The sequence below is a fragment of the Artemia franciscana genome, chromosome 5 (genome assembly GCF_032884065.1).
Source record: "Artemia franciscana chromosome 5, ASM3288406v1, whole genome shotgun sequence".
Lineage (NCBI taxonomy): Eukaryota > Metazoa > Arthropoda > Branchiopoda > Anostraca > Artemiidae > Artemia > Artemia franciscana.
In genome coordinates, this window is record NC_088867.1 from 36,062,417 (window position 1) to 36,134,505 (window position 72,089).

The following is a 72,089-nucleotide window of genomic DNA, read 5'->3' on the forward strand; positions in this document are numbered from 1 at the left end:
ACCCCAGAATGTGACAAGTATCAGATGGGTTCAATATTAATAACTTAGGGTTAAATATTTTTGTTCAATTCCACGTTTAGAGTCATAGATTAAGTTACCATTCAGGTATACAAAAGAGCTGAAAGGAGGGAGGGGAGGATTCCATCCCATTCTATGATGGGTTTCGGTCTCAGAGAATGTTCTAAGTTATGTGAAAAATATATCAAAACAAATTTTCTGCATAGTCTATGGGCTATGTAGGCAAAATATGAATGCAAAGAAAACGAAAATACTATCCATCGCTTTCAACTTCGATGAGAATTAGAAAAATACTCAATTGTGCATAAAATTGTAACAGTCTAGGTTCTTCGGAGAGAATGGGGGACTAGATGCAATAGCTCCCACCCTAAACGCATGCCTGCAAATCGTTCTAAAATGGTGGCATTTTGCTTCAGAAACTAAACTCTTTAAATCCCCCCAAAAAAAATCAATTGCAAAAAGTTTTATTAAGATAATTGAAGCGATTAAAAAAATCAAAGCTTTTTTACTTTCTTTTGTTGTCGAATCCTAAAAATGTCATATGATGGAATTTTGTGACCTTCTTCCTCTTCTTCAGAGTCATTCCTTGTCTTTGCTACTTTCTTCCTCTTAGTTTTCTCTTCTTTTCCATTCTCTTCCACCCAATGAACTGACTTGGCAAGATCAAAAAGCTTTGTCGATACCCCTTCTTCTTCTCTACCAGGTTTATCTGATGAAAAAGAAACTTAAATTATTCTGTAATAAAAGTAATTACTTTAATTTCTAGAAACAAAATATTTAGACAATCTTAAAAATTAGAATCTTTCAAATTACTGTGATGCTGGTTTCGTGTGTCTTGGCTAAATATTTTGGCAAATTCCCGATAAGCACATTTTCATACTTTATCCAGGTGTACAAAATGTTTCTAACCTACCAGTAGCAGAACTCAACAAAATTCTGGAAATTGCTGACACTTTAGAGAACAACTTGTGTTTTGGCAGCTTTTCTTTGAGCAAAAAATATTTTTCTTATGTAAAAATGGTATTTTCAGACAAAATCTGCCAACATATTTAAAACTGCCAAGTTGCATGCTACTTTGCTACAGTACATTTTGCATGCCTGATTTTAACTATTTATACTTGACCATTTTCTTACTTTAGTATGTTCGAAACAGGAGCTGATAACCAGCCCATGTTATGAATTGCATTGCTTAAACACCAAATAATGAAGATTACAGAAAATGGAAAGTAAAACCATAGCTTAAAGAAAGGCATAGCACGGCAAACAGCGTGAAATTAGTTCATTATTTATATTTCTCAATCTCTATGACATGAGGGTGCGTTTCACGGAAATTGTGGTTTCTTCTGTTTTATGTATGGAAAGTACTAAAAAGCTGCACCCAATAAGTTTCGGTCAAATTTATCAGTGTTTAATTGGTCGATTACTTATTATCCTCGATCACTATAATCTAAATATACCTACAGAGAGATAATTTTTGGCTCCACATCGAAATTTTGGCTCCGCATCGAAATGCCTTTATCAACAGGGAAAAGGGTAAAAAAAAAAATATAAGAAGAAAAACACAAAAACTGCAACTAGAAGTAACAACTCGTTGTAACACCAAGCAACACTTTATCAACAAACAAACCGCTACAGAAGAAAAGAACAAACAAAAACAATCAAGACAACCTAGAAATATAGAAGAAGCAAAAGACCAAAAAAATCATCTACAGATCTTTGCCATTTGTTCTTTTTTTCTTGCAGAAATTACAGAAAGAATAACAACAACAAAAAATACAATTTGTACTATTATTTACCTAAAAAACGTGTTTAAAGGTTTTTGTTCTTTCACTTCTGATCATTATTATTATTTAAGAATTAACGACGCTTCTTGACTACTAAGGTCCTTGCGTCGGCCCTGCAGTGCATTCCTGCAGCGTGATTCGATCTCTGGGTCCCGTATTACCAAGCTAAGGTCAAATCCACTGCGCCACCACAGGACTCACTTCTGATCACTTTCCTCTGCTTACCAATTTTAAAATACAGCACAAAGATCCTAAGCCCAATTCCACGCCTGCGCAAGGATTTATAACGTGAAAATTAAATAATGAGAGCCCAGAAACCCTTAAACAAGTACTGGAGAGCCCATCCTGGGATAATGTTATGAATATAGAAGATGTTAATGCAGGATTTGAGGATTTTCATAACATTTTTATGAAAAAGTGTACGAATTGCTGCTCTAAAAAGTGTACCAGGAAGACTGGACGGAAAAACAAGCCCATCAGCCCTTGGATTAGTCATGGACTACTCCAGTGTATTAATAAGAAAGATAAGCTCGGGACTAATCACTTAGATGACCATTGCATAGCGACACTTGAGAAATATACTGAATATAAAAAATGCCTCCAATCAATTTTACGTAAAGCTAAGAGAAATTATTTCATTGGAAAGATAGCTAAAAGTGGGAATGATTCGCGGAAGATGTGGAAGGTTGCAAACTCTTTACTGCGTCCCTGCAGCGCCCCACCTGAGCTTCCTTCGAAGTCTCCTGTAAATGGGGAGACTATATCGGGGCCCGAAAGCGTTGCAAATGCACTGGGATCAATTTTTTGCAGAGGTGGAAAAAAAAGAAGCAAATTCCGTTCAAAACCCCGCGAAGAGTTTTAAAGATTACCTAGGCCCAGCATACACCAAGTCAATGGCTCTCGCTCCTGTCTCTCCATCTGAAATTCTGTTGATTATACGAATCCTAAGAGGAAATTCAGCTTCTGGATTCGACTGAGTACACACTAGGGTGTTAAAAGCAGTTGCTTCGTCTATCATAGAGCCTCTTGCTTACTTGATCAATTTGTCTCTGCAGAAGGGTACTTCCCTGGACCGGCTTAAGAAAGCTAGAGTTGTTCTTTTGCACAAGGAGGTTCTCAAGCTGATCCTGCGAATTATAGACCAATCTTCATTCTTTCTGTTTTTTCAAAGGTTTTTGGAAAACCCATGCAGCAGCAGCTATTCCAGTTTCTGGAGAAAAAAGGGTTCTTAATACTCATAAGTTTGGGTTTAGACCAAGACACTCCAGATGCACTAACGGCTTTGAGTTTGTAGATCAACAAAGTTCTAGATTCTGGCCTTCTACCCGCAAGGGTCCTGACTGATATCAGAAAAGCATTTGATAGTATGTACCACCCTATTCTCCTCGGGAAATTGGAGCACATAGGAATAAGAGGCAAAACTCTGGATTAGTTCAGATCGTATTTGAGGGACCGCAGGATTCATTTGGGAGAATATCCAGGAAATAATGTATTGGTAAATTGTGGTGTTCCCCGAGGGTCAATATTAGGACGACTAGTGTTCCTGATTCATGTTAACGATCTGAGTAGCGTATTAAACCCGACACGCACTATTCTTCGCTGTTGTAAGCTATGTCACGATAAAGCTTCTTTTCAGCCTGTAGATGATGATGAGTTTGTGGCTTTTGCAGATGATATTACACTAGGCTGTTGTGAAAGGGATAAAACAGCACTCATTTCCAAGCTTAGGGCTGTTCTCGAGGAGAAGTATCTCTGGATGGATTCTAACCGTCTTGTGATTAACGTTGATAAATCTTGCGTTTTATTTTTTTTGTCGGGTCGGAAGTGTCCATCAGGAAATATGTGGTATCGAAACATTTAGAGGTTTGACCAGTCGGCCAGAGAAGCGTTTTACAAATACCAGAGAGTCCTGCTTGATGAGAACCTGTCCTTCCTGCAGCACATTCAAGCAGTAGAGCTGAAGATATCCTGGAATCTTGGAATAATAAACAAACTAAAGAACACTTTGCCACAGGAAAAACTAGTCCTGTTATATAAAGCTCTTATCAAACCCCATTTACAGTACTGTGCAATGATCTTGCAATCGACTTTTAAATCTCACTTGCAGAAGCTCAATTCGATTCATAAGCGATCTTTGAAATTAATAGGAAAAAATGAAGAGTATTTGTCAATGGAATCGCTGCGTCATTAGTTATGCATGACCTTTGTGTTCAAGTTTCTAGCTGGTGAACTCCCGTCTGCATTTAAAATATTATTTCGACCAATCTCGGACCAGCATAATGCAAATACCCAATCATGATCAAACCTGCAAATACCCTTCTCCCCAACTGTACGATCGGATTTTGCTCCGAATATAATGTTCCAGAACAGCTGAGAGGTGGGAGCTCCCTCGCGTCATTTAAAAAAAGAGCAAAAAATCATTTATTAGCGTAGGAAAAGAATAGTTAGATAGTGATTAATAAATTATTTTTATATAAAATATTAAATGTAAACAGATAGAAATAAAGTTGTTTTTTTGTTAGTATAATGATAAGGCGGTTTCCTCCTTTGGTAAAGGACAGGAGGATAATTGGTAGTTTTGTTGCATAAATGAGAGGTAAGGTTGTTTTTGAGAGTAGGAGCAGTGACCACGCCGTGTGTTATGTTTAAAAGGTAGCGAAAGGTGGATCTCGGCGTCCAGGAATGGACTGAGTATTGTTGTTATGTGTAATTTGTTTTTGACTTAATAATAATCCTCACTGATTGATCTAAGCTTTCTATTATATAAAAATTTTTGCTCGTTTTTAATATTGTCGTAAACCTTCATCCAGCATCGAAAACCATTATATATTCCATATTCTTTTTAAGCTTTTTCTGGGAAAAGTTTTGAGTAATAACGAGAAACGCCTTCCATTAACCCTTGGACAAAATTTTCTTAAACAAGAAACATTAGTTTTGTGGTAATATTTGTGTTTATCTGGGTCTTCTAACATTCCTCACTACACTTAAATATATTTTCAAAAATTTAAGTTCTATTATAGCAACTGTTAATTAAAAATTAAAGTTCTTTCTGAGTAAAAATCTGAGAAATTATGTAAATGCAAAAGACCTCTATTTTTTCTCAGATATATAAATTTAGAGTCCAGTGCAGATGAATCATTTTGCAGGCATCAATCAATTACTTATATGCTAATGTCAGAATGTATAAATCATGAGAGGTCAATTCAAATGGCTTAGATATGTTCTCGGGATATACACAAAGACGACCTTACTCCTAAAATGGTTTTACTAGATAGTCCACAAGGAAGAGACAAAATGAAAGCCACAGATTAATCAGAAACGAGACAATATGAATGACCTAAAATACTTTTGGGATAGAGTGACCTCTGTAGCTCTAAAAAAGACAAGACAGACTTGCATGAATGACCGCAGGTACATAAACTTCCAGCTTAAGAGTGGATTCTGGAATTATACTTTGAACTTGACAAGAAGAACAACTAATCATTTATACTATTTTTTTTCATTCTACTTAAATAATTTTTTTTATTGAATTTTTTTTTACTTCTTTTCTGTTTCAGTTTTAGGACCAACTTTGGTTTCTTTTCTATCCAACGCCTGACCGAGACTGTTAGACGACTACAAAAAAAACGTGGCATTTACTCTTTTGTGACGAACAGAGAGTAAATAGTTACCATCATCCTATAGTACAAAAATCAAAGTCCCTTGAAAATCCTCCCTCCCTTCCCTTTAAAGAAATTTCTGAAAGTTCTTCAACAGAATCTAACAGCCTTAAGCCAAAACGGAACAGACTAACAAAAATATTTATATTTATTTATAATATTATAATATTTTATAATATTTATAATATTATCCGACTTATATAATATTATATTTTATAATATTTATCCGACGCCGCTTTAATTATAATAAACTGTTTGTACGATGATATAAATTAGCTGGACTTTAGGCTTTAGGAGCCCATTGCATAAATTCAAGTGATTGATTTCAGAGTGGAAGTTCAGAGATTGGAGTTCTTTTTTTTGTGACGAACAGAGAATAAATAATTGCCCTCGTCCCGCGGTACAAAATTTTAAAGTCCCCTGACCCTCCCTCTCCCTCCAAAAAAATCGCGAAAGTTTCAGCATAATTTTACAGCCTTAAACCAAAGCGGAACAGACTTGCAAAAAACATGCATAATATTCGCCACCACTTAACTAAACCGATTGACCGTTTGTTCAATGATATAAAGTAGCTTAGCTTCAGGATTGAGGAACCCATTGCGTAACGTTAAGCGATTGGTTTCGGAGTGGATGTTCAGAGATTGGGTAGGATCCAATGACAAACAGATTGAGAATTATCAATGGAACAAATAAGTTTTTTAGACTGCATTCTGGAATTGTAAACTGTGATATAGAGAAATTAATAAACCCGCAATCCAAGATCCATGAGGCAGCAAAATCTAGAAACTACAATTTTGTTTTCATTTTCATGACCTAGATTGTCAGTAAAATAACAGATTTACACTTGGAATTATGAGTTTAGAGCCTGGTTTGTAAGCGGAATAGGGTATTAGTCGCAATACTCTTGTTTTCATACTGGAAACGAGTTAAAAAAGAATAGAAAACAAATGCAAAGAAATCTACAAGGGCCATGGAGCCTCGTAGGGGTAGAGAGTTATTGTTGTCCATTTATTTTGATGTTAATAAACTGAACTGAACTGATACTCACATTCTTCAGAAATCGTCATATTCATTATGGTGTCCATAAGTTTGTCAACAATAGCAAATGGGCCATGGAATGAATCCGGCGGTGGCAAGAGTAACAAAGTCTGCTGTACTGCAGCCGGGTAAGGAAAAGCACCACCTATACGAAAAAATATTTTTTCAAAGAAAATTTTATCAAAGAAACTAAAATACTGTAAAAAAAGAATAGAAAAAAAATTGATAAATATTGTATCAAAAATACTTTATTAAATCAACAAAGTAAATGACTGGCCTTTAATTTTATGTTAACATTCAGCCGCAAAGACTGAAAACGCAAAAAAAAACATTGTACAATTAAATACAGAAAACACACTTCTTAGTTCATAGGAGCCAAAGTTCCATTCAAATTGCAATTGACTTAATCAACCTAATCAAAGTGCAAACAAAACACTTTATTTTTTCAAATAACTATCCCCAAGTATAAATCCGGTATACTTTTCTAATTGCCTTAGGCTCCTCATTTAGTGATCAATCTTTGATCTTTTCTAAAATCCTCTATGCGTAAACTCTACAGAATGAGGAGTGTACGAAGGAGGTTTTTTCTTCATCTTATTTTTTCTACAAAAGAAGGATGATAGCAGGAACAAAAAATGAGATGAGTTAGATAGATACTCAGGTTACAGCATTTTTTATGTGATTTTCAGACAATCCAAAGTATTATAATCTCTTTATAAAATCCAGCAAAGAATGCCAGTTCTCGGAAACCCAGAATTTTGCGAGGTGCTAAAGTTTTTTTTTTTTTTCACTTCGAGCACAAAAGTAAAACAGTCTAAACAACCAGAAGTCTAAACAACCAAACAAAATTCAAATCTCCAAGAATTCCAGCGTTCTATTTCAAACTTGGTTATATTTTTCACTATTTGACTTATTTTTCCAAAACTAACTCAGAACACAGATCCATACTCACTGTGAAAAATCCCCCCATCTACCTAATACTAATGTAAGTGTTATCATTTACTTAAAACCAGAAACATTTCATCAATAACAGGGAGGCTATTCTTTCCTTAGCATCCATATTGGATTCTTATTCCAAATATATTTTTCCAAATGTTAGAAATTGAATCCCCCTCTCCATATTGATCTGAAAAAAATCGTCGTGAAAATTGGGAATTGACCCAAAACAGTTACTTATTGAGTTATCCCCCCCCCCCACACACAAATGCACTACGCAAGAATAGTTGGAATGCAACATTGCATAAATTTCGTAATAGTCCACATGCGTTCTATATAATAGCCGTCCATTTTGTATATACTTTGAACATGTTTAGGTTCCTATGGGGGATGATGCCAGTCCTTTTATAACAAACTTATTTTTAAGCCAATTAGATAATTTAGATATTAATGTTTCACATATTAATAAATTAGTTTTTAAAATATATAATAAAACGGATGATTTTAATTTTGAAGTAGTTAATTTCCCATTCCTTGAAAACAATATACATTCAAATATCACTTATTCCCAACTATTTAGATATACGAGAATTTTTAGTAATTACATTGATTTTAAAAGTAGAAGTCAAATACTTAGCCATAAATTAATATTTATGGCTAAGTCAATGTACTTAGCCATAAACTTAGCTACTGAAAGCTAAGTTTTTCAATTTGAAAAACTTAGCTTTCAGTATAATGAACTTTTGAATAAATATAGTAAAAGTAATCAGAAATACTGAATGATATTTTGATGTAACTTGTCGGATTTAATTTTCTCTTCCTTATATTTTTTTTTTAATTTAGGGTAAGTTTCGATTCAAGCAGGTATTTTGTTACAGGTGGGTAGGGTGAAATAAGTTCTAGGAATGTTTTGCATGAAATTAAATAGGGATTTTTTGACAGCTGCGTGTTATGCAAATAAGGGAGGTAATTTGGCCAGGGTAGTATTCTTTCAGATTTGTGTAGATATTATTTTGAACCAGTTGTGGATGATTGGTGATGAAGGAAGCTTTGCTAAAAATTGGTGTGTATATTTATAATCTTTGTTATTTTAATTTTTGTACATATTTCTCAGGTGACACTACACAAAGGGATGCGATACATTTTTATGGCAGGCGCGCTCACTTGCTAAGGTCAGGAAATTAAAGCGCCGAAACCCGTATAGGCAAGTGTGATGTGAGGTGATAATTTGGGGAATATTTTTTTTTAGATTTAAGATACTTTTGCTTGGTGTTGTACAACGATTTAAATCTATTAATGTTAAATTTGCTCGATTTTGGACATGATTTTTGGCTATTAAATTAGTTATACTGTTTTGTCTAAAGTGATTGGATGGATGAGTAAGGTCAAGACCTTGTTCAAGTGCTCATTTATCTCAATTACTAAAATATGAAGACAGTTTTTTTTCAAATAATTACCTGTAAAATATTTCTAAAACATTTTTTTTTATTTTTTTCTTATTCTTGCTCTACCAGAATCATTGATATTTAAGCAATTTTCAAAATTTAGGACATAGAGAGATTAGTCATTTCAATAGTGCACCTCCAAAGCACCTTTAACCTTCAGATGAAATTAAATTAAAAGTGAGGTTTATGACAAAAAAGTAAAGAACTAATTCAAACTCAAAACCAGAATAAAATACCTTAAATTAAATTCCAAACCTAACAAGAGCAGAAGTTACTAGGAATGAAGAAATGAAACCAACGGGGAACCTAAATTAAAATGAATAATGAAACCTAGCTTAAATTGAGCAACAATCAAAGACAGCGCAATAGCGCTGCCCAAGTAAAGAAGGATGTTTGCACAATGTATTTTTTTTTTGGTTTGTTTGTCTTAGATCAGGAAATTTCGCATCGAAGGAGTTGTCGTAAGAACTTCAAATAGGGTTTATTCACTTGGAAATTGAAAGGGCTAGTGCCCTTTTCAATATTCAAAAGGGATTGGAGGGCAACTAGCCCCCCTCTCATGCCCACCATTTCTCCAAACACATCCAATCAATTTTTTGAGATAACCATTTCGTTCAACGTAGCTTAAAGGTCCGGAAATTATGTCTTTGGGCACATATACTTTGGGCCCTCGACACAGCCATCAGGGCAAAAGTTGTAAGTTGTGCCCTGGGGGCATATAAGATTTTTTTTTATAGAAAACGTTGTCATAGAAACTTCAAAAAGGGCTCATTCGATTGGAAATTAAGGGGGCTAGCGCCCTTTTCAATGATCGAAAGTAATCAGAAGGTGAATGCCCCCCACACGCCCATCATTTCCCCAAACACTTCCGATAAAATTTAGACATAGCCATTTTATTCAACATAGTTAAAAGGTCTTTAAATTATATTTTGGAAGATGACAACCCCCCTCAAAGGCCTCAGGAAAATGGTTGTAAGTTATGTCCTTGGGGTATGTAAGGTTTTTGTAGAAAGCGTTATCATAGAAACTTCAAAAAGGGCTAATTCGACTGGAAACTGAGGGGATTAGTGCTCTTTGTATTAGTCAAAAGTGATCAGAAGACAAATGCTCTCCCACACCCATCATTTCTCCTAACACTTCCAAGATATTCTGTTCAAAATAGTTCAAAGGTCCGGATGTTATGTCTTTGAGGAGGACAAGTTCCCCTCCCCCAGTCCTCAGGGGATGTAATTTATGCCCTGAGGGCATATAAGGTTTTTATAGAAAGCGTGGTCATATAATGCTTCTTGGGAGAATGCTTTCTTATAGAATGCTTCTTGGGCCTAGTAACTGCTTTACTTTTGTATTAATACTTAGTAATAGCTTTACTTAGTATTAATAAATTGATTGATTGATAAATTTTTGAGGGGGCTCATTGGATTGGTAATTAGAAGCTGTAGTGCCCCTTTTAAGAGTCAAAGTGATCAGAAGGAAGATACCTCCCCCTCTCTTTCAACACGTCGTGTTTTCCCGAAATACATTCAATAAAACCTTTTGAGGCAGCCATTTTATCAAAGATAGTCCAAAGAACACATAATAAGGTTTTTGGGGTTAATAAAACCACCAGAGCCTGGGGGCGAGGTTTGCAAGTTATGCCATTGGGTGTTTAAAGATTTCATGGAAGGGATGGTTGTTTAACTTAAGAAGAGGCTCGTTTGGTTGAAAATTGGAAATTCTAGTTCCTTTTTAAGAGTCAAAAGTGATGGAAAACATTCAGCAGTCCCCCGACAACCCCTCTTTTCATCAAACATATCTGATTGAAATTATGAGCTAGCGATTTTGTTCAAAATAGTCTAAAGAACATATAATAATGCTTCTAGGGTTGGCAAAACCCCCAGCAGCCTGGGGATAGGATTGCAATTTATACCATAATGGCATGCAAGGTTTTTATGGAATGAGCGATCGTAAAAACTTCAGGTGGGGCTCATGTGGTTTGAAATTGGAAGTTATAGAGCCCTTTTTAAAAGTCGAAGTGGTTTGAGAGCAACCAGCCCCCCTCGAAACTCATCTTCTGCCTTAACATCTCCAATCAAAATTTAGAGATAAAAATTCTGTCCATCGTAGTTGAAGGTTCCGGAAATTACATATGTAAGGATGACACCCTCTCCCCCCCCCCGCACCACTCAGGGAAAGGGTTGTTAGTTATGCCCTAGGGACATTTAAGATTTATACAGAAAGGGTGATCGTATAAACTTCGGAGGGGGCTCATTGGATTGGTAATCAGAATTTCTAGCGCCCTTTTTAAGCGTCAAAGTGATGACAGTACAGCTAGCCCCCCCCCCCACACACACACACAAATAACAAACAAGTCGTGTTTTTCCAAGATGCATTAAATAGATATTTTGAGAAAGTTCTTTGATACAAAATAGTCCAAAGATCATTTTATAAGGCTTTTGAGGTTGATACAAACCAACAGAGCCTGAGGGCAAGGGTTGCAAGTTATGCTCCTGGAGCATTTAAGGTTGTTGGCCAACAAAGACGTTCTTTGGCAAGGGGTTCTTCTTACTTTACTTTTAGACTCTTGACTTTTGTTTTTTTTTTTGTTCATCAGGTTGATCAAACAAAATACATAAACTGAAAATTTTTAAATAATAATTGAAAAAAAAATCAGAGACAGAGACAAATTATGTGTTAAAAACTATAACAAAAATGTCGTTTATACAGTGGATGGGCCGGTCAGGTCTTGTTAATTTTTTAATGCGCATATAAAGTGTTTGCCTTTTTGTATTTTTGCATATATCGATGTATACGATGTTAACAGTAGCTTACGATCTTAACATGTCAGGGTGCTAGATGGTGTTGATCTTTTGTGAATAGGTTCACGGCGGCGTTTCCTTTTTGTATAGCTTATAGTCATTATATTTGTACACTTACAAGAAGTTCTATTCATAGCAAAGTAATAATTACCAGGTATTGTTCCATGGTTCGGTTTCCATTCTCTTACAGGCTTAAAAGGCACCAATTGATTCAGATCAGGTTTTGGATAGCCATCGTTAATAATTGCCTTCTTATTCAGTCCCAAGCCCAAGGTGTTCATCCTTCGTACGCCAAATGATATGCTTAGTCCTTTCGAAACTTCCGGGTAACGAATAACCCTGTAACAGCAAGTTATCTAGATTAACAATGATATTGCGGTTCCCTAAATTATAATTACGGTGGTGACTTTCAGAGGAATTGCTAAAGCATAGCTTTAGGTATTCGCTTAGCGCCTGTATATCAAATAATGAACTTTATGAAAATACAGTTTTGTCTCAATGTTTAGGTGTATAACGAACAAAAGGTTAATACGGTTAAGCTACGGTTTACGGAAAGAAGATAAAAGACAGGCCAAATAAATTCTTTTTGACAATCTAGCTGGGTAAAAAAAAAGCATAAGCAACCATCGATAATTAGGACAGGAAGTTTTAACAAAAGATATAAAGTAGCTTGAGGGAGCTTTAACGTGAGGGAGGAAATATCGAGTCTCAGATACAGTGGACTGTAGGTGGAGCTTGCGTAGTTGCACCAGCCTTAGGTAGCCTTTGTAATATAGATCTTTAGCTACAATAACAACTGATATAACAGTAAAATATTATGTTTGCTACAATAATGTTATTTTTGTTACTATGTAATTGAGCTGTAAAAGAAACGGAAGTTTATCTTTTTTGTCAAAAAAATAGAAATAGGATATTATTGCAACAAATTCCAAGGAAATAGTGAGGCGGAATAAAAACATGTTAAAACTTCATTAAGAGGGAAAAATGATTAAAATATATTATTTTTGACAAGAACTTCATTCGAAAATGAATTAGGAAATGTCAAAATCTTATTGAAAGAGTAATAGGGTACTTTAATATGTACACACAGCTTGGGGTATATCAAGGAAGAGACTGGTACCAATAAACACCAAATGTTTTTTAATTTCGTGGTTTTTGCACAATCCGGTCTTTACCCAGGGGATGGGGGTTGCTTGGTTTCAATCCCCAACCGCCTCCTTAAAATATTTCCTCGGCTCTTAAATTGGTCTTGATAACACAGGTAAAAAGATATTTCTCCTAAAAGGTTAAATAATATTTCTCTGACTCGTAAATTGGGCTTTAAAATGCAGGTAAAAAAAAAACTATTTGACACCGTCAGACAAAGTCCATGAGGGGTAAGCCCTTTCTTCTAATTTCTTTGGTATTTCCCCAAACCCCTATCGCTCAAATAAAATTTCTGGATACGGCTCTGTTCAAAAATGAAAAAATCAAAGTTTAACAGTTGAAATAAAAATAAAATGAAAGACTAGAGAATTTTTCTAAAGGCATTTTGGACGCTGAACAGATTCTTTAAAAAAGTTCTTTGAATATATGCTAAAAGCAGTCAGATCACTAAAAAAGAAACAATATAAAAGGTCAAAGAAATTATACAAGAAATGTTATAGTTATTGCGTACAAGTATATAAAAGCCAACTCAGAAATGTATAGGTACGAAAAAGATCACCAAAGAGTCATGGTGTTTATTTTTCTATTTATTAAGGACTTACAATCAAGGATCGACTGTCAGCATAAAGAAATGAGTTTTAAATTTCATGTTTTGTTAAGGATTTGGAGTAATATACTACTGTCCACTTTATTGCATAAATATGCACCCCACTGAATATTTCTATCCTTCGAAGAACGCGGTCAATTTCACACAGATGTCGTATACTAAAGTAAGAAAGATAAAATGTCAAAAATAGTCTTTTCTTTTTCATTTTAACATCCAAACCCAAATAACCGAAACAAGGTGGCTATTAATGTACCAGGAACTCAGAATCTTAAAAATATATATGCTATCTTATACTTAGTTCTCTTCAAATTTGTGAGGGGCTTGCCTGACGCTTTAATGAGTTCAATTGTCAATATCTAGACTCTTTTCATTAAGACTTAAACAAGGAAAACGAGACTATTAACCAGATAATTCCTAGACTACATTAGTCTCTTTAACAGTATATAGTTGAAGAACAGTTTACGGCTTGCCTTGGCCATTGGATAATTGACAACTAAGCAGACAATGCATTTGCAGCTGATGACTTGCAGGTTCTACTCCAGTCAAGCTCTTCAAGCTTTGGGTGATACTCGCCTTAGATTACCTACCAAAGTGATGAACAGCAGTATTTTCTAGTTAAAAATAGGGTTAAATTAGAAACGAGATTACTAGATAGTCTTATTCTAACAAATATTATAAAAGCAGCAAAAAAAGATACAGCTTCAGGGTTCTCTAACCTTTTCTTTTATTTCAGCTTATTTCAATATTTATTTTAGGAAAAAAATTTGAATTTTGTCGATCTTCCATATGAGGTAGATGTCACTTTTAACATTTCTAGGGTAATCTATAAGGCAAAAAAAAATAATTTGTTTACCTTAATTCTTCATCTGAACATGGATACAAATTTGCAAATTTATATCTATCAACCAAATATGCCGTTTCACGTCCCTCATATTCTTGAAGCTGTAAAACAAAGATTAAATAAAAACAAAATTAATTACTGATTTTTTCAAATCCACGAAATAATTGAAAACAATAACACTCATAGCCATTCAGCGTCATTCCTCATTCATTTTGTTGGCATGAATACTACAGAAAGCACTGTTAAAAATATCCCGTATACAAGCTTTGACAAAAGACAGATTAAGTTCAAAGGAGTGATCTCCTTTCCAAGCATAACATATAAAAATACAAGTAAAAATTGATTAAGTATTTCTTCATCGGAAATGATTTCTTATTCAACGATACATTTAAAAATTAAGCTTCCCTGCTCTGGCAACACTTTTTGGGGGGCTGATCACCAGACTTGCCTGGTTACTGCTTTGAAAAAAGAAACTGAACTACACCGAACAACAAACAAGCTGTTTTTTTTTGTTTTTTTTTTTTACAAGAAATAGTCTAGTAGTGGCGATAACAACTCCAAGTTCTGAAACAATGTTGGTCTAAAAGATAAAAGAAGTGCCTTAAATTTTGAGAAAACTTTCATGAAATTCAAAAATAAAAGATCACAAAATAATGTCATCCAATCTTATCAACAATATACCCAATAACCAAATCAGGCTATGCTTTAACAGAAATATAAATTTTCTCGTAAAATGCTATTGTTCAATAAGTCGTGTGATAAAGGATTATTTAAGATATATTGTGCTCACGTAAGTATAACCCGAGTAAGTTCCACATGTTAGGGTTTCTTCTTTTCATTAATGAAAGTAATTTCAAATTTTGCAGGAATTTCGAAAAAAAGACATTTAGAAAAAATTCAAAGAATGGGACTATTTTTATTAAAAATTTCCTATACTATATAATAAAAGAAATCTACCTGCTCAAGCACTTGTGCTCTTCGCTTTTCAACTTTGACTATACTTGACAAGTCCCCAATATTAGCTTCGAATTCCAAGAAACGATTCCAGATTTCACTAAAAGAGAAACAATTAGCCTAATTCCTTAGATATCCAAGGCTACTTTCATATACAGCTTTTACTCAATGAGAATTATATTTCGTATTGTAGTCAAACACCGTGTTTCATTTATGAGGAGACGAGATTATTTGTCGGCTATTAAAAATTACTATACATTAGGCTTACATTTTTTTTCCAGAGAAATGTTATCATTACGTTCAACAACAAGTCAACAACAGAAACGACAACAGCTGTCGGAATTATAAACCCAGCAGAAAAACCATCATTTATCTCAATAAAATGTTCGCAGTGGCATAGTTTTTTAAATTATTTATAACCTCTGGTTGTATCTTAAGCAAGAAAAAATGTCAAAACAAGAATTCTACTCTCTGGGTATTCTACAAGAATACCCAGCAAAAAAAAACATTATTTATCTCAATAAAATGTTCACAATGGCATAGTTTTTTTAAATTATGTATAACCTCTGGTTGTATCTTAAGCAAAACAAAATGTCAAAACAAGAATTCTACTCTCCAGACCTAAGTTTGTCCCCCAGACATTAGTTTGCCCCCCTCCCCACCTGAAATTTAGTTTCTTCAAAAAATCTTGTCAAAACTAAGATAAGTCAGCATGATTCAAGTATCCAGAGAAACAAGTAAGTTTTCTTTAGTATATCTTTGCCTTTATAGCAATACATGGATCATTTTTCCGTTTTCACTGTCATTTTTACTTGATTTGGGAAAATTGGCTCTAACTTTGCCACTCCCGGGATTTTGACGAAATTACGCCACTGCTGTGTGGGGGCACGTTATTCTTCCCCCCCTCCCATCTCCTGGATTTACCTCTGAGAAGGAGGTCATTAGTTATCCCTAAAAGTTGACATGTCTTCTCATCCATAGTTTTTAAGCACATAAATTTTGGTCTTCGATTTTTTTTTACTAGCTACTACTACCACTATACTCATAGCTCTGCAGTACTAAGCCGCCTCAAGCCAACGCAGCCGAACTTCTCCACAATCCTCCTCACCCCATCTTTCCAAGACTTCACTATTTACCCCTTCCCACTAAGCTCCGATTTTCGTTAGATTTGTGATGAAAGGCATGAAAAACAGGACAGGAATTTAAAAAATTTCCAAAATACTTGTTAGGAAGGGGACTTGTGATATATTAAGTACTGTTTTACCCACCATGCGTTGCTGCGATCTCAAAAGAACTAAAATTCAAAGAAAATCCCCCCCTCCCCCGCAAAATTCCCTCTTTCAGAAAACAAGAGCTAAGAGCTCACATGGCACTTGTGAGGAGGTCAAAAGAGCCAAGAGCTCATATGGCATGAGCTCTAGCAAAATTTTAAAAATCAATAGATTGCTTTAAAAGGAAAATCAGAGGCTTAATGCCGGTCAGGATTAAAAATAAGAGCTTTGAGTCACGAGGTCCTTCTAAAGGTCAAAACCCATTAAGATCTGATCACCCACTCGTAAGTTAAAAATACCTTGGTTTCTCTAATTTTTCCTCTCTCTTCAGCCTCCCAGATGGTCGAATCAGGGAAAACGACTTTATCAAGTCAATTTGTGAAGATCCCTGACAAACCTACCAATTTTCATCGTCCTAGCACGTCCAGAAGCACCAAACTCGCCAAAGCACTGAATCCCACACCCTAACCCCCCCAAAGAGAGCAGGTCCAGTCCGGTTACGTCAATCACGAATCTACGACATTCATAAGCGTTTTCCAAGATTTCCAGTTTCCCCCTCCAACTCCCCCAACTATCAACAGATCTTGTCGCGATTTGAAATAAGAGCTCTGAGATATGAGTTCCTTCTAAATATCAAATTTCATTAAGATCCGGTAACCCGTTCTTAAGTTAAAAATACCTCAATTTTTCTAATTTTTCCAAATTAACAAACCGAAGCTCCCCCAAAGAGAACGGATCCGTTCCAATTATGTCAATTACGTATCTATAACTTGTGTTTATTCTTCCCATCAAGTTTCATCTCGATCTCTCCACTCTGAGCGTTTTCCAAGATTTCCGGTTCCCCCTCCAGCTCCCCCCAATGTCACTGGATCTGGTCGGGATTTAAAATGAGAGTTCTAAAGCACAAGATCTTTCTAAATATCAAATTTCATTAAGATCTGATCACCCGTTGGTAAGTTACAAATACCTCATTTTTCCTAATTTTTTCGAATTAACCCCCCCCCCCCCAACTCCGCCAAAGAGAGCGGATACAGTCTAGCTATGTCAGTTACTTATCTTGGACTTGTGCTTATTCTTCCCACCAAGTTACATCCTGATCTCTCCGCTTTAAGCGTTTTCCAAGATTTCCCCCCCCCCAATGACACTGGATCCAGTCGGGATTTAAATAAAGATATCTGAGTTACGAGGTCCTTCTTAATATGAAATTTCATAAAGATCCGATCATTTCTTCGTAAGTTAAAAATAGCTCATTTTTTTAATGTTTTAGAATTAACCCGTCCCCCCAACTCCCCCAAAGAGAGCGGATCCGTTCCGGTTATGTCAATCACGTATCTAGGACTTGCGCTTATTTTTACCACCAAGTTTCATCCCGATCCCTCCACTCTAAGCGTTTTCCAAAAGTTTAGCCCACTCCCCCCAATGTCACCGGATACGGTCGGGATTTAAAATAAGAGCTCTGAGACACGATTTCCTTCCAAACATCGAATTTCATTGAGATCTGATTACTCCTTCGTAAGTTAAAAATACCTCATTTGTTCTAATTTTTTAGAATTAAATAACTCCCCCACCCCAACTCCCCCAAAAGAGCGGATCCATTCTGGTTATGCCAATTACGTATCTAGGACTTGTGATTATTTTTCCTACCAAGTTTCATCCCAATCTCTCGGCTCTAAGCGTTTTCCAAGATTTTAGCCCCCCCCCCCCAACTCCCCCCAATGTCACCGGATACGGTCGAGATTTAAAATAAGAGCTCTGAGACACGATATCCATCAAAACATCAAATTTTAATAAGATCCGATCACTCCTTCATAAGTTAAAAATACCTCATTTTTCTAATTTTTCAGAGTTAACCCTCCCCCAACTTCCCCAAAGAGAGCGGATCCGTTCCAGTTATGTCAATCATGTATCTAGGACTTGTGCTTATTTTTCCAACCAAGTTTCATCCCGATCCCTCCACTCTAAGCGTTTTCCAAGATTTTAGGTTTCCCCACCCCAACTCCCCCAAATGTCACCTGATCCGGTCAGGATTTTAAATAAGAGCTCTGAGACATAATATCCTTCCCAACATCAAATATCATTAAGATCCGGTCACCCCTTCGTAAGTTAAAAATACCTCCTTTTTTTCTAATTTTTCCGATTTAACCGTCCCCCCACTCCCCGCCCCCAGATTAATTGGGGAAACAACAATTTCTAGTTTAATCTGGTCTGGTTCCTGATACGCCTGCCAAATTTCATCGTCCTAGCTTACCTGGAAGTGCCTAAAGTAGCAAAACCGGGACAGACAGACCAACAGACCGACAGAATTTGCGATCGCTATATGTCACTTGGTTGATACCAAGTGCCATAAAAACCGCGGAGAATTCTCAATAACGATCGTATTTTTAAGCAATGGTAGTGAAGTTTCTCCAGAGATGCAATAAGCATAAAAACTGAAAGTTTTTCAGCATAAAAACTGAAAGTATGCAGTAAGCATACTTATTTGTTCTTCTCCTTTGTTTTTGACTCGTTTTATCATCGCTGTCGCTTATTTTCTAACCGGATATTTCTTTGTTTTAAAGCGGATACTATTTTCTTGTCATCTGAATGCATAAGTATGGCCCCTTTCGACCTAATTTAAATTTGGTCGGAATCAACAGCAAATAATTTCGTTCCAGCTTCTAAAGATTCACGTGTAGTCTCTAGCCCATTGTAACTTATTCTTCTTCTTCATAAAGCAGGAGGTCCATTTACACAAAAAGTAGGTTCTTCCACCTCTTTATTACGCTGCCTACAGCACTGGGATAAAAATATGTCCAACTGAGGAAAGGGGTATGATGTAGCCTCCATCGAAATAACAAACTTCTGAGAAGAAGGATACCTGATTTCAGTCGGTAATATAGCACATTATAGAGTCTTGTGTGGAAGGGTGATGATATCAATTTACTGTGACTTAATTTAGATCTTTGCCTAATTATGTCCCTTGTCAGTGAATTCAATATTGATTCTTTTGTGGTGAAATTTAATGCCTCCTTTTTATCAAATAGATCACAGGAAGTCAAACACTAGAATCATTATTCCAATCCTCTCCCTATCCGTAATAAAATACCCCAAGGTACTCTCCTAGGTCCCCCCTCTTTTCAGTTATACCAGCAGTGCTGATCTCCGTTTCAAGACCCTTTAGCCAGGAATGGCAATTGGGGGTTGGGGGCCAGCCATCCTGAGCTTTTGCAGACCCTTACTATTTACCTTCCCCAGATTTCTCCAGGTACCCATTTAGAACTGGATCGACTCTGGCTGAGCTTACAGTATCATTGCTCAAATATGGACCTAGAAATATCTGTTTTACATTTTATTTCGGAAAAATCAACTTGTTCTAACACATATTTCGAAATAATTTGAGGCCAATTCCTCAGTTGGCGATCGGCCATATCTCGTCACGCTAAAAATCTTAAGGTGATTACAGTTAACCTGAAATTTTCCCAGATATTCCAATTGGGAAAGGGGGCAATTTTCTCCCCCTAGCTTTTGAAATAAAGCCTTTTTTGTATTTTCAATAAAAAAAGCTCCTGTTAACCCTAGACTTCAAAACATGTCTTTTTTGTACCTTCAATAAAAAAATTACAAATCCTCTAGGGTTTTCACAAAACGGACTTCTCTAATTATGATGCTGTTAAGCAAGATAATAAATAATACAGGCAATCGATTCAGGCGAACGTCAGCAGAATTTTTAATTTATTTCTGCTACTTTTACTTGAAAAATTCAGTTTAAATTTAGAGATCTTAGAAAATCCTTCAGATTAGAAACCATTAGAAATCATTCAGAATATAATCATTAGAAATTTTTTAGAAATCAAACAGTTCGTGGTAACGAATTGTAGTAAGGAGCGACCTGGCTCAATAGACACCAACACTCTAAAAAAATGAAATTTTGATACCAAAAGCTACATCAAAAGAATCGCATTTTAATGCTGATTTTAAATATATAAATTTCATCAAGTTTAATCTTACTCATCAAAAGTTACGAGCCTGAGAAAATTTGCCTTATTTAGAAAATAGGGGAAAACGACCCCTAAAAGTCATAGAATCTTAACGAAAATCACACCATCAGATTCAGTGTATCATTGAACCCTATTGTAGAAGTTTTAAGCTCCTATCTACAAAATTTTTTTATTTTTTGCAAGGCAGATCACGGATGTGTGTTTATTTGTTTGTTGTTTTTTTTTCCCAGGGGTGATCGTATCGACCCAGTGGTCCGAAAATCTTGCGAGAGGGCTCATTCTAACGGAAATGAAAAGTTCTAGTGCCCTTTTCAAGTGACAAAAAAAATTAGAGGGCACCTAGGCCCCCTCCTACGCTAATTATTTTCCCGAAGTCACCGGATCAAAATTCTGAGATAGCCATTTTACTCAGCGTGGTTAAAAAACCTTATAACTATGTTTTTGGGGACGACTTACTCCCCCACAGTCCCCGTGGGAGGGGCCACAAGTTAAAAACTTTGACCAGTGCTTACATATAGTAATGGTTATTTGGAAGAGTACAGACGTTTCTGGGGGATTTTTAGGTTGGGGGTGGGGCTGAGAAGAGGGGGATATTTGGGGGAACTTTCCTTGGAGGAATTTGTCATGGGGGAAGAAAAGTTTCATGAAGGGAGCGCAGGATTTTCTAGCATTATTTAAAAAAAAACAATGAAAAAATAAAAATGAAAAAGTTTTTTCAACTGAAAGTAAGGAGAAGCATTAAAACTTAAAACGAACAGAAATTATTACGTGTATGATGGGCTCACCTCCTCCTAATACCTCGCTCTTTACGCTAAAGCATTTTTAGTAAATTCAACTATTTATTCTACGGCTTTTGTGATTCAGGGGTCATTCTTAAGAAATTGGGACAAGATTTAAGCTTTAGCGTAAAGAGCGAGGTACTGACGAGGGGGTGAATCCCTTCATATACGTAAAAAAAACATGAGAATACTGAGTTCGTTACGTAAGCTAATTTGTATGTTACGTATATCTTTTACTAATAAACATTCGTAAAAAATTAAAAGTTCTAGTTGCCTTTTTAAGTAACCAAAAAATCGGAGGGCAACTAGGCCTCCTCCCCGCTCCTTTTTTCTCAAAATCACTCGATCAAAACTACGAGAAAGCCAATTAGCCAAAAAAATAAATATGCAAATTTCGTTTTAATTATTCATCTGCGGAGAGCCAAAATCAAAACATGCATTGATTCAAAAACGTTCAGAAATTAAATAAAAAAAACAAAGTTTTTTAACGGGAAGTAAGGAGCGACATTAAAACTTAAAACGAACAGAAATTACTTCATATATGAAAGGGCTGCTTCCTCATCAACGCCCCGCTCTTTACGTAAAGTTTTTTACTGTTTTAAAAAGTAGAATTAAGAGAAAGAGTCAAGCTTTAGCGTTTGTTACGAATCACCGGTTGATAAAACTCGATAATGTCCATTAATCGAAGCACATTTCAGCCAATTCGGCACTATTTCAACTAATCATTTATGTGAAAAAGTTGCACACTATTACATCTTTTCTACACCATACTTTACATTCATATGTTCATGTATACGTGACAGGAATTACAAAGCAAACAAAGCTACAAAAAAAATTCCAGCGACTAAAAATGGACTAGAAACAAAAGTCTTACTCATGTGTTGCAGATACAATGTTGAAGTTTCGTTTATTGAAGTATTTCATTTTTCTTTTGCAATTTCATTTATGTATTTTAGACCCTCGTCAATTTTGAGAGATATTAATAAATAAATAACAGTGCATAGTCGTTGACTGCTAAACATAAAATACAGTGCTCATCTCTATTACGTATTGTCGTTGTTGCTGGGTTTTTTTCCTCTTCATGTTTCTATAAAGTAGGAATATAAGGGAGTTATTCTAACTTATTCAAAGAATAGCCGTATCTGTTCTTAAATGGGTAACGGAATAGGCGTGATGAAACGATAGAATGAACATGATCATACTAGAGTTACAATAGAGAATTGTTTCATAATGGACTGTTCTTGCGAAGCTTCTAAAGAAAGGAACTTTTAAGAAACAATAACAAATTCCAAGATTTCAAGATGTGCAACACTTGTTGACAACCATATTAGACACAGGACAACCATAATAAACATATTAGATAACCATAAACATACAACTATAACATAGTTAGACAACCATAAACATATTAGACAACCATAGGTCAGTCAACCATAAACATATTATACAACCATATTAGACACAGGACAAACACTCAGGAAATGGGACTTACGCAGGAGTTTATTCTGACAAGAAATCACAATTTCAAGGGTGCTAAAGCTTGCCCCCCACCCATGAAAAAAGCAGGGGCATTTTATAAAATACAGGAAGTTATAAGTTTTTGTGAAAACCAGAGGTTCAGGCTCAAAAGCTGCTAGAATTATAAAGTCCAATCTCTTTTAGCCAAATGATAATACCTAAATTGAAGGTACTGAATTTATATTGAATTTTAACCCTTATCACACCAAACTTCTTCACTAAATACCAAAAGAAACTAGAGTTAAAGCCGATTATCGATTTATTCCTCCTCGGTTTGAAAGCGAAGGGATCTAACTAAGCAAAGAGAAAAACTCACATGGACTTTTGGCTGGAAAGACTTGGCGAACTCAGGATCCTTTCAAAAAGCACCCGGGTGTTGTTGTCCTCTAGAAAAAAGAAAAAGTATTACATAAGAATCGTGGCAGTTTGGTCACAACAATATTAGCCTCATTTATGGTCAGTGAACACGCTAAAAACAAGTGAAGCACATAAACTTGATAAACTTCTTGATAAAACTCTTGATAAACTAGTGAACAGGCAAATCGAGTTTTCGGAACCAGAAAAACAAGTTATTTGTTCATTTCATAAATTAGACATCTCTTCTACATAATCCAAAGACTTAGAAACATTTTAATAATAAGATTAAAAATTAGAAAACGGCAAACTGAAAAGTAATAAATGAAAAAAAGTTTCGAGCATAGTTTTGAGCTAATGGATCGACGATAAAATTTTTGCTGGATGTGTTCTATTTAATTAAATTAGTTATTTGTTCAAAATCACCGCCAAAGAGTTCGATTGCTATTATCATTCTGCATAAAGTAACCAGATTGTTGGTAACTTCCAACATCTATAAAGTACTTGCTTTGCCTAAAAAGCTAGTAAAATTTGGTATATAGGGAACAGATGACAAGGAAAACTCCTATGGAAAAATAATGTTAGAAACCATTTTTTTTTTTATAAAATTCTTCAAATAGAAGTAAAGAGCATTAATATAACCTAAAATATGCAGAAATTAACGCACACTTTAACTCAAACAAGAGAAACTGCTTTGAATGAATTAGCAAAATTATTAACGGGCAAAAACTAAAATGAATAATCAAGTTGAACCTATAAAAATCACAAATTACAAATAACGCGAAAATGTAAAATGTTAAAGAATTTACTGCGTATAAGCATAAAGTTACTTTCTGTATAAACTTTCTAAAATAACATTAAAACAACGTGAAGTTTAAAGCCAAAAAAAAAAAAAAAAACACGGAGGATTCTTAGTTATATTCATTGTCAAGGTACTTCCAAGACAATTAACGAGGAAGAAAATTATTTTTCTATCTGTAATTCCCACATCTATTATTTGAACAAAGCATCCATTGGGGAATGCGTGTAAAAAGCTTTTTTCAACTTATATGACAGTCCTTGGACTTTGGCCTCATACCTTGGAGTTTGGCCATTTTCATTGATATAAAGAAAGCTTTCGACACTAACCCGTTAGACCCTTATCAGGTAGCCATCTCATTACGATGAACATGGGGAACAGCTGGCTAGTTTACGTGGCCCCTCACTTGCCAATTTATCGCTATTGAAGCTTCGCATGATGAAATTCAAGTTGGTTATGGAGTGTCATAAACCTTAATTCTTGGTCCTATATTATTTCTTTCTTTCTTATGCATAAATAACCACTATTAGCTTTTCAGAACGAAAACACGAAATTTCTGCTAATGGATTGTGCCAGAAATGCCCTTCTCAAACCGCACCCACAACTTGACTAAATATATATATGAAAAAAGGACAGGATTAGCTGATTAAACGACGTCAAATGCTGCATCAGCAGTCGTATTCCACTGAACCGTAGCATCAGCAATTCCACCTAACCTTACACTTAATGTAAGTTTTACAGTTAGATCTAAATGTAAAGACGTCGTACCCTTTCATTTCTACCCGTATAAACAAGAGCTGTCTTACCGTAGCGAAGCTTCTTAATTCAAAAGACCGTATATGCTACCCAAACAATGGATATTTAAAGTTACTTAGACTACTTTAGGACAAAAATGTATCAGTCAAGTGGCATATTGAAACGAGCAAGATGTCATGAGGGTGTCAAGGTGTCATTAAATGGGGCAACTTTTTCCCTTCCTGTTTTGCACCTTTACTTCTTGGATACATATACTTCTGCGCCTGTTGTCGGATAAATTTACTGATTTCATTGAATGTTGTACAAAACAGTCCGATAATATAAGGCATTTACTATTTATTTCATATTATGTTGATATATACTATTTCGGTTGATTTCTAATTTCCAGGCAAAATGGAACCACCCCTGGCTTAAACATTTCTACAGTTCTTGATTATGTATTTTTCCATGTTGTGTTTTAAATTTCTCTCCGTTTTTCTTCTCTTTTTTTCCTTTCTTTTATTTTTTTTTCATTGTACTCCATTTTGTTCCACGTGAAAAATACGGGTAATAAATATTTTACTTACTTACTTACTTACTTACTATTTATTTCATATGTTTTTTTTTATTTAATTTCATACAAGTTCTTGACATTCATGGGTAAATGATGCCAATGAATTAAGTTATATTATTCGTTGAAGAATTATAGGTAGGTCAGTTGTATTATTGTGAGCACTCCATGAGCATAATTCTTATTTGTTGGATTACTTGAGTACGAATGATAATATTGAACTGATTAATTTTTCTTGGTTCCCAGTTAATGGACCGATCAACACTGAGATTACACTGAAAAATTAGATGTAAATTGATTATTTCAATCATAAATAAAATTGGAAATAAAATTTGAAGAAAAAAAACATCGAGTGTTGAAAATGATGTCTGACCGTTTAGGTGTGATAGGTAATCTACATAAGCAACCAGGTACTCCGGGTCATCAGAATACTTTTTCAAGCCAAGTTCAAATATTTTGAAAGCTACATTCTTATCCTTGCTGCAATAGTATTCCATCAGAGCAGCAGCAACAAAGACATTATAGCTAGAACGTTGATCTTCGCGCGCTTTCTTGAAAACAGCTCGCGCAGATTTGATCCCTTCAGCACGTCGTGCGAATTTCATCTGTTGTATATACGCCTAAAAAACATATATAAGGAACAGAAGATAACCAGGATTCTACTTTACCCAACTCTTATTGTTAATGTGACACAAGAACGCTAAGTTTAAAATTTTAAGCCTCACTAATCAAGTCATTTTTTGTCAAAAGCAGCGGTGATTAAGAAAAACTATTGATACTAAAATTGAAACAGTAATTAACTGAAGCAATGATGTGCTCAGAAGCATTTTACTCCCAATATAAGCACGAAGTTATTTTTTTTCTTCTTTTATTGTATACCATTGCTACTTAGAGAAACGCTAAGATATAAAGTAAACGTTTTAAAGGGTTTACTCTATTCAAACTTTGCACCTTAATTTTTCGATTAAGTCCAAGAAGTCGGATTTTACTATATCACACACAGATTAGTTGACACAAATGTTTGAAAATCCACAACGTATAATTATGGAATGTAAAAAGTATGAGACTGCTAGGTCACGACTAAAGGAAAAAGTAAAAAAGAGAGGTATTCAGTTTAGAATAAAACAAACTGTTAGGAAAGGTTGTGAAAAATAAACAAAAGAGACAGTTAAACATTATGGACAATATGTAAAAAATACTGGCCTAATTGATGTTTTGCAAAATAATGAATAGTATGTACATGTGGGTGTATGGCAATGCATGAAATGCAATGTAAACAATGTCCGGCTCTTCATCCCCTGTTAAATAATTGTAAATTAAAATTGTAAATATAAATTTGTGTAAGTAAGAAAACAATTAAATGATATTGTATTAATTAAGGTTTTTTTAAATGAATAGTCAAAATATATATAATATAGTTTAGTTATTAAATGTTGGGGGTATAAAATTATGTTTTAATTTTATTTTTAGTTGGTATTGGATTTATCACTTGTTTTTATATATGTTTGTTAGTGAAAGCAAGTTGTGAGTCTGTTGAAATCGAATATAATTCAAAATTGGTAATTTATTAGGTTGTAGTTATATATATGATGAAAGTGAATTGCAAATTGTTTTTTGAAATTATTTTTTGGTAAATTATTGATGCCACTACAATGAAGGATTTCCTAAGGACGGTAGGACATCCCTCCTTACGTAGGAAGTGCAATGAACTTGTTAGTTGTAATATTTTAGGTTTTGTACACTTTCTGAATAATATAATAGGTAAAGTTGAATTTTTATGAATTTTGACAGGGTATTAGAATAATTGTTAGTTTGAGTGTAGTAGATTAATCGGTGCGATGAAGCATGATTGTGAAGATGGCGGATCAATGTAAACCTAATCTAGAATTAGTTTGTTTTTTGTCTTTCTTGTTTTGGCTTTTCTAGGTTGAAGAAGAAATAGAAAAAGGATCCTGGAGCATAGAGAAGAAATTCTGGAAGCTCCATTCAATTACACCACCTACAACAAATTATTGAAACAATAATAACATTTCCAAGGTAAATTATATATAATCTTCATCAAAAGAAGGATATATACAAGTATTCTATTGAGGATAAAAACCAAAAGTACTATGCATGAAAAAACTAGAAATTATTACGTTAGTAGATAACCCTAATTAAAGGGCTGAGCGCGGGGAGAACCTTGATTGATACCCCAGGGACCAGCAGAATCAATTTGCGAAAATTTAAAAATAGGTACAAAGCCGCTAATGATTCCCTATCTTTTCAAGCAATGTCTTTTCTGAAGAGCATCTTGCTTACTCTATTGGCTAACCAATGAAATAAAAAATAATTTTAAACAACGACAACTGCAACGACTTAGGACATATCATAAGCTAATTGGTAATTGAAATGTAATAAAAAAAATATAGAGAAAGGCATTTCGGTCCATGCAAGTTCAATTCAAAATATAAAAAAACCTAACAAATGGTGACAACAAAGTGACACTACGTCAACAGAAATCAGAATTCTTAAAAGTAAAACTTTACAAGTTCTAAATATGTAAAATGTATCGAGTCAAAACAGCGTTACCTGTCAAAAATTAATATCATAGTAAAATCCACATAATCTTACTAAAGGGTTACAACATCCACAAAAGGTCATCATGAAAATTACAAAATTACATTCAAAAGCCCTGAAAGCCACTGGGTTTTAGTTTAAGTTTTTCATCTAATAAAATAAAGAATTTTGCATTCTTCCTACCAAAAAGAGTCTGTGATGCGTCTTTTTTCCTTCCCGGGATATCATAATATCAAAACAAGGGCTCCTTTAAACCCAAATTTGAAGACCGAGTGCTCTAATAGGCAAAAAAATAATTCATGATAGAATAAAGTAATCTTTTTGACCATTTTGTGCCATAAAATGGAAATTTTGCCCTGAATATAGCCAAAACACTTAATGTGGTAATTCAAGACAGTCAATAGATCTGAAATTGTCAAAGAGCTAAACATTAGACTTCCTAATTTCTAAGTAGCAGATTTCAATATGGCGGCATATTCGTCCATGAACATAAATGCAGCGTATCCAAAATGATTAGTTATTATCAACAACTATTTGGAATTTTTGCAATAATTTTAATATTATTAGTAATAATTATTTGTTATTTGACTGGCTTGATTCAATTGAGGCTTCATACATTTACGTATAGTATTGCTAACTGTTAGGGGAGTTAATGCATTTTTTTAAAGGAGGGAAAGAACTACTGAAACCAAAGCAGTTCATTACAGATCAATATGTTCTTGCTTTTCGAAAGAGTGACCCTCTCCCCCCCCTAGAGAGGGTCAAGTTTATTTTGTGCAGTTCTCATTTATATTTATTCGAAAGTTTCTAGTAAAAAAATGTTATGAAAGTCACAATCATTTCACAAATTTGTATTTTGAAGCTAAATATCTAAGATCAAACTAAATTCTATCCCCCCACCCTCTCTCTCTTTCTTTGAATCTTTGGAGCAAAGAAAATGGCGGGGATTGAGAGGAAGAACAATCCACTTACATTCCCGATAATTTCATTCTACTGTGTAAAGTTAACACACCTACAAATCCTTTCATTCTTGAAGCATGGCTAAACATACTTTATACGCTATTTTAGAGCTCAACAACCTCATGTTTGGGAACTCAGACTATGATATAACAAAATTACAGAAATCGAGCATAATAAAACAAAATTTGAAAATCAAAATAAGAAGAGACGTTATAACTTAAAAAGAACAGAAATAATCATGTCTTTGACAGGGGTTATCGACCACCTCAGCCCCTTTCTTTTCTCAATTCTTTAAGAATAAATGCTATAAAATAAGACCAGTATGATGCAAAACACAGTGGTATGATTTGTCACCAATGTACGGTCGCAACGGCACATTAATAGGAGATATAATAGGATAGTAGTCTGTCATATTAAAACGATAAATCTAGTATCCTTGAATATGTAACTATCGTGTTATTGGATTATACTTACTAGTGTGGGATCGACATCTCTGATATCAATTAGCTTCTGGTAAATTTGATGAACCTTTTCATATTGAAGTCGACTTTCTTCAAAGTCGGCATAGGCAAAATGAAGTAAAGAACAGTTTTTCAAAATGCCACCAGTACATCTCTCAAACATGTTTGCAACTTCATTACTAAAGAGTTTGGATGAGGTGACATCTCCCTTTTCATTCATAATCTTTGCACTCTGTTCCAAAAATAAAGTGGCCTCATACCAGATATCAGGATGGTGGCTGAGGACAAGAAGACACTGCTCATAAGCAAACATCACACGCCTTGTTAGCAAGATTTTATCCTCAGTTCCCAGAGGGTTGGCTTTCTCCCACGACAAGTATTTCTTCCAGAGGTCAACCTAATTTATAAATTTAATTAGCATTTATTTTTTATAAAGAAGAAATAATTACCACAATAACATTCTTTATGAAATAGAAAAAAATTCCTGGGAGCCTCAGTTTTTTTTTTTTTTTTTTTTTTTTTTTTTTTTTTTTTTTTTTTTTTTTTTTTTTTTTTTTTTTTTTTTTTTTTTTTTTTTACGAGAGTAAAGGCGTATTTATATTCATTCCATGTCCAATTATAGCTTTCTAATAACAGGTTCTTTAATAATATCCTTCTGCAGAGATTATTAATCCAGAAAGTAAATTACGTGTAGGAATTACAAATAAACAAGGCATAAGAAAAACAAACACTATATACAGTTGAAAGTCACACTTAATTACTACTTTTCAACATAGTCGTCACCCAAATTTAGGTACTTAATTTATCATAAAGATGAATGAGCTTGGCAATTCCTCCATCGTAAAATTTTGCACAATATCCGACCGGTAACCGAGCTTATCTGTGACGATTTCGTGTAACAATCTTAATATAATTAGTGAAAAACTACGCAAGAGTTTCGTTATAGAGAATCTTCGGTGTTCTCGGTCTTATGCATCAACTTTTGAACAATTCGGCAGTATTGCTGAGTCTTCCACTTTCCTCTTTACCCAGAACAGTTGTTCGACATTTTTAAATCAAATGCAACATTGACGGACTCCACTTTCAGTGGAAATGTTGTTCCCCTAGACTTCTCAAAGCTGCCAATAGATCTCTAGCGACTTTTAATTTTTTGCAGACAAAATCTTATTACTCCACACACCTCCCAGTTCGCAGCATTTTCAACTAAGGCAGACATTCCAAACTGTCACTTTAACTCGAGGGGGTAAGGCACGTACCTGTCACACAGGCACGTACCTGCTCACAGTTAAATCTGTAAGTACACAAGTTACATCTGTAAATACTGATGGAGAATTTTATCAATTTTAGTTTATTTTTTCATATAATTTAGATATTTATTCATCATAACACTTTCTTTTCCTTTTTTGTATGGGTAAAGACTGTTTTTCTGAAAATTCTATCGGTATTCTTGAGTTGGTTATAAAAATGTCGACTGAGTGGTCTCCCTTTTTTTCTTTTATATGTATATTTTGGGTCAATAGAGTCCCGTATTACCTAATTTGGGTTTATTAATGCTTATAAATGGCACCTGGCCGCACTTTTCCTTCTTCATACTTTAATTTATATTTATTTCCTCTTTCACTATTTTTCTGGGCCATTAAGTCTAATTAGCGGGACAGGTGTCTATTTTCGTGTTTTTGCTGCTGTGCATATATTGCTAACATATGAAATGGAACAATAACAGCGTTTTCGTTCACCTAGTGTTAGGCAATGACTTATGTTGGGAAAGAAAAAATGTATCGCCAAATCGTTATGTTCATAAAGGCGTGATAAACCAAATTTAGAGACCGAGAAATGAAATGTCTAAGGCTTAAAGTCAGAAATCATCTAGAATAACGTAGCATTTCTAGTTGAAGAAGAGGTACTTTTTAAACATTTAATAACAGATCAAAGTGAATAATGCTTTTCCAAAGACGAAATGAGTCTCTAGTTCTTTCTTGGGGCTGGAGGCGGTATTAGATCCATATAGATAATGGCAATACGTCAACAAACAGGATCTTCAAAACAATTCAAAAAAAGTTAATGCAAAATCACAATAAAGTGTATATTATAAACACAAATTATAATAAAAATCAAATAAAAAGAGACCTGTTTTGCTTCCTCAGCCGTTCCACTGGGAGGCAAACTTGGAGAATGCCTATTTAGTCCCCGAGTCAAAGCCTCCAACTCTTTAGCTACACGTCTTGCATTCATATGGTCTTTGGCTCTTTCCATTGTCATTTTTTCAGCAATAAGAGTGTTGATGCTTTGTTCAAATGATACATATTCTTTCCAGAGTACCTCAACACCTATGATTGGTGTAACAATCGCTCTTTGAAATACCTAAACAAGAACTTTATATTATGAAAAGAGAAATCACCAATGCAACAGCACAAACACATAAAAAAAAAAAAAAAAAAAAAAAAAAAAGAGACAGAAGGAGAAAAGGAAGACTGTTTTCCTAAATTAGTGATTAATATAGACCAGCACTTGAATGAGGCCTTAACCCTACTCATCCATACCATCACATAGGTCAAACAGCATAGCCATACACAATCAACCATAAAGAATAATCCATGGACAGGCAGTCATGTCGTCAATAAGTATAAGTCGTCATTTACCAAACAATAAAAACAATAAAGACAAATAATTCAGAGGCAACAACCCAACACAAGGGCTCATCAGGAGAATACACTTGCCTATAGGGTTTCGGCACTTTAAATTCTCTACCCAGTCAAGTGTTGTGCCTACCACAGAATTTCCATGACATCCCCTTGTCAGGTATCACCCCCAAAATACATGCCTATGAAAAAAAAAAAAACAACAAATGTAGAACAGCCAAGTAACACCAAAACAAGCTTATCCTGTTCATATATTCCTCTTTTTAGCAACAATAGGTAAACTAAATATGATAAAATTTACGTAAATAAGTTCCTAGACTACACTGACAAAATACTCATTTAAACTCGTAGAAACAACTATTCAAAGGAATAGAAAGGGCGGAAAGAACTGGGCTGCAACAATGTTTTCTGTTGCAGAAAAATGTTTTCTTCCCTATTGAGGAAGAAAAGAAATATTTGATTCCTAAATATCGTCACAGCCTCGCTATTAAGAATTAAGCCTAAATACAACTTAAATTAGACTTTCCAAAATAAAGAGAAAAGAAAACCGCTCTCAAGAAAAGTCTAGATAGAACAGACATCATGCTGAGAAGTGGCAATTATAAAGGTCTTTGTTTTTGTTGAAGTTTTTATATTGGAAGGTTGCCAACAGCTGGGGTTGCAGAAATATAAATGATCTATTGACCCAGCAATGAGACTGCACTACAGACCTGGATAATTGGATTCTGCTTTATGATGTCAATGTCTTAGACAACCTTTGCCATTTAATTCAATTCGACCAAATTATTTTTATTTCTCTTGATAGAGGCCTACCAGAGTCATTTTGAGAGGCTGCCAAAAAAACTGAATTCATAGGAAACTTAGGCTCAGTAGGGACAAAGTGAAATTTCCCCGAATTCCATTTGTAATAAGGTTTATTGAATAATAGTCTAGTTTCTCTTAAAAATAAAAAGAGCATTTAAAAACATGATACGAGACAGCTGTGTCGAGATCTATAAATTAAATTCATTTATAATTGAATGTCTAAATGAGATCTTCTTTGAGGTTCGTCTATAAGAAAAATCGCTAAGACAGTGTTAAGGTGGCTCTTTTAATTCTCAGATTTTAGTCAACATTTTTAATGGTTGTTTTTTAAGTTTCGTTTTCACTATTTGGTATTACTCATTTTTTTATTAGTATTTTTTATGTTTTGTTTTTTTTTTCACTGAAAACGCCACAGCTCTTTTATTCCAAAAATCTGTTCATTAGCTGAAAAAAAAAAATTTTAGATCAATATTATTGCGGTGTTTCGTTGTATTTTAGCTTCGAAAACAAACAGTGTAAATAAAGGCCAATAAAGTATAATAAAAAACAGTATTATAAAATATACAGTGTAGATTCTGGGAGGCGAGTTGTTGAATTAAAATATGCAAAAAGGTGAATATACGAGTAAAAATTCATCCGCGAAAGAATACTACACCAATCACAAACAGCCGTCACTCCAAGAATTTTTCGGTTGCAAAAGAAAAACTGATGTGGCTTTGCACAGCTCTGCTGGCAAGTTTTGCCACGCAGTCAGTTGCTCGAACAAGTTGAGGGATGAAAAACTTTGTGTTAATAACGCCTAATATTGAAAAATGAACTGATATTTCTATACCCCAAGAGCATAAAAGGGGAAATTATAAAGTCAAAAAAAAAATATTTTGTTTTTACATTAAAGATGTTATTTTTTGACGCGACCCTTAAGCTCATTTTAGTCATCGAACCAAGACGCTTGACAAAGATGGAGGCGAGGGGGAGTTGGGTCCCAAAGCCTTTCAAAGCCCAGTATGTGAGTTTGTTGTTTTTTGTATAGAAAAATTAACGTTATAAGTTATAGTCGTTAAAAAAAAGGCACACCCAAAATTAATTAATTTGACAGTTTGTAAATGGTCTTGAATAAGCACACTGATGTGTTATTCCTATGTAAAAAAAAAATTCGTATTAGTTTTGGAATTAGTACAGTCATTCTCTATTCCTATTGGAATATATCCGTTCCCTGAAAATTAAGTCCTGAGTCCTAAAATATAAAATTAGGATTACAATGTTTTAGCATGAAACACACCGTTAGCAGCAGGATGATAAGAAACAGGGCTGTTAGAGTCTTCAATTATTATTAGAAACATGAATATGTTATCAATGAGCATACCTTCCGTACTGCTGCAATCCTTTGATTTTCAGCAAAACTTCCAACAGCTTCAACTCCTTTTAAAAATGTGATATAGTCCATCCAAAGAGATTGGGCATGCATATCCATTCCCATTTTGTCAAGAGCAAAGTCATAAGCCTGAGCCATCCTTTCTCTGCGTTATAACATAGAAATTATTTATACCACAGTTTTGCATATGCTCACTCACTACTTAAAATAAAAATCAGAAGTACAAGTCTCTAGCTATACTGGTGAACGGGCCATTAGATGTCTTCCGAATTTTACGAAATGAACTTTAAATTCATGTTTTAAATGGGGCTTAAAAGGGTTTATGTAGTCCCGAAATAGCTGCAATGCCTTTTTATTAATTTTTGTTTTATTCGATATGTATCTTATGGATCGTTGTCTTTATATCTCTAGGTTAATGTACAAAAAAAACATCACACATTATTAATTTTACTTCATAGGTTGAACCAAAGTTAGTTCTGAAATAGTTGGGATTGGTGGGGGGGAGGGGTGTATTAATATTTTTTTCCTGAAGAAGGAGGTGTGATTCTAAAAATATAAAACGCAATTCCAAGGCTCCAGCTTCTAGAATTGTCTGGAAATTCACACTATTTTCAAAATATTTGTGAAGAAAAGAGATGTGTATCTGTGATTTTTGTTACGCAGAGCACTGCTCATGCAAAAAACTTGTATTTTAGTAACCATCAGAATATCTATAATAACCATAATAACCATCAGAATATCTTTTATATTATATGTATTTACACAAAGTGAAAATCAAAGGTAAATACAATTTTTCAGAATGAAATACAAATTATATCTATAGTAACAATAACATTTATTTAGATCAGTGAGAAGAATGACATTATTTGGCTGTTATTTTAAATCTGAGACTCAATTCCGCGTCCTAATACCACTTCCTTGCACAGTGCCGGTGCTTATCCAAACCAACTTTTGTGCAGCCGAATATCCCACCCTACCACCCCCCATACTCTCCTCATAACCCTGTACGAGTACCAAACTACGGGAAACACTGGTGCAGACCAAAATAACAAAGAAAATCCCATGTTCAAACCACAATCTTTTTTCCTCTATTTTTACAAATGTCTTGGTCATGTGTGCTATTTTAAATGGTTATCAAGGGCTACAAAAAGTAAAGGATTTCTCTAGTGGCGACATAATATCGCAGAAAACCTCCAATTTTGGAACAATAGAAAAATAACACTTGTCACCACCAAGAGTTGATTGTACAAAATCCCCTGGTCTTATTAGTATCTAAACTATTTAACTGTGGGATATGGTGAAAAAGGTACAACCATATTTACATTAGATAATAGCAAGGGTATCACTCAGGGGGGACATAGAGAGCTACTTCATATTTTGAGGGAGAGCTACTCATGGGTTCAAAATCTTGAAAGATTTCTATCCAAAACACAAAATTCCTTTCTATGTGGTGCATAATTACGGATATGGGAATCTTAGCCACCAATACAATTCTTAGCACAAACCCCCCTAAGCAAACTAAAACCCTGTCTCTGGGTAATAAAAAAAATTAAAATAATAAGAGAGCTTAAGGACATTTCTTTTAGATCTTAGGAGAAAACGGGAGTTTGAACATTCGTAGAAATAGAAAATGAAGAACATACCACTGCAAATATAAATTGCATTTTGGTTTTACCTGAAGAAGCAATTCAGCCAAAAATAATAATCACGATCTTAACTTTCCGATCTTAAATTTTTTTCGCTTGAAAGCTTTAACACAAACCTTTGCTTAAACTATATAGGGGGAAAATTGAAAAGTTTAGATGACCAAGCTAAAATCAAAATAAAGTGCCAGCAGTTGTGCAATATGCCACTGAAAGAACGAGATTGCAAACAATAGAAACAAGAGAGTGTGTTTAGGAAAAAAAGTACAAGAACAAGTTCACTTACTTGTAGTTAGGCGTTGAAGCCTTTGTGTCTTTAACGTAGTTTACATAGCACTTCCATAAATCAATGTTGAGGACTTTGAGCAGACTTCGTTGAAAAAGCTATTTTTAAAAAAAGGATAAAAAGTTACAAAGGAACAGACATAAATCACAAATGTAAAAACTTCGGTTGTACCAACGCACAGGGGAAGCCAAAAAATCATGATTTTTTCCATGATCCACTGGAATTTGACAATTTTCCTGTTATTTTCACTTAAATTTTTACTTAACAAGCGTATACAAACTTATTTCAATTTGTATTGCACTCACAGTCCACCAAAGGCAATAGGTCACCGCATCTAATTTTAAATAGGCCGAAGTGACTATCCTATGTGTGAGTATAGGAAACACAAAGGCTAATAGAGATTTTTATGTATTTTGAATTACCAGCTGGGGGTCCTCGATATTAAGTAGTGAAATAATGACATTCAAATCGAGAAAAAAAAAATGAAGAGGGATAACCAAACTGCTTACACAGATATTGACATCCATGTACAAACAATATTCATTAGTTGTGTTTTTCACAAAAAGTAATTTTATAGCATACTTTCATTTTTATCTTTAGGAACGTTGGATCCTGGAGGATAGGGATAGCCCTGTGCCGGAACTGGTAAGGATACTTGGAAAACTTATGGAATACGGACACCCCAAAGATTCCAAGTCCACCCCCCTTCGAAAGTATTCTAACTTAACTCGCTATTCAAATCTAGGTATTTAAAATTTGATAAGGCTATGTCTCATGTAGAGTTGAATTGCTGTTGAAAAGATTCTTCAATGAGTTCTCAAAGCTTGGATATAAGATCTGTACAGAAGCAGTTAGGTCTAAAGCTATATTTTTATTCATCTCCTAGTACTTCATATGGTTGCAACTGGACACATGTCAGAATAATGTGAGAAAGTTACTTCGAAATTACAGAGAGTAGACTTACCCCTCACCAACTGTCATATACCATTGCATCACCTTTTTGAAGAATCAAGTCATTGTTCTACATGTACAAAGAACCTTCTCAACAGGCCTCACAATCGCAAAAAAAAGAGTCTTTTAACCTCAAAAACGACACAGAACATTTGATCATTTCAGCTTCGATTCTACCTTCGCCATGTCCTTTATTATTCTTCAGTTTAGTTCTGAAGCATTTCTTGGACTGTAGATGAGCCCTGTAGTAATATCAAGCGAGAACAGGAGTTCCAGCAAGATCCTAGGTCCCTGAGATGGTGGTGATGAATTTGGGACTTTTTTCGAAGTGTACTACTCATACTTCCTTGATAGCTACTAGCTTTGTTAGGATATTCGCAGATTCATCCCTTGGAAGTCCTTCGGATTAGTTCTTGCCCGCTGTTTCTTTTCATGATTTTATATAGGGTTCAGATATCTCCTCTTTATGCAGCTACTTCTTCTACAGATGCTGACACTCATGACATCAATTGCATTTCTTCAACTCTTTATTGATGGTTTTGAACTGTTGGCACCAGTAAACTACTTATATTTCGGAATGTGGCAAAAGTAGGGCTTTTTTAGTTCGTTGCATTGGTTGACCAGTGTCCATATCCTGTTACAAAACCAACAATGCTTAGGACTTTCCTTAGTTCGAAGCGTTAAATATACTACCTTTTGGTGGTTTAGTTCAATGGCTTTCCAGATATATTCTGGGACAGTTCCTTTCATAGTGCAAAGGAGTTAATATTGGTCAACCAACGCAGTGATGTAATTCAGCATTGTAACTCCTTAAACTGACTTTAACAAATCCAACTGTAAATTAAAATAATGGTGAGCTGGAGGTGCCTGGTAATTGATCTCTGTTAATTTTATCATTAAATTATGGTTTGTACTGATACCTGCAACATTTACAGGCACTGCAGAAATTTCACATCATCTATGTGTTGCCATATTTTATTTTCAGGAGGGTTCTAACCCATCAATGGTTAAGCATGGATTCAAAATTTTCCGGTCTCCACCCCATTTAAAAACGTTTGACAAATTACTCCCACATTCAGACCTGTGTCCACCTACAATAAAAAAAAATTTAGTGCATTAAGTGTATAGGTTGTTCAGACTGGTCCAACAATTGAGAGGGGGATCAGAAGATCTTTTGTGAGAGAGTGGTGAAAAACACAAAAAACCACCTTTACAGAGCACCTTTTTCTATTTCTTGGGGCGAGATACATACTTTGGACGAATTCCAGAGGAGAAAATGTCCCTTATCACCATTTGCATAATCTGGTTTCAATAGAAGCTGGTTTACTGAAATAAGTCGTGTTTATTTTAGGCTGTAAGGAAAAATGATGAATAATCATGTTACATAGTTTTAAAGTTGGATACCTCTATTACATTTTTGTCACATTTATTAGCATTATGAACATGAGTGCATACAGGTATAGCTTTTACAGGGAAGAGGTGCAAGACAGACCTTTCTGAACAGAGGGAAAGGGCTAACATATCAAAATCTGCATCTACATGGAGGGGGAGGGGGGTTCCATATTCAAGAACATGCCTTTAGGCACATGTACTCTCTCCTTAAACAAATCTTGAAAAGTACCCTAATCTTTTCTTATAGTTTATGCATAATCCACCTGTTTTTCATTGTAATTTTTTTTTAAGTTGTCCTCCCTGAAATAAATAGGCTCATGGTAGCACAGAAAACTGATGTTCTACTTCGGAATACAAGGACCAAGACTCGATTCCAGTTCCCACTAATGTATGGTTAGGCAACAGGTTTGTTACCTGTCCCTGTAAAAAAATGCCCTATAAAGGCAGCTGAGATGTGATGGTCTATGTGCTATTAATAGCTCTGCAGGATCTTTTTCCTTTTTTCCTTAAAGTAAAGCCTTCTATATTTTCTTTGTGGGAGAAGATGTATCTAAAATCCATCTTTGAGGGATGCTCTCCTAAAACATCCTAATATTTGCAATTTTCCATGTTCTTTATTATTTTAATTTAAGTCACCTGTTTTTTTTTTTTTTTTAAGAAACTCCTCATTCCCTCAAATTAAGCGTATGCAACTTAACATACGATTACTCTTTAAAAGGAAAAATGCATTCACACCAGTAATTCTTGTTTTGTATGTTCACTTTTTTGTTTTTCTTGCTCTATCTGGCACTTATTTAATAGTATTCATAATTGAAAGAAGAATTCAGACAATTTAAAATGAAGTTTCTTAAGAAATTATGAAGCCCTCACAATAACTGAAGGATAAAAGAGGATCCAGATTTTTGAAAATATTATTACTTTGTCTCAGAATATTTTTGAAAGGTTTCAATAAACTGAATACAATATCATTTATGCAATAATGTGACCAAAAGGTGTAAAAATAAACTGTAACTATTTAAATATGTTTCACCCTATATCTTTAGTAAATTTGCAATTTTATGTTGATCAAGGAGTCTATGAACTCCCAAGAAAAGAAATAACAACAACAATTTGATGATATAAGTTTTATTTGATGTAAGTAACAGGAAAAGCTTACCTTTTCAACCTTGTCAAAATTTCGAGCTTTCATCTGAAAAATAGATACATATAATAGATTCCATTTATAAAATCAGTGACCACAACAGAAAAGTATTAAAAACGCATAAAATCACTTTAATTTGTAGTTTGGAAATGAGCTTTAGTTGCATCAGGCCAAAATACCATTACCAACTAATAAAAGAGCTCAATTCAGGGAGAAGTATCATTTTTTGTCAACTGTTACTGGAAGTGTGCATTTTGAAAAAACATACTATTTATAAAGATTATATTTCAGTTGTAATTATTCCCTTGTCATCAAAAACATTTACTTTAAATTTTAATTTTTCTTCCTTTTGATGGTAATGTGGGGCCCTTCCAAATGTAGGGCCTGATTGGGCCCAATCCCTCCAATCACCCTTTATCCAGCACTGCAAAGCCTGAATACTTAAGAGTCACATTTATATAAATCATAGAGACTCAGAAATAAGGAATAATTCTGGGATTTCCGAAAACGTATCTGCTTCTGCTTTTATAACTGTACACTGTGTAGACACAGCCACAACATAGTTAAGAGATGGAACAAAGAACATTTGTCCTCTCTCATTAATAGTTGCAAATATACAGTATCATCTGCATGGTCCTTCTTTGAAGAGTCTTAAGCCTACCATGCTTGGTCTTATTCAGAGGGTAATACACACAAGAACAATAGCCGAAACTGAACAAATGATTATACTGGTCTGCCACAATAACTATATTTGAGTAGAAGTACATTTAACTGTTAAGAATCCAATGTACTGATTCCAAATATACACTTAGCCTTTCATATCCTGCCAATATAAAAATAAATCAAGAATTATCAATTGATAAACCAAGTTTTGCTTCAGACCAAAAAAAATACTACACACAAACTTAGGCTACAATTTTGACCAAGTTCCTGAATTCAGCAGGAGAATTTAATTTGAGGAACTTCCTGGACAAAGAAACCTTGGTACATACCCTTTTTTGAACTTGAAAGTGTGTATATATATTATGCATACAAAAACTGATAAAAAGTATATTAAACATAAGATGTGAAATAATTTTTTTCATTCCCGATTTAGATTAAACACTCCAAAATTTACAAAGGGAGTATCAGGAAATTCAAAAAAAAATCCTTTTCAACCATTGCAGACCAATATTAAAAAAAAAAGAAAAAAATGTTGGATTCCAGAAAGATTTCTTGAACAGGCAGTGAGAATAGAGGCTATAGTCTTCATCAAAATATTTGAGAAAAATATTCTGAAAATTCCAATATTTTTCATAAATGATGGAATCCTTACTTTACATCAAATACAAACAAATAATATTGATTTTCTATTTCTATCTGTTTTTAATCAATTTTCTTGTTCAGTTTTTCATATAGCCTAGGGCTATATGATACCATTAGAGGGGACTGGCAATGAATTGTCAGAAATGCAAATAAAGCCGTACAAATAAATATTAAATTAGTAATCTAGAAGTGTCTCTCTTTTTGTTCTAGCATGTCTGCTTATGAAGAGATGCTATTCTAGACCTTTACCATAAAAGCCATATTTTCCATTTATCAATGTATGCTGTGGGTGCTAGTTCAACTCAAGGGCTGATTAAGTATAACCTTTAAAGGTTACTTTAACCTTTAACCTTAAAGTTGGAATGTCTCTAGCCTCCCCACATATCACAAAAGACATAAAAGTTTTGGAAGATGTTTAGACACATACCACCAATGCAATATCTGGCTTGCAGGAGCTTTCCTGCCCTAAAAGACTAGCTATACTGAAACTCTTAACACTTGTATACAGGAGTAAATCCTAATCTATAAGTTACTGAAGGCTAATACTCTCCCAGCATTATTTCCTATTGTTGGTCCTAATTCAAGAGCCAGAGGTCATCAGCTGAAACTTGTTAAGCAGTCTAGACTATCCAGAGTCTATAATCAATTCTTTACCTCAAGAATTCTCAACAGTTGGAATAATCTATCTGAATATACTGTTATTACAGAATCCATTGATATTTTCAAACAAATTCTGGATGCTGAGTGGTCCTCATTTGAGTGTAAACTCAACTGAGAAGCTACTGATCATCCAACAGCACCTGGTCACTAAAATACATCTAAAACAACTAACAACATTAACTCTGGAACTTCACAAGGAAGAGTCCTTAGACTGCTCCAAGCTGGAATTTAAGCTACTTAATGTATGTGTAGCCAAAGATAGCTCCATTGTTAGCCTACTTGATAAATCAAGGAAAAGACTTAAGGCTGTGGTAGAATGGGTGAAGCAATTCTTAACAGATAAAAAACCAGTGGTTAAAATATTTGGAAAGGATATAAGGATAATTTTCTCCAAGGTGGCCACTGTTGAAAGTGGTGTACCTTAGGGCAATGTTCTGGGTATGCCTCTATTCAATATGTGCATGATGTGCAAAAATCCTTAACAGCAAAGTACACTTCCATACTGATGACTCAAAATTTATTGGTTTTGCAGACACAGCAGAAAATATTGAGTCAATATTGAGAATCAACTGAGACCTTGATGCATTCACTCACTGGACTAATATTTGGAAGCTTGAATTCAATGCAGCAAAATACAAGACTCTCCACCTTGGGAAGAAAACCCCACAAACTCAGCACAATATGAATCATATTGACAGGTCAAGCAAAGCTATTTCCAGCATCCAGACAGAGACAGATCTAGATGTCCTGGTAGAGAACAAGTTGAAATTCCATATTCATGCACAAGCAACTATTGCAAAGAAAAATAAACAGGCTTGTGAGATGACAAATTGTAATTTGTAGCTACTTCAGGAACTGTAATTATTATTTTGCTTATTTGTAGTTGTAAAATGTTATTTTGAAAAGAAATTTGTAGGAACTTTGAAAACAAGCTAGAAACCCTTCAAAAATGACTTAAGTTTTGCTTAAAAAGACTTCAAAAGTTTTATAAATTTGTTTCCTAATAACATTTTACTATTAAGAATAGGCATAAGTAGTTTTTTTTTCACTAGCCAGTTTTTTTCAAAGACATACTTTTAAACTTTTGGCAACTATGAACTGTTTTACCCTTAAGGGCTCGAAATGAAATTAGCCATAGAAACAAAGGTAAATTTTTTGCAGTTCATATAATTGACTTACCAATAAAGTAAAAATACCACTTGTTGCCTTTTTTTATGTTCTTTACAAATATTATAGTCGCTTCTACTGCAAATTTTTGAGGGTCCACTTTTTGAGCTCTTAAAAATGATGAATTTTCAATTAAAGTATGAGTTATTGATTGTTTTCAACAAAATAATTCTATGTTTCCTCAGTACTGTTTTCTTGGTCATTTATAACAAAATAATACTACATTTTATCTCCTGGGATGATGTCCTAGTTGGCTCTTTAGAACAACAATGGAAATGCTTCAAGGAATTACTGCTAACAGTTAAGCTGAACACTACACTTCAAGCCAGCTCATCCCAAAACTGTGAACACTACTGACAATCAGCATCAATCAGGCTGTTGTAGACTGGCTGATGAATTTCCTTACAAAAAACAAGCAGAAAGTTTGCTTATTTGATACAGATGGCAAACCAATATACTCTGACAAGGCCAAAGTAATGAGTGGAGTACTGCAGGGAACTGCACTGGGTCCAACTCTCTTTCTGATTTACATCAATGACATATTTAACCATATTGACAATGGCATGCACCTGTTTGCTGATGATGCCAAACTCTTTGGTATTGCATGCCCTCAGAGTATCCAGCACAAAATAGCTGAGCTATAAGTTTGGACCCAAGACTGGCTTCTCCAATTTAATGTAGGGAAATGCTGTGTATTACACCTTGGATCCAATGGCAAACTACATGATCTACAACCCCACCACCAAAGTAAGAGAGCAACTAGAGAACAGAGCAGAAGAAAGGGATCTTGGTGTCATTATTGATGATCATTTACAACAAAATAATGCTACATTTTATCTCAAAAATACATCAAAATTACTGCCTGGGTTTGGCAACCTGGCATTGCCTCAGTCTTGACACTGTGACACATTAAACTTAAATTTCACAGCCATGTTCAGCATGTTGTTTCCTGTGCAAGCTCTAGTCTTAGACTACTAAAACAAACTATCAACAGCAGACAGGCATCTATATTTATAAAACTATATAAGGCTCTTGTCAGACCTCATTTTGATTTTGGCATGTGTTCTGCTGGTCCTTCTTATTGATAAGATGTGAGGCTCATCACAAATGTACAGAGACAAGCAACAAAATGCATACAAAGTCTAGCATCAACCTCATATGAGGACCACCTCAAGTACCTCAAACTACCCACTCTGGTTTACTGATATTTGCATAGCAATACAATGCTTACTTACAAGCTGCAGAATGAAAAGTCAGCAATCTTTGGTGGCAATCTCAGTACCAGCCAGCACAACACAAAAGGACACTCTAAGACACTACCAAAGTTAAGCTCCCAATCTAAAACTTGCAAACATTCTTTTTGAGAAAAGTCATAAGCCATTGGAATCAACTGAAAGATTCAACTGTCAGTGCTCCCTCCATCTAGTCCTTCAAAAACCAACTTGACAAAGAGTAGGAGATGAAGCAGTGGAGGTTCAACTGGTAGTCATCAACTCAAGAGCACTACAGGTCTGGAAGACCTTAAAGCTCTCAGATGGATTAAGGTGATTTTCTCAGTGGGAAAGTTATTTATAATAAGGTTAGTTTTGGTTAGGTCAAAAAGTGCTTAAATTGGAATTTGCAGTAGGAGCAATTATTATATTCATAAAGAACATAAAAAAAGGCATAAAGTGGTATGTTTATTGGTAAGTCATTTATATGAACTGCAGAAAATTTACCAAAACAATTAGGGCTACTAAACTATAAAAGAGCATAGAAAAAGACATCAAGTGATGTCTTCAACTTTATTCTAGCTAAATTTTGTTGTGGATTACACAGTTACCAAATTTTAACAGTGTGACAATTTGATAAATCACCTAAGCACTAGGATATATTAGGCCTACCTCAAATTGCATGGCCTAGACAACATTGTGGATAAATTATTCAGCAGGAAGATTGCTTATAGGCCTATCCTTTTCTGAACAAAAGGATTCTTGTATTGTCTTCATTCACAAATGTCTGTATTTAAGCTTGTATCAGATTAACAATGTTTCTTGACTACTAAGGTCCCTGCAGTACATTGCTGCAGCATGATTCGATCTCTGGGTCCCGTATTACCAAGCTAAGGTCAAACCCACTGCACCACCACAGGATGTATTTAAGCTTACCTCTTGTTCAATGTATGTTTTCCAATACCTCCCGCATGTGGGGAAAGTGGCAATGAGTTTTTCAAATATAGGTCGTGCTTCGTCAATTTTAGAAAGGCAAGCATCTCGAATTAGTTGATTCCAGGCGTCAAGATTGTATGGATTATCATCCAAACTCCTGTAAGCTCTGTTTAATTTCTCAGTCATGTTTGATTTTTTCGTATTTACCGCGAAATTTACAGTCCCGCCATCTGTTTGCTAACTCCCAGATAAAATATGATATAGTCGAAAATCGACATTTTAATGCTGTAACACAGAAGAAACCCGCTGCATCCGATGTTTTAGGACGGTATCCGTGCAGTTTTAGCTTACGATGCATTTGCAAGTGAAGATTTTTTGTAATAACTAATAAGCTCAGAAGCAGTACATTGAACTGACTAAAGCAAAGCAAATGCACTGGTCTAATCTCGTTAATACGAAACTTCCGTTATAAACTACAAAATTATATGAAGTACAATTAGATATATTTGGTACAAGACGCCACAAATATATATTTTTTTATCAAACGAAAGAAATGACTATCCTTTTTTTTAAATCAGAATTCTTACACTTTGTAATACAATAGTACTTCACCATTTCAAAATGAATGAACATTTCAACTTTTACCAGAAAATACATACTTTTCGTAATGATCGCATTGAAACCTCCTTTAAGAAAAAGTACATTGATACATAAAAAAATCACGTGATATAGGCTCTGTTTTATAAAGTCTGTAATTTTCTATTAGTTCTCAGAAACACAACACACTTTTCCATGAATTGTCGAGTCGGTCGTCGTTTTCAAGAGAAAATGTAAATCACCATGAAAATGAGATTGGAAATGCTCGGAAAACTCCAGCTAATGTTTGATTTAATTTTAATTGAACGTAACTGAAAGAAATATTAGTCATTTATGAAGAATTGCAGTCACATTATCAAATTGCAATACAGACTGGTAGCCTGTAACCAAATTTTAGAGCGCAACGAGCAAGTAAATTGTCAAAATTTGAAGTAAATTTGAAATTTACACAGTCTTGAGCTTCAGAAAAAAAATTTTTAGCCAACAGTTTGTACAAGCATATTATCATTTGTGACGTTTTAGGATTTTCAACATTATTTTATACTTCATAAGATTTAAAACATTATTTTATACTTAAAAAAAAATACAATATGGAACTAAAACCCCAATATTTGTCTATTGTTATTTCATAAAGCGGCATTCATGTGAAGACTAAACTAAAATTCCATGCCTAAATACTGATCTCTGACCATTTAAAATCCAATTTTAAGAAAAGCTGTTAAAGTTAGTGAGGAAAATACCCAGGCATGCAAAAAGTTCCGATGCTTCCAGTAGCATAATTCCAAAACTTGCCAACACTTCAGCAGCACAACTTTTGTTGTTCAAAACACAACTTGTGTTTTGAAAGCTTCGCTTTGAGCATACGTAAAATTTGCGAAAAGGCAACAAATATAACTTAGTATAGCTTGCAGTTAGAAATGAAAAAATATTTTTATGAATTACAATTAACAATGTAACCTAATTTAGTGGTAAGCCATGTAAATGCCATAAATATCATACTCCATAATATGTGTCATTTTATCAAAATTACTATCTAATTCTGATAAATGGAGTACAGTATTCAAAGTCTGAAGTATACTGTATATAGCTTACTGCAGATACTTTATGAATGGAGTTGTATATTACACTGCTATTTATATTATAAAAATAATGCATACCCAACTGCATTCTTGATGCTCATTGATCAGCAAACTTAAACTATAAAAAGCCCCATTTGATTTTCTGGGAGGAAAACATTGATGGGCAGCCTGCCAGTCACATCCATTATGAAACTGAGATATTAGTTTTGCCCTAATCTAATCCCCAAAATAAACAGAGAATTGCTCCTACATTGTAGTTTCTGTTTTAGGCTATTAATCTTCCCCTTTCCTGGTTTCCCATTACCTGCTTTAACTGGATGTACACCTCGATAGCTACCAGCCCTTTTAAGATTTTTTCAACTGACGAATAAACAGTTTTGTGTAGTTCTTTGTGCAAGATTTGGACAAATATTCACTTTCAGTTCAAGTGAAGTAAGTAAAAACTTGTCCACAAGAGCGAAGGATAACAACGACTTAAAAGTAAATTTTCACATAGCGACACTGAAAATCAGTGAACTTTTAGCTTGAACAAGTTTTGATAATCAGTAGTGTGAGAAAAGAAACGACTCTTTCTGCAGAAGAGAAAAAATACATACATCTCGCGAGGATAGATATTTTAGAAAGAGACACATCACCTAGTAAAAAAAAGAATATCGAAATGAAAACGGTTGTTTTTGTTTTGCAGTTGCTCTTTCTTTGAGTTTTGGTTCCTTTTGTGTCCAGTTACTTACTGTTCATTACCAAGAACTGTTTGATCCATCTTCGAACACGTATATCAGGTAGTAGAGTAAGAAATAAAGACCAACCGCTTGAAAAAAATAAGTCTGAAAATAATATAAAACTTTACAAGAAAAAAATATAGAAATATTAACCAAATTTTTTACTTTCGGCTATAATTTACAATTTTTTATGAATCATGTTTTGAAGTCGCATCCGTTTTAATCAACTATTATCCGAATGTGAATATTATCTATAGCTTAATTTTGTCTCATTAAGATGGACAGAGGGGAGGGACTACAATTTTTACGGTCAGAAGATTATATTTAGGAAAAGTTATGAAAGACAAGTCCAATTCTACCACATTTTTTTTATTGTATTGTTATAAACCCAGGATTGGCCTTCATACAGGGTTAACAATTGCGCAAGCATTAGAAGTTGTGGAGGTATTACTAGGTATTTAAATAAAATTCCAATGCCCTAATTTTAGCAGAATATCTATTCCGTTAAACTTGATTCACTTGCTTAACAGCTTTTCTAGACCGTGAAAAGATCCTAGACTGCAGTTGAACCACTCAATCAAGCATGGACGCCCGCCAAAAATATTGCAGTAGAGAGTGCATCAGAGTAGCAATGGTCGGGGAAGGAGGAGGGGAATACATTTGAAGATAAAAAAATTATATGCAGAAAAAAGAAAAGTACTTAATTTTCAAATACCAAATGAAGCAAAATTTAACAAATTTCTAAATGGTGAAGATTCCTGGTAAAAAGATCGATTCCTTTAATCAGTAGTTATGTATTATACGCCAAATCTCAAGAAGTGAATTTTGGTTAAGCCTAAAGAAAAATACCAAAACATAATGAATATATAATACTTTAGAAGCAAATTTGGGACATATATTCGCACCTAAGGGGGGGGGGTAGCCTGACCTAAACTAAATTGACCCCCACCCCTAATGTGCAAATATATAGCCCAAATTATATAATTCCAATGTATTCTGTTACCCACCACTTGTTTTCTACTCAGCTTAAGCTAATAACTCCTTAATACAGACAGATAAAATCGGCTTTTTCTCGTATTTTACACAGCGTAAACTCAAGTGTTGGCGGTATAATAATAAAAAAACAAAACAAAAAAAACAATGACAATTTGACCGATGACAAGAAAAAACAATGGCATTTTATCAGACGACAAGAAAAAATAATGACAATTTGTCGGATGACAGTATAATTAATAATCAGAAATTAAATGGACCCTTTAAGATGATACCTTTTTCTCTTATTTTCTGCAATTTCGTTTGAGTCTTATTTTCTTTTACTCTAGGTTTTGGGCATAATCAATCTGAAATACCTAATAATTGAATAAGTGGTAGATTAAAAGGTATTTATGTGTTTATGTAAAATAATGACAATTTGTCCGATGACATGTTGTCCTATGACAGTTTTGATAATGACGGATAAAAGCTTCTCATAAAATGAAAGAAACATTATTGCATTTGGAAAAAAAAGCCACTCCATATTTTAGAGTAGAAATTTTTCTCAAAATCGCAAGCACACTTGTTACTGGTAGTTTTATATAATTTTGAGCATACAAATAACGGGTAGTCAATCCCTTTTGGTGGTTAACATACAGTTTCAGTTTCTTTGTACTAACATTGTGGATAGGTATCAACTACTGTTGCAAGAAATTAGTACTCGTAATAAGCCACTTTAGGAAAATACCCTGATGGGTAGTCTACCTTCATCCCACTTTATTTAAACCCTCTCGTTTCTCAGTTGCCCATAAATTTTGTATATTTTAGGGACTTTTTTTTTATTATCCTGATTGGTTTGATAATACAGATTCACATTTCATTGACATACACACTGGAACTTTCATAATAAATATGACAGGTCTTGTTCACAAAAAGACCTCAGCAGTAAAAACACAAAAAAAGAAAAAAATAGGAAGAACTATAAAGCATTAAAACTAACAAAGCCAGTAGCATTCATGCTGAGAACAGAATATTCTAGGCCTGTTAAAAAAAAAAAAAAATGTCCTCTCTTTCCAGAATTGTTTTTTTTTTCTGTGTTGTCTTTGTTGGATAAAGCATCACCTGAAGACCCATGGAAGTTTGATTTAAACATACATGTCGCAAGGCAAACGAAGTAACGGTCTTCGATTTAAATATAGATAAGAAACGGTACTTGTTAATTAAACGAAATACACCAAAGAAGTGAAGTTAGCTTAACCTTAATGAAACATAACCTTTAGTTTATATATTAATATAATTTTGGGTATATATTTGTCCTTTAGGGGTTAGGGGTAAAACATTTGGGTAACATCCCTAGCTTAACAAACATGACAAATTTCTCATTTACTTGTAAAAAGCTTTCAATTTAGAATAACGTATGCGATTTTCAACGGCCCAGTAGAAAGATTCCAACGCAGCCGTTGAATCACTGTGACGCATTTCCTGTATTCTTGATTATTTGGTTTGACCTTGATTCTTTTTCTTCTGGCGATGTTTTCAAAAATAAAAATCTGTGTTGTCTTTGTTCCAAAGACGTTAATGAAATTAGTTTGACTGCCGTCATTCAAAGCGCGTGTGCTCTCAAGATTCACTAAAGAGTCGAGACAAGAATACCGATCAAACTACGTTATCGTGCATAAAATTTGAACTTTTTTGAATTAAACTATATCCGTATACCACTTGGTTGATCAGTTATTTTTTAGTTATATGGATACTGTCCAATTGACCATTATGCATTATACATCAGTAATGTATGAGCGTATTACATTTCAGATACATAAGTATGTAGAGTAAAACTCGCTCAACTAGGGTATAAAACACCTCAAACCTTCTTTCACACAAATTTGAAAACAAGCCTAGAAAATCGGTTAATCAAAACTTCATATTCAAAAATTCATATAAAAAATTACAATCAAAAGCAGTAGAGCCATAACATTGGCAGCCATTGTTTACTAAATATTGGTATGATGTTTTGGTAAAATATTTTTCTCCAATATGCGTAAAATCCGATTCTGAAGCTCAGCTACTGCAGGAGTGAGAGGACCACCAGGGATAAGAGAAGCTAAAAAGAGAGATTCAAGTCAAATTCACCCAGTTTCCAGTACTACAGTTTTTACCGCAAATTTAAAGTTTCCATGACCTTACTAAAGGTGAAGAAATTACCCTACAATCCTAAATTAGCATTTTTTTTTTTAGCATTTATAGAGCTATATCATTTTAAGTACAATTTCAAATTGAATCTGCTATGGTAATGTCTAGACCCTAATGTTTTCTTATCTCTTTGGCCTTACAAGAACTCTAGACCACAGTTCTCTATAGTTCTCTATAATAAAAAACCTGAAAGTACTAGATTCAATTTTTAACAAACTAAGACCACAGAAAGATTTAAAGATGGGCTGGGACAGTTGCTTTATTTAATTTCAAATTTAATTTATTTTCACCTTCATCTACAAATTTAGGAAATTATTTTTAATGAAATTTATTGCCCAATAAAATGCTAGAAAAAATATTGTTACGCGTTAAGCCGTTGCCAGCTGGTGGGGATCATGTTGAGTAAGATAACCAGCTAGTCTTGGTGTGAGAAGTTCGTTTAGATTAAGAGAAGAAGGAGGAACCCCGGTTCTTTTCTCATAATGGTTCCAGTGAGCTGCAACCTAGGAAAGATCGAACCTTGCTTCACAATACTCTAAGACTAAACAAAGTATCAACTAAAATGTTTACTGAGGGGGAATTCTTGTTGATGTTCGTTCGGAAATGGCAACTTTCGTCCAAATTCAACTGAAGATTAACTTAAGTTTACAAAAAGATATTTTCAGAAATCCCTAAAAGATTCAAAACCCCTCGAACATTATATAAAATGGATATAAATAGTACGACGTTGATATCATCATTAAAAAAAAAAAAAAAAAAAAACCGAAGGTTTATCCAAGGCTCCCTGTCTTAAAAACAAAAAAAAAAGTCTCATTTTGCATTGATAGCACTGATATTCTTCTCGCTTTTCGTTTTCCAAGGGAAAAACACCCAAAAAAGAACTGTGACTCGATATCCTTCTTCCCCACCTGCTTCACATCCATATAAAATGGATGGTCACAGAGGGACGAACAAGGGATCACGTACCTACTGGTATATCGGGACTGATGGCACCACTATAGCACCAGCAAAGGAATCAACAAAAATCTGTCGCCAGTTTTTGTCCATGTATGCTATTGATTTCTGTTGTCCTAGCATACATTTCTTTGGAGCAAATTCATCATCTGACAGGCCCCCTGTATAAATGGAGATATTATCAAGCCATTTCAATATTTACTGATCGCCCTAACCACCAAAATTAGCAATCACATCCCAATTTCAGATATCTTAAAATTTCCAGGTAACCTAAATTAGCAAGATACTGCCGTAATATAAAATAAAAAGAGACTTGACCCGAGTGCCTGTAAATAGGGTTGTTTAAGGCAGATGAGCCATGCATTCTTTTTATAAAAGAAGTTTAATTCTTAAGACTTTAGGTTTTTATTCTTGAGGGAGGGGGGAAGGAGAATGGTGCATTAAATGAAATTTTTTATCCGTTTTCGTCCGTCTATTCTAATGGCAACTGTTTTCATAAACGAGTGCATATGGAAATCCTACTTTCTTATCTATATTACTTTATTGATTTTTCTTGATCATCAAAATTAGCAATCATTATTCCTCTTTTTGAATACCTTTACTTTTCTCGGGGGCCAAAATTAGCAAGGCATTGTCCCAAATTTAGATCCAAAGAGGACATGTCTTAGTACCAAACAGCTGACTTCAGTTGTGCCACAAAAAGCATGAACTGGGAATTGGAAAATGATGCTATCGGAATTTTTTTTTTTTTATTTCAAACTCCTTATTATGGAAGAAAGAAGCTAACATTTAATGTTAGAATCATTGCTCGAGCGCAATAAAGAAAGCGACAACTAGCAATTAGCCAAATCAAGCTTGGAACTTAAAGGCCTATTCATAGTAAGATTACATAAAAAAAAACTAGTTTTTTTTAACTGAAAGTAAGGAGCGACATTAAAACTTAAAACGAACAGAAATTACTCCATATATGAAATGGGTTGTCCCCTCCGCAATCCCTCGCTCTTTACGCTAAAGTTTGACTCTTTGCCACAATTCTGCTTTTTAAAACAATTAAAAGCTTTAGCGTAAAGAGCGATCAAAATTTTGATCTGTTGACTTTGGAGAAAAAATGAGCGTGGGAGGGGGCCTAGGTGCCCTCCAATTTTTTTGGTCACTTAAAAAGGGCACTAGAACTTTTCATTTCCGTTAGAATGAGCCCTCTTGCAACATTCTAGGACCACTTGGTCGATACGATGACCCCTGGGAAAAAAAAAACAAACAAATAAACACGCAACCGTGATTTGTCTTCTGGCAAAAAATACGACATTCCACATTTTTGTAGATAGGAGCTTGAAAATTTTGCTACAGGGTTCTCTGATACGCTGAATGCGATGGTGTGATTTTCGTTAAGATTCTGTGACTTTTAGGGGGTGTATTTTCTAAAATAAGACAAATTTTCTCAGGCTCGTAACTTTTGATGACAAAGACCAAATTTGATGAAACTTATATATTTAAAATCAGCATGAAAATCCGATTCTTTTGATGTATATTTTAGCATCAAAATTCCGTTATTTAGAGTTTCGTTTCTATACTTATTGACGACATGACTGCCTGTCCATGGATTATTCTTTATGGTTGATTGTGTGTGGCTATGCTGTTTGACCTATGTGATTGTATGGATGAGTAGGGTTAAGGCCTCATTCAAGTGCTGGTCTATATTAATCACTAATTTAGGAAAACAGTCTTCCTTTTCTCCTTCTGTCTTTTTTTTTTTTTTTTTTTTTTTTTTTTTTTTTTTTTTTTTTTTTTGTGTTTGTGCTGTAGCATTGGTGATTTCTCTTTTCATGATATATATATATATAAGTGAATAAAAAGAATTGAAATGTTTGGAGGTACTATTGCAATTCTTCAAAGCTCTAGAACATTTTTGTGACAAGAAAAACAAGAACTATGTGAGACTTGAGATCAGGAGAAAAAGATAAGATAATTAAGCTATTAGTTTATTTTAATGTTTAAATTATCCATTGTGGATGGTAAAATCTGGTCACTAGGATCAGCTAATACCAAGTTTCGGAACGGGCTGAATTTCCTATCAGTAAAATCCCATTGTGAATGAGCTTAAGTCGTTTTTTAAGAATTTTTTTTTTTTTTTTACCAGGGTCTCATTTAAGCTTAACTTTCGTAAGTGAAGATTTTGGTATACAAGTCAATATGTTTAAAAAAATGTTCAATGGAAAAAGAATAGTAACTTTTTATATTATTAAATAAAAAACAAGTATTTTTAAACAAAAAGTAAGGAGCAACTTTAAACTCAAACATTAACTCAACATTAAAACTCAAAACTAGCAGAAATTATTTCGTATATGAAGGGGTTTCCCCCCTCCTTAATACTTTGCTCTTTATGCTAAAGTTTGTCTGTTTGTCCCAGTTTTTTAAGAACGGCTACTAAAACACAGGGGCCGCTTAGTTAGAATAGGAAGCTTTTTAAAAGAACTAAAAGCTTTAGCGTAAAGAGCAAGGTATTGATGAAGGGGCAACCCCTTCATTTACGGGATAATTTTTGCTCGTTTTTGAGTTTTAACGTTGCTCCTTACTTTCAGTTAAAAAGCCTGCTTTTTTTTATTTATTTTCTGATTGTTTTTTTTTTAAATAATGGCAATGAACCTGGCTCGCCTTCCATGAAATATCCCCCACCCTCATGAGAAAATCCTCCACGGAAATTTACTCTGGTAAAATACGCTTTCCCCCTCCATAAAATTCCCTCCAAACAGTTCCATCCTCACTGACCCCCCCCCACCCCGTAAAATTTCCTGCGGACGATTCAGCCTGAAAAATTCTCCTTAGCATACTTTCATTTGAAAAAGGCTTTAAATTTTAAAGACTTTAAAATTTAATCATACTTTCATTTGAAAAAGGCTTTAAATTTTAAAGACTTTAAAATTTAATTCAGGGAACTTCCTGGGAGGGTGTAAAGAGGCAGGCTTTGAATAAATTGGGATGGAGGAGGAGCGTGCGTAGTTGTGTTAGCCTCAGGCAGCCTGAGTTGTTAGTAGTAGTTAGTAGTGGTAGTTTAATTTCTAATCGTTTTCTCGACCACTCTGAAAATCCCCCTTCCCTGGTAATTTTTTCCAAGAAATCCAAACACGCTAAAAATAGCCCCCGGAACATCTCGACATGTAAAATTGAGTTGGCAAAGAGAAAGTAAACCAGATTCGTATAGGAATTCTGTCAAATTTCCCCACAGTAAAATCCCCCCCGGAAAATTTCACTCCTCAAGGAAAGTTTTCATTTTTGAAACCCGCTTGCAGCACAAATCCCCCCCCAAAAAAAATCTATATACTTCCGAATAATAAATACTATACTTAAACAATGGTCAAATTTCATAGCTTACAAGCCTCTCTCCATGGACTGTGGGGGGTCATTTTACCTCTAAAGACATAGTTATTGGATCTTTCAACTATATTGAATTACAGTACATTCACCGCTCTTTTATTATTCTCATAAAAGAGCGGTGAATGTACTATATATGGCTATCTCAAATTTTTTGATCGGATAATTTTTGGGGAAAAAGCGATGTGGGAGGGGGGCTAGTTGCTCTCCAATCTTATTGGTCTCTTTAAAAGGCCACTAAAACTTTTAATTTCCGTTCGAATGCATCCTTCCCGATTTTTTATGACTATTATTTCCATGCAAAAAAAAAAAAAAAAAAAAAAAAAAAAAAAAAAAAAAAAAAAAAAAAAAAAAAAACCAACACGCATCTGTGATCTTTCTACTGGCAAGAGATACAAAATTCCCAATTTTTGTATACAGGAGCTTGAAACTTCTACAATAGAGTTGTCTGATATGTTGAATCTGATGCTATGATTTTCATTAAGACTCCTTGATTTCTAGGGGGTGTTTCCCCCTAGTTACAAAATCAGACGAATTTTTTCAGGTTCGTAACTTTTGATGGGTATTACTGAATTCGATGAACCATATATATTTGAAATCAGCATAATAAGTTGATTCTTTTGGTGAATCTATCGATACAAATTCTTTTTTTTTCAGAATTATAGCTACTATTGAGCCGAGTCGCTCCTTAGTTACAGTTCGCTACCACGAGCTCTTAGATTATAGATTTAAGAAGTAAATATTGGAAAAGGAAGACACATTGAGACTAATTTTGACTTTAATTTTTGGAGAATTTTGGCCAAGAAGCATCACAAATCCAACACGGAACATTTTCTTATATTTCAGACTTAAAAAATTGTAAAATATATAGTTTTTCGTTTCTAAAATACCAATTGGAAAAAGATGGCTGCGTTTGGTGCTGCAGCCATAATTATCCCTTTTCTAAAGGTCTTTTTATGTAGCTCAGAGGAAATGTTTATGTACAGGCCAAGGGGGTATCCAGAATTTTTGTTCGGGGGGGGGGGAGGATTACTAATTTTTTTTTACAAAGGCATTAAAATTTATTTATATGGATTTTTTTATTATGTTCTAAGAAGTCAGACCAAAATTTCGAGGGAGAGGGGGGTTAAACCCTGAAACTCCTTCTCCTAGATACAGCCTTGGTACGAGCTTAGAAAATAACAATAAAACAAAACCTGGTAGAGGAGGTCCAAGGAGCTCATAAATTTTATCCGGATTATCATTGTACTTCTGCTTTATGGAAAGCTCCCTTTTTCCAAGGGCATACATAATGATTTTGTCATAGTCAGCAATCGTCAGTGGATATTTCGCAAGGAAACGGGTGAGCAGCAATTGCATGTCCGATGAATCACCTACACCACTTGCATTACTGGCCTTTTCTACTGCTTTCTGTTTCTCAACAATATCTTCATTGCTGATTGTAAGTCCATTTCTAGATTTTCCATGACAAAAACTTGTGGTTTTGTTAGTTGATTTAAGTAATTCGTCCAACGGGGCTTGAGAGGCACCCTCAGAAGCATTTCTCTTTCTGCAAGCGTTAGCAATGAACTGGATGCCGTGCTTTACTTGGATTGTCAAAGCTTTAAAATAAGAAAAAAATTACCAAAAGAAAGGTTTCATATTGAGGTAGGGATTAGAGCAAAACAAAACAAAGAAAAGTGATGTTTCCTTAGTCTGTATTGCTGAGTATTTGTAATGAAGGGATAGTAAACCTTTAAAAAAGATTGTCCGATTTTAGAAGTCCAAAATAATCATAATTTTCAATTTGATTGTTCAGTTTTTATAGATTTGAGATCAAGAATTACTTCTTATTTTTCAGTTTATCTGACATTTTAATGTGACCTGTTTCTTAATGTGTTTTTTTTTGTATTTACTTTTGTAATGTGTTGCTTTCCTTTTCACGAATGAAATTAGATTACTTTTTTTTGCTTTGACAGCTGAACCATAAAAATTGAATAGGCAGTTAAAGCACTGGAAAACTTAATTTTTTTCTGATTACAATTTTTTCAGAGTTTCCGAAATATTTAAATTTTAAATGTACTTGATGATCCTTCAATCCTTCAATTTGCTTTGGATTTCTTTTGGTTATCAGGTTCTAGTAACCCATGTTCTTTGTTTTGATAGTTGATCTTCACATCTCTTTTCGAGTAGCTTCGCTCACATTTTACGAAATAACATAAAAAAACGAAACAAGAGCAAATTTTATCGATCTGACACTCCTCAGATCTATCTTAGAATATATAATTTCCTCAACCCAATTCCCCTCTGTGCTATGCCCTTGAAAGTATATTCTGGAAATCCTGACATCCTCGATAGTAACGTATTAACAACTCTCCTTAAAGTCTATATGAACTTAAACTTGTATTAACTTACGAGATATAACATGGTGTTATAAATTTTTCAGTTTTAAAATTATGGAATTTCTTAGCAAGATATCCGAATAAAACGTTGGTGTAGTCCATTTAATTCTAATTAGTGAACTTTGAACACTAGTTTTGCATTTAACATTAGCTTTTCGTTCATAGTCGTGCATTTTTCACAATTCTTCTTTAATGATTTGAGTAAGATTTATTTTTTCGAGATTTTAAACTTTTTTAAATTTCAGATCTCTGGCTTGGCTTCTTGATCTTCAGATTGTATAGGTATAAGTTTATCCAATTCGTGAGTTTTTTCTGCTATCCTTATTCTTATTCGAGTTCTTGATTTCAAAAGACTCTGTGTTCTTCTAACTTTGAATATTGTTTATACGTGGCTGGTCTGCATCAAAGCTGACCTCGAACCCAAAGGAGAATTTTGCCTCTTTGACCGAAGGTGGGACAAGAACTGGCTTGAGATCCCACAGGGATGGGACCTAGACTGCTAAAGATGAAGCTCAATCGTTTAGGAACTATTGGATGCCAGGGAAGGCTCACAACCGTTGTCCTGGCCCACGCAGAAGATACTGTTTATATATTTCAATTCAAGAGTAAAATCTGTTGCTTCCTTAACTTTCATAACAAAGAGGAAAACACAAAAATTGAAATAAAATTTTGCACTAAATACAAACGCATAGTAAATGTGAAAATGAAGTTTTGTCATCCTGGATGTTTCTTGTGCTTTTCTTAATCGTCCCATTACCAGACTGGGGTAGCCTGTTGGACTCATAAGAATTTTTTTTGGATAGGGTGGCAGTAGGTTAGACGAGATTTTTATAATCTAATCAGTTACTGTTCAGTATTACAGAAGAGCTTGACCAGAATACGGGCCAGACAGATGATATGTGAGGCACAGTGTTTTCCCCCCGTAAACACATCACAGAATTAAAAATAAACGACGAATTTAGCATACGAAAATTTCTTGTGAACTATTCATAGTTTTTAGCCGCTCCTACTGAACTATGAATATTTTTCCAATTCTCCGCCACATACATTGGCGCATGCAATGCGCGAGGAAAAAACAGAAAAGAGAGAACTATGCAAATTCTGATTAGTACAAGAGAATCACATCGATAGAAATAGCTTAGCTGCTTACCTGATCTATCCCCCTTGAGATTTTGTATATTCATGGAACGCGTTTCAACATGGTAGCTCCCCAAATACACGGCAATCGTAAAATTCTGAAGCGCGGCGTTTTCTAGAGTGATAGTCAGATGAGCTGAAGAATTTAAAAACATTTTTTCAACTCTGATACCAAGTTCGGAAAGCTGGGACTCGATCTGATCAACAAAATCCCTAAAAAAAAGTCCAAAGTCAATTGAATATCTGAAATAAGTGCGAAGACCCATCTAGGTCGGAATAAAACAATTACATCATTTCAGGTTTATTTCATACTTATTGAGCGGATCGATTCGACCACGCTCCTATTCTCCAGGGAAAAGAAACAACCTAGAATTGCCATAAGTCCAACATTCAAATAAGTGCTAATAACTGAGATTTACCATTTAATCAGATGTGGAGGCACCCCTGTGGAGGCTTGTCAGAACCGTGCAACACTCAAAAATCATTTCCTAGCCATTAATTTCCATTAGATATGAAAATAAAATAAAACAGAATTTCGTAAAGACAAGAAAATTTTAACGAAAAACTGAAACCACAATTTATGAATTTTTCAACAACAAAAAACTACTGTGCTCCCTACTTCCACCTCTCTTATCACTAGAATTAAAGACAGATCACAATGAGACGTCTCCAAGATGTGAAATTTTACCAATCCATTGATCCCCTCACACTCTAGACGCAAATACAGAGCGGCACCTTTGAGACCCCCGAACTTGGATTATGGATGCCGTTCGTAAGATTTGTCAGGACACGTTAAAACAGGCTTAGATGGAAATCAATTACTGTCTGAAAGTTCGAACTTCGTCAAAAGGGCTCTCCAAACTATCAAAAAATTAGAAAATTTAATAGTAGACATATATTAATTCACTGTCCGCTTCCACCTCACCGATCACTAGATTATAGCAGAACCCTTAACGAGACCTTTCTAAGATGCCAATTAGGACGAAGTTAAATCTCTCTCTCTCTCTCTCTCTCTCTCTCTCTCTCTCTCTCTCTCTCTCTCTCTCTCTCTCCCTCTTTCTCTCTATCTTTCTCATTCGACCAGTTAAATGATATAATCAGCTAACTCTTGACAAAAAAAAAAATACTCTCAAATCCTTGTTGAAATCTGGACTAATATTAAGCCAGAAAAAAATTGGCCTCCCTTTTAAATTAACGCAAAGAACTGGAGGTTAAAGAGTGTGGCAGCCCCCTAATGTACAGGGTAATTTCTGTCCATTTAGAGTTTGAATGTCATTTCTTGAAACTGAAGAAAGGGATAAGGATCCAGAGTATTTTTAAACTTCAAGAGCTATGTCAATGCATTTTGATGTTCAGTAAGTCTTTTCTGCGACTGCTAGTGAGTGTGGCCAATGTAAAGTTGGTTAAGATAACAGAATGCTATGAACGCCATTCTCTAAATATTTGCGTGTATTATCTTTTCCAGCATCCAGCAGGGAGTAAAGCAAGAACTCAAAGCAAGTCATGCTATTGCATTTCGAAAAGTTCCTTTCAATTTTTAATTAAACAAAAAAAACAAGTTTTTTTAAATGAAAGTAAGGAGCGACATTAAAACTTAAAACGAACAAAAATTACTCCGTATTTGAAAGGGGCTTTTCCTCCTCAGCGCCCCACTCTTTACGCTAAAGTTTGACTGTTTCTCTTAACTCTACATTTTAAAACAGTAAAAAACTTTAGCGTTGAGGAGGAAAAGCCCCTTTCATATACGGAGTAATTTTTGTTCGTTTTAAGTTTTAATGTCGCTCCTTACTTTCATTTAAAAAACTTGTTTTTTTTTGTTTAATCTCTGGACGTTTTTTTAATTTATGCATTTTTTATATCTTGGCTCTCCACGCATAAATAATTCAAACGAAAATTGCATATTAATTTTTTTGGGGGCTAAATGGCTTTTACATAGTTTTAATCGGAAGATTTTGGAAAAAAGGAGCGAGAGAGGAGGCCTAGTTGCCCTCCAATTTTTTGATTACTTAAAAAGGCAGCTATAACTTTCTATGTTCGTATGTTTTTATTGCGTATAAGAGGGGGCTCACCCCTCGTCGATACCTCGCTCTTTACACTAAAGATTAAAATTTTATCCAAATTCCTTAAGAATGACCCCTGAATCACAAAGGCCGTAGAATAAATAGTTGAAATTACTAAAAATACTTTAGCATAAAGAGCGAGGTATTACGAGGAGGTAAACCCCTAATATGCGTAATAATTTCTGTTCGTTTTAAGTTTTAATGCTGCTTCTCACTTTCAGTAGAAAAAACTTTTCATGTTTATTTTTTCATTGTTTTTTTTTAAATAATGCTAGAAAATCCTGCGCCCCCTCCATTGAAAGTCTCTTCCCCGATAAAACGTTCCTCCATTGAAAGATCCTACCACGTAATCCCCCTTCAACTCTCCCCACAAACCAAAAAAATCCCCCCTGAAAACGTCTGTACACTTCCCAGCAACCATTACTATATGTAAATTAAATAAAAAAAACTAGTTTTTTTAACTGTAAGTAAGGAGCGACATTAAAACTTAAAACGAACAGAATTTACTCCGTTTATGAAATGGGTTGTCCCCTCCTCAACGCCTCGCTCTTTACGCTAAAGTTTGACTCTTTGCCACAATTCTTCTTTTTAAAACAATTAAAAGCTTTAGCGTAAAGAGCGAGGCGTTGAGGAGGGGACAACCCATTTCATATACGGAGTAATTTCTGTTCGTTTTAAGTTTTAATGTCACTCCTTACTTACAGTTAAAAAACTAGTTTTTTTATTTAATTTCTGAAGGTTTTTGAATTAATGCATGTTTGATTTTGGCTGTCCACCATAGGACTTGTCCAATCTTATTGAATTTTTTGTAGTGAATCAGATTAACAGATTATTAAAATGAAATTTGCATATTAATTCCTTTTTTGGCTAAATGACTTTCTTTTGGTTTTGATCAGACGATTTTGAGAAATAAGGGGTGGGGAAGATGGCCTAGTTGCCCTCCAATTTTTTGGTTACACAAAAAAGCAACTATAACTTATAATTTTTAACTAACGTTTCTATTAGTAAAAAATATACGTAACTTAAGATTTAACTTACGTAACAAACTTTTATATTCTTATGTTTTTTATTATGTATATAAGGGGGTTTGTACCCTCGTTAATGCCTCGCTCTTTACACTAAATCGTAAGTTTTGTCCCAATTCTTTAAGAATGACCCCTGAATCAGAAAGGCCGTAGAGTAAATAGTTGAAATTACTATAAAACTTTAGCATAAAAAGCGAGGTATTTATCTCCTCCTAAATATCTCGCTATTTACGCTAAAGTATATTTAGAGCCCCTCATATGCGTAATAATCTCTGTTCGTTTTAAGCTTCAATGCTACTCCTTATTTTCTCCTTAATTGAAAAAAACTTTTTCATGTTTATTTTTTTATTGTTTTTTTTATAGTAGTTTTAGAAAATCCTGCGTCATTTCATTGAATTTCTTTTCCCCCATGACATATTTCTCTAAGGAAAGATCCTCCCACATAGCCCCATCCCCAAAACCCAAAAAATCCCCCTGAAAACGTCTCTATACTTCCCAATAACGATTATTATATGTAAACGCTGGTCAAAGTTTGTAACTTGCAGCCCCTCCCCCAGGGACTGTGGGGGAGTAAGTCATTCCCAAAGACATAGTTATTATGGTTTTTGACTATGCGGAACAAAATGGCTATTTCAAAATTTTGATCCGTTGACTTTGGAGAAAAAACGAGCGTGGTAGAGGGTCTAGGTGCCCTCCTATTTTTTGGTCACTTAAAAAGGACACTAGAACTTTTCATTTCCGTTAGAATGAGCCCTCTTGCGACATGCTAGGACCACTGGGTCGATACGATGACCCCTGGGAAAAAAAACAACAAACAAATAAACACGCACCCGTGATTTGTCTTCTTGGCAAAAAATACGAAATCCCACGTTTTTATAGATAGGAGCTTGAAATTTTTGCTATAGGGTTCTCTGATACGCCGAATGCGATGGTGTGATTTTCGTTAAGATTCTATGACTTTTACGGGGTATTCCCCCTATTTTCCAAAATACAGCAATTTTTCTCAGGCTCGTAACTTTTGATAAAAAAGACTAAATTTGATGAAACTTATATATTTAAAATCAGCATGAAAATCCGGTTCTTTTGATGTATATTTTACCATCAAAATTCCGTTTTTTAGAGTTTCGTTTACTATTAAGCCGGGTCGCTCCCTACTACAGTTCGTTACCACGAACTGTTTGACACAGGTCAAAGTTTGTAACTTGCAGCCCCTCCCACGGCGACTGCGGGGGATTAAGTCGTCCCCAATGACATAGTTAATAGGTTATTCAACTATGGTGAATAAAATGGCTATCTCAGAATTTTGATCCGGTGACTTTGGGGAAAAATGAGCGTGGGAGGGGGCCTAGGTGCCCGCTAATTTTTTTGGTCACTTAAAAAGGGCACTAGAACTTTTAATTTCCGTTAGAATGAGCCCTTTTGCGACATTCTAGGACCACTGAGTCGATACGATCACCCCTGGGAAAAACAAACAAACAAAAAAAAACAAACAAACACGCATCCGTGATTTGTCTTCTGTCAAAAAATGCTAAATTCCACATTTTTGTAGATAGGGGCTTCTATAGTAAGGTTCTGATACGCTGAATCTAATGGTGTGATTTTCGTTAAGATCGTACGACTTTTAGGGGGTATTTCCCCCTATTTTCTAAAATGAGGCAAATCTTCTCAGGCTCGTAACTTTTGACGGGTAAGACTAATCTTGATGAAACTTATACATTTAAAATCAGCATTAAAATGCAATTCTTTTGATGTAACTATTGGCATAAAAATTCCATTTTTTTGAGTTTTGGTTACTATTGAGCCGGGTCGCTCCTTACTACAGGTCGTTACCGCGACGAACTGTTTGATTCAGAAACGGTATGTGGCAGAGATCCAACAAAGCTCTGTTGTTGGATGTCCTGATAACGAGAATTTAGAATTTAAAAACCCCTTTCCATCCCGTGAAGGGCTGGGTTCTGATCTTCAAAAGGCATAACAAGTGAACTAAATTTTAATTCCCGCCGTGTTTGGTCGCGATCTAAGTAAGTAACCTGGTAGCTACTAAATATCTCGTAATGCTAAGAGTACTTTAATTTACATTCTTATAAAAAAAAATATAACTTAAACCCAAAGACAAAATTATTAAATGTTAAAAATAAGTCGAAAAATTGAATACTTAACAACTGAATCTTACTTAGTTGAAGGGTTTGGATCTGTTCCAATAATAACACAATCTTTCTTCCCACCTTCCAGTTCTTGCAACCTGAAACATAAAAATCAAAATTAAACTCATGGTTATGTACTTATACTCCTCTACTTCATCCCTAGGCCGCTAATTTACCTTTGAAACCAATTGTTCCGGCTTTATCCAGGGTAAAGAATTTTTTTTTGTGCATGTAGAAGAAAGACTTGTATAACAGATAAAATGTGCTGGGGTTCAGTTTCAGAAGGAAATGATATGGAAGCAAAGACAGAAGTGATGAAATCGTAGCATTCTTATGTGCTCTAGGGAATTCAGCCCTTAACATCCCTTCCTTCTGAGGGATCTTAGAAAAAATTGGTCAGTAATATAAGTGCTGCAGAGTGACACCGGTTGTTGTAACTGCAGCAGCTGCAACCTAGCAAAGAGCGAACTACAGTCTATAAAACGTGATTCAGAATGATAGCTAACTTTATAGGTCTATGTTAATAGTAAAACCTTCAAAAAATCGAAAAAGAGCTTGAAAGTTGCGGCAGATTCAAGTGAAAGAAAGAGTATCGTTTTTTACTTGAGCAGAAGGGATGTCTCCTTTTTTTGCCAAAGTTAGTATGCTAAAACCAGGCAACGCCATTAAAGTCAAAATCAGAATCTGAGGAAAGCATAACTTCCAAGTATCAGTACCCACTCGTAAAACTGAGAAGATTCCCTACAAACTGTCCTCGAAACAAGTATAGCTTGAAAAGTAGAAAGCGTCAGAAGTTCTTTCCTCTTGGGATTCTAGGCCCACTTTGAATTATTATTATTTCCTAATTAGGACCTACCCCTTAGCTAGGTCATCGAAAACTCTAGAATTGGCTTATGATACGCATTAATTCAAACTTAGTCAAACTTGGCTTAATTGAGTAAAAAAAACTTTTCCGAATGGTCTGCGTACCAATGGTCCTACTATGGTACCTACGGTACCTAATGGTACTTCAGCAGACCAATGGTCTGCGTAGCATAGGAACCGATATCCTGATTCTCTGCCTTAGGCCAGGAGTGCAGTTCGTGGTTGGAGGGCTTCTTTTAAAAATTCCCCTAAGGAGATAACCCTTAGTATAGAATTTTTATTACAAATCTATAATAAATGATTGTTGATTAGGGTGTTAGTTAGTAGCCAAGACCCTGATTAACATCTTAATCAACACCTACTGACACCCTAGTTTAGATTGAAGATCAACTCCTGGAAACTTAAATTTCCTATAAACAAATTTTCAACTTCCTGAGATGTCAGTGTCTCAGAGGGGAGGGAGGATTTAGTTGAAAAACTGAAAACGAAATCTGTCCAAGACTATGGGACTATTTATCACGGATATTTCACTACTGTAACAGTAGATAACTGGAGCGTTAGAATTATTTATCACAGAAAAAGCTTACTCGTTTCGCCTTTTAGTCGAAATATCGGGCATTGTCTCGATTATTTCGGCTTCCGATAGTGATCCGCGTGGTGACCGTTCAAACGTCATAGGCAGTGATTGTGCCAACTTCGTCGCAATAGTACCTGACCAGTTCTGAACCTTTTTGTCGGCAAGGAAAATTAAATGAAAATACCAGTGTGCTCTAAAGCCCGTAGTAATATTAGGAGACGCGATATTTTCTTACTCATGTTCAAATTGTGATCGAAATTCAAAAAAAAATTGATCAAATATCGTATAACTATTTCAAAAGTTAGTTCGAATGTTTATATATCCATTACAAATTGTGCAACTTGCGCAGAACGAATTCCCCCATACATATAAACATAGAGCTACATGTATAGAACGTTTTATGCTATATTCACTTACAAAAAAATTTTCTCGTTAAAAGAAAAATGCCAGGAAGATGCCTATTCATTCTTTTAAGAGAGTAAGAGAGAGAAGCACTCCCGTGACAACAAATAAAAGAAAATCATGTTGAATTCTTTGGTTTTCATCGCCAAAGTTAAATAAAGATCTTGTTGCAAGGTTTATTGTGCGCATTAAAAAGAAGCAGCGAAAATTAATTTGTTTTCTGCAGGCTAGTCATAGTATTGTCTGCTCCAAAGAAAACAAACTATGTAGATCTCGTTTTGTATTTTCAGTAAAGCATTAGTTTTTAGAATTCTGCAGGTGTTGGAAAACATTACGAATCCATTTATTTTACCCGGTTTTGAAGATATACATTACATAATCGACGATGTAATGACTTTGTTCCTTTTGAGTTTCAACTTCTCTCTTTACTTCTGAAAAAACTTCTTGCTTTTGAAATTTTACATATCAAACAGTCAGTCTAATTCCATTAGTTATTTTCAGCACTCTTGGTTATCCAGTTGATTTTTATTGTGACGTTATGACAAGTTAAAACACGCTGCTCAAACCAAAAATTGTCTTTTGCGCAAATGACACTCCACCCATTTAGAAGGCTCACGGGCGATAACCCCACTCCTGTTTGAGGTAATTTCTGCTTTTTTTTATTATTCATTGTTATATCAGTTCATTTTGGGTCTCAATTATCCATTGATAGTAATTTATGTTCGTTTTAAGTTTGAATCATCACTGACTTTATTTGAGCTCGTCTTTGGTTTAATGGAGATAATTACTTTTCATAGAAAATCTTTTCTGAAAATTTTCTCAATTTAAACAAAAATAATTATATTAATAGTAGATAACTTCGAAGACCACACTGCCTTTCCATGACGAAAGTAAAACAGTTCAAAATAGGGATGATACCTTTTTATTGACAGTGAATAGATATAAAATTATTTAACCGGATATTTCGAACACATCTACAGTGTTCATCATCAGCAGTCATGAATAAAAACATGAATCATGAATAAAAGACATGAATAAAAATAAACAAAATTTATACCTAATAAACTAATTACATATAGTTTATTGTTTTTATTTTTTTCAATACAATAGCGGAGGCAAATCTCTTTGACCTTTTCGGTTCCGGTTCATTAGAATCATCTGACATATTACGTGGACAGAGGTCATAGCTCTTAGGTGAGGTGATATTTACTTTATTTGACATCAGTAAATTATCATAAATTGAGTTCAATCCAAATTCACCTGTATCTCTGTTTATGGAATTATTCTTGAATAGATTTTTTTTTTAATTTCGATTGTTTCCCTGAAAATTTGCCTTAAACCTTAGTCCTTAGAAATCAAAGAAAAATTTTGGGATTTTATAAAATCCCATGTACTTGTGGAAGCTCTTATGTGGGACGTACTAACCAGAATTTAAAAACGAGATTGCTACAACATCATAATTATATTTCATCGTCTTTAAAGCAAAATACCAAACCTGGAGATTTCACGTCGGCCCTCTCGGAACATATCTTTAATTTTCCATATCATTTTATTTTGTTGGGCAACTCATTTATTTTGTTGGGCAACTAGGCCACCTCTCCCGCCAATTTTTTCCAGAAATCGTTCGATCAAAATTTTAAGATGGCCGATTTGTTCTTCATAGTTGTAGGGCTCAATAACTATGCCCATGGGTATAACATTTTCACCCCCCTCCACACACACAGCCCCAGGGAAAGGTATTTTAAGTTATATAAAATCTTAGGATGCATGCATACATTGGAGGGGGAGAAAAAAATTTTCTGCTGGAGGGTTTTCCATGGGGAGGGAGGTTTCCAGGGAGTGAACTTGTCAGGAGAAATTATAAACTGCGGAAATTTGTTAGAATTCTTATACAAATTTTTTATGTCTTTCTTTCTGTTTTCCGTCTCATTTTTACGCACGGAGTGGTTAAGAGTAATTTTCCGGGGTAACATTTCACAGAAAAATCGACATGCAACAAGTTTGTCAAACAAAAATCAGCACGCGACACCTTCAAATAAAAACAATGTTCATTATATCGCTTATAAATTTTCTTTTTGATGGAAAAAGGTTAAAAACAATTGGGTGTGATAATGTGCGCCAGAAGGACGTCATCAGGGCTGGTATATTGTGCCACACTGGTTGCGGATGCTAGAAGTCATCAAAAGAAGCTCTAATGAGTTTTTTCATTAAGTTTTAAATGATCGATCCTAATGTAAACAAATATTCTTGCAGGAAAATTCTCTAAAAATGTCATATGTGTGATGATTCTTGCTAGATGGTGCCGTGTGTAAGCTATTGAGTGTCACAGATTGGGGATTTCCATGGAACATCGCAATCTAGCAATGAAATTGCAAGTTTCTGCTGTTCAAAAAGAGCAAAGGTTTGGTTTTAGTTTTTTAGTTTATAAAATTATTTTTTTGTGAAAAGGGTTAAAAAAATTTAGGTGTGATAATATGCGCCAGAAAGGTGTTATCAGGGGCTGGTACGTCGTGCCACGCTGGCCTTAATTGCTAGGAGTCATCAGAAGAAACACTAACGGGGATTGTTTCTTTGTTTCAACGCTCGATTCTGGTGCAGAGAAATATTTTTGGAGGAAAATGCCCGAAAAATGTCATTTTTGTCATAATATTTGCTAGAGGGTGTTGTGTCTCAGCTATTCAGTGTCAAAAGCTAGGTATTGTCATGGAACATCACAATCTAGCCATGAAATGGCAAGTTTCAGCTGTTCAAATCAAAAAATGATCTTTTTTAGTCTATAAATTTTTATTTGAGGGGGAAATGTTGAATAGCCCCTAGGTGTCATAATGTGCGCGAGAAGGTTGTCATCAGGGGCTGGTATATTGTGCAACACTGGCCTCAATAGCTCGGAGTCATTGAAGAAACGATAAATGGTATTTTTTTCATTAAGTTTAAATGGTCGATTCTTGTTTAAACAAATATTTTTGCAGAGAATGTCCGAAAAAATTTCGTATGTGTGACAATGCTTGCTAGAAGGTGTTGTGTATCAGCCACTGAGTGTCACGGGCCCAGAATTACCATGGAACATCGCAATTTAGGAATGAAACGGCAAGTTTCACCTGTTCAAATTAAAACAATGGCCATTCTTAGTTCACAAATTTATTTTTTGAGGAAAATGTTGGCTACATTTTGCCAAGCTGGCGTTAATTGCTAGGATTCATCAGAAGAAGCACTAGTTAGATTTTCCATTAAATTTAAAACATCGGTTCTAGTGTAAACGAATATTTTTGAAGGAAAATGCCTGAAAAAAACCATATGTGTGAAAAACACTATTATATAAAAAGACGTTAAGATCAACTTGTAATAATTTCTGATAATACTCTTTAAAGCATTACTTAACATGCAGGTGCATTCTGAATTAAAGCAATTTCTAGTAATCGATTTTCCTTCTGCGTATCAGCTATTACAATCATATGGAAACACATAATCAATAGCTTAATCATGCTAGTGTGCGAGACAGGGGTTTTTCCAAGCGTTGAATAGGTTATGATGTAAAATGTTTTAGCAAAATCAAAATGTTAGAATGACCTTCATAGTCCAGATGTCCAAGGCACAGTTCTATTGAGGGGCAGTCCCTTTCAATTACTAATTTGGCCAAAAAATGTTTGGAATATAAAGGTTCCCTGAGAAAACCGTCTTGAAAGAAAATGGAACCTCAAAAAAACGCATTCAAGGGAAAAAACGCCTTAAAATAAAATCAAATCCTGAAGAAAATAATCTCTGAAAGTATTATGTAGCATCCCACGCGTATTCCACCATTACTTCACTCCCAATAAATCTACCAAGTCAGGTAAGATTACATTACCCCCAATAAATCTAGCAAGGCACGCGAGATTGCGTCACATCCCTCATGTGCATCTTCTTTACGTAACACCTATGTGTATTTCGCCGCTCAGTTACAACCGGGACTTCCCCGCATGACTAGCGGTCTCTAACACATCCTATTATTTAAGACCCCTAACCCTATTACATAACAACCAAATGTAAGATGCAAAAGTAAAAACTCGCTATGACGTAGCATGCACCTGCTGGCTGTCATAGAATAGTGGGATAGAGATGACTTTAAAAGCAGGGATAGGGCTGTCATGGAATGCCGGAAGGAGGCCGTCATAAAAGTCATTATGCTATCACTACTAAGAGAGACACTATAAATAAAAGCTATAATTGAAAAAACAAGAAACAGGCCAGTAAAATTAAAAAAAAAAACGGGAAGTAGAAAAAAAGTTATAAGGAGTAAACAAAACTTACTGGTATACATCAATTTCTTCCATATGTTCCATTTCCACTGTAGACTGACCATCAAAATCGGAACTAGGAATAATTTTATGTAATTACATGAAGTAAATAAAAGAAATTGAACCGGCTTCCGCATTTCCTTTGAATAGAATATAAACATGAGGGGTTGGCAAGGCTGATGCAATGCGGATTAAGGAAGGTCACCAGAAACCTGGCCCCGTCCTTTATAGTCATAATCACGTTTCAGCAATGATTTCCGAATAAAAAACTTTCAAAGGAAATATGAAAATGGAACCTAAAGCAAGCAGAAATAGAGTCATAAAAACTCTTAACAAAAGTCAACAGAAATAACTATTCACTTATTTAATTGGCTATGTTTCTTAAGTCTAGAAAAACCCTGTTTATTTTTATATATTAATTTAAGAATCTGAATTTAGAGAAAAAATTTTGCAAACAAAAGTAAAGAACAATCTAAATATAAGACGATCGAAAGTAAAGTAAAGTAGTAACTAAAATGTAAAACAGCCATCAATCAGCGTGAATAAATAAGTGAAATCCAAAACAAACAGAAATTGCGATAAATAATGAAGTTAAACTTAAAACGAACAGTAACTATAGCAAACAGGAGTTTGCCTAACGCCCCTTGTGACTTGTAAAGACCCGAAAGTCACTTGCACTTTACTAAAACATTTCTTATTTTGAAATCTGAGTTTTGCATGTCATAACAGCAAATAAAAAGAAAATTATAATATTGACCAAAATTCTGAAAAGGTCTCATGAAGTGCAGATTGTCAGCTTAATATATATATAGATGTTCATTCCCAGAAGTCTAAACTAGTTTGCATTGATTAACGTTGTAAAAGAGAAAACCTTTTAAATGTATTTGAAAGCGTTTATAAACATATATAAGTTTAAAATATATTTTTTAACATTTACGTTTAAAACGTTTTAAATGTCTTTTCAGTAAAGTGCATATGGATTTCGACATACCCAGTCGCAAGGAGTTGTCGCGGTCCCCAATAGTTGCATCCCCATTCGCAAGTAGTCACAAGTAGTTTAGTTGCAGTCAAAAGAAGTTGTGGTTGCAAGTAGTCACGTTCGCAAACAGTCATCGCGGCAGTCACAAGTAGTCACAACCAAAAATAGTCGCAATCTTGAGGTAGTTGACATAGTTGAGTCACAAGCAGTTTCGGTTGAAGTCATAAGTAGTTACCCTCATATTTCTCGGTAGACAAATAACAAGTAGTTGTAATAACAAGAAGTCGCACGTAGTTACAGTCACAGTAAAAAGTAGTTGCAGTCGCAGATACAAGAGATCGCAGTTACTAATAGTCGCCGAAACAAGTAGTCATAGCCGTAAATAGAGGCAATCGCAAGTAGTTTTAGTCATAAGTAGTCGCAATCCAAACTGGTCACTGTCACAATTAGTCGCAAGTAGTTACGATCACGGTCGCGAGTAGTCCCAGTTCAGTAGTTGGCAGGGTTGTCAAGTGCCGACGTCAAAAAAAGTGCAGATCAAGGCCAAAAAAGAGTACAAATTGTTAAAAAAGAATCCGGGTCGAAAAATTTCCGCGCGCGCGCAACCGTCTTCACTGGTCGGACAACTCTTACGCTATTTAAAAATAATTATCAATTATCCTACGATCAATCAACTCACTACCTTTTAATTTTTCCAACGTATTTAAATTAAAGTTAGGAGGACTTCCTACTTAAATCAACCTCTAAATATTGGGTTAGATAATGATTTTCATTATTTTTTTAGCTTAAAAGGCAATGCTCTGCTTAAACTTTGCTGATGTTTATTTTGATTGCTTAGATCTTTAACTGAACTATAGTTGACTTCATCAAATGTTAGATAAAGTTTTGTCTCCGTTTTATCCAAATGTTTTTAAAAGAATATAAGAAGTTTAAGTAACTAGTCATGAACAATAGCTGACATCACTGTAGTCAAGGAGCATTAAACCTAGCAGCGATAAAAATGGTGATAAACAATTGTCTGTCACACAAAATAATTCTTCTTTTTCCTCTACTGGATTTTCTCCTTCTTCCTTTTTCTTGTAAATTTATGTCCAATTTTTATATGAAATGAGTTTTCTGGGACATTCCCAGAAAGTGGATAGCTGCTTGTTTGGCGAATGTACTGCTTTGCTTTTAGTGTATTACGTTTAAGCACATTAATGAATATGAACAAATGCGAATGAAGGTACATGCCGGATATATTTCTGAGATATAGGCCAAAACTCAAAATTTAGCCTATAACTAAGTGTGACGATTCAGGATTTTTTGCGAGTTACTGGGTAGACGAATCTGGCGTAATTATATCAATCGAAAGAAGAGATCTAGATCTACAAGAATATGATTTTTAAATTGAAAAAAAAAACACCATTTTTCTCTATTTACTGCAGTTTCAAAATAGGTGCTGTAAAATTCGACAAATATCTCAAAGAAAGGCTAAAAACTCGAAATTTCTTCAAGGTAACAAAGTTTTTTTCATATTCGAAAAGAAAGTTCATTCCATTCCATACAATTTGAGCTAAAAAAATTTAAACTATTTTATTTTAAAAGGTCAGCGATTTTTTTTTGTAGTGTCACTGAAATGATTATTAGCCGTATCGTTGAAAGGGACATAA

At 34.6% G+C, this 72,089-nt stretch overlaps 2 protein-coding genes across 8 annotated transcripts in view; both read right to left on the reverse strand.

Moving 5' to 3' along the window:
- Positions 1–466: 466 nt before the first annotated feature.
- Positions 467–44,939, reverse strand: LOC136027338 (cleavage stimulation factor subunit 3-like). The gene is made up of 13 exons (XM_065704481.1): positions 44,715–44,939; positions 39,451–39,483; positions 35,952–36,049; positions 34,014–34,167; positions 31,335–31,568; positions 29,221–29,604; positions 25,601–25,847; positions 23,085–23,154; positions 15,227–15,323; positions 14,282–14,370; positions 11,827–12,014; positions 6,510–6,644; positions 467–727 (listed from the first exon to the last, which is right to left on the reverse strand). Exons 1-13 carry the CDS (start codon positions 44,898–44,900, stop codon positions 513–515), a joined length of 2,130 nt encoding a protein of 709 aa, XP_065560553.1. The 5' UTR covers positions 44,901–44,939; the 3' UTR covers positions 467–512.
- Positions 44,940–49,984: 5,045 nt separating this feature from the next.
- The window catches only part of LOC136027341 (uncharacterized), a 60,777-nt gene continuing 38,672 nt past the window's right edge, over positions 49,985–72,089 (reverse strand). For 5 of the 7 annotated variants that reach the window (XM_065704490.1, XM_065704486.1, XM_065704489.1 and 2 more), the window contains 5 exons: positions 69,472–69,534; positions 63,371–63,439; positions 58,126–58,325; positions 55,791–56,195; positions 49,985–50,182 (listed from right to left, as the gene is read on the reverse strand). In XM_065704490.1, the coding sequence (XP_065560562.1) occupies positions 50,073–50,182; positions 55,791–56,195; positions 58,126–58,325; positions 63,371–63,439; positions 69,472–69,534 (847 nt within the window). In that variant the 3' untranslated portion in view covers positions 49,985–50,072. The remainder of the gene's footprint in view (positions 50,183–55,790; positions 56,196–58,125; positions 58,326–63,370; positions 63,440–69,471; positions 69,535–72,089) is intronic. The other 2 variants (XM_065704491.1, XM_065704488.1) reach the window with 1 other exon arrangement.

What these genes read in the sequence shown, in the direction of transcription:
- LOC136027338 (XM_065704481.1), bottom strand. Translation starts at nt 44,900, where the DNA reads ATGACTGAGAAATTAAACAGAGCTTACAGGAGTTTGGATGATAATCCA. An exon ending in AAACATACATTGAACAAGAG is followed by an intron (nt 39,484 to 44,714) that starts GTAAGCTTAAAT and finishes TCTATTTTTCAG; the next exon opens with ATGAAAGCTCGAAATTTTGA. An exon ending in TGTTCAGATGAAGAATTAAG is followed by an intron (nt 12,015 to 14,281) that starts GTAAACAAATTA and finishes TTGCTGTTACAG; the next exon opens with GGTTATTCGTTACCCGGAAG.